The 72,089-nt window shown below is 37.0% G+C and overlaps 1 long non-coding RNA gene across 1 annotated transcript; it reads right to left on the bottom strand.

Annotated features, from left to right (window-relative positions):
* Positions 1-32,925: 32,925 nt before the first annotated feature.
* Positions 32,926-56,489, bottom strand: LOC127564864 (uncharacterized). The gene is made up of 3 exons (XR_007954374.1): positions 56,328-56,489; positions 37,756-37,998; positions 32,926-33,008 (listed from the first exon to the last, which is right to left on the bottom strand). It is a non-coding gene; the product is annotated as an uncharacterized LOC127564864 (long non-coding RNA).
* Positions 56,490-72,089: the final 15,600 nt, after the last annotated feature.

Genomic DNA, 72,089 nt, shown 5'->3' with positions numbered 1-72,089 from the left:
TTCCTAAGCCAGCACGCCCCCTAGCTTTGCTCCCCGATTCTGACACTGAGGTGTTGAAACCCACCATTATCTTTCTCTTGATTTGATGCCTCCTACTCGCTTCTCCCTTCTTGGAGGAGGATACAGATTATCCCCCCTCCCTAGCCCCACTCCCTAAAATCAGCCCAATGCACAAACATCCTGTGAGTTTACAAAATGTTCCTGTTGATCCATACTTTGAAGAAATGCCCAGGTGTTCAAAGGAACCAACAGAGGAGACTAGTTCAGTCTTAACAATCCCCCATTTGCCATCCAAATCCCTAGAGTTCTGGGCTTCACATACACATCTTCCAAAAGATCTCATGACAAAAGGTTTTCTCAGTCTTTTCCCCAGAGCCAGCTGGACAAATCTGCTAATAAAGATTGTCTAAAGTACTGAATTCTCACCTTTCCTCTATGTTTTCTAGCTGACATAAATTTATCCATCAAAGTTTGTTAGCATCATTGGACATGAGGACACTCTTGCAATTTTATTAGCTTGGGAAAGTGCTGCTGAGGAAATTTCTTTTTACCAAAGCACATTGGACACTTCCTTTTTGAAGAACTATCTCAGATTCTGCTAAATTCAGTGACATTCCCAGGTCACAGAGGCAGCTGCATCAGAGCAGGATTTGAACTCTCCCAGCTGTGAGTCTAATACTATCTACTATCCACACTGCCTCTATTTAGTATTTTGTAAGTACAATGCTGGAATGGACTTCGGAGGCCTTATAATGGGGAGAAAGTAACACCTGAGATAGCATCCCTGAACAGCATAGTTTTCTAGAAGTCCTCTGAAGACTCTAGTTCCATAGACAGACTGTGCTGCATCTGACAGCTTTGTCAGATGCTCCTGAATCACTTGCTCTCCACCATTCTTGATCCTAGTTTCATCCATCAAGTCCTAGCTGAATAAGTATAGTTTTTCTTTCCTATGAGTGACATTTCAGATATTTGAAGATAGTTATTATGCCCCCTTTCTTGAGAAGTCTCTTCTCCTCAATCATCTCAAACTAGATACCCACCATAGGACAATCTCCATTTTATTTATACTCTTTCTAAGACTAGATTTAAAAGTGGACATAAAATATAACCTACAAAGTATTAACTTGGGGGTAGGATTGCCATAACATCCTGTTTGCTCATGATAAATGAAGTCTACCTCTATGTGCCCTTCATACAATTTGTTATCTAAGTAAATATTTCTTGAATTTGTCTCCACCAGGTGTGGAGAATTGCACTTATTATTATTAATTTATATCCTAACCATTTTGGCCTTCCTGTGAGTTTACAGAAAAATTTTGTGGATATTATTTTCAATATGTTAGTGATTTACAAGATATTTTGAGAATCTACTTCTTGGTTCTGACTATAATCATGATTTTAATAGTTGTGTCTTCCCTCTCTAAGACAAACTCACTGCCCCCCATTTTTTTTTACCATGTTCTGATATCTATCCCCTTTTTCACTCATGAATTCACCAATATTCTTCTGCTAAGACATTCCCTGCTACATTTCTTAAAGATTCTAGTTTCCTCCACAGTCAGAATTTGAAACTCCTCTTGGCATACCCTCAGAAAAATATACATCTTGCTCTGGATGTGATTTTGGTCTAGTCTTCAACACATTGGCAGATCTGAGGTGCCAGGAAGAAGCTGCCAACAATAAGTGAAACAGGTAGTATGATGCAATGAGATAAACATTGGCTTAGAAATCAAGAGATCTTTATTTTAGTGCTAGCTCTGCCATTTTTGGATGTGTATTCATGTACCAAAAAACCTAGCTACGTCAGGTCTCAGTTTCTTCATTTGAAGAATGGCAATAATGATACATGTCTTTTTTTATGTCTCTTATGAGCACCAAATGATGCTGATGGATATAAAATGCTCTCAATTATTTTACCAATAATTTCCACAGAACAGCTCGATTATGACATTAGAAAAAAAGGTCTTGTAACAACAACTGTATGCCTATATTGGGCCTGAGTGGCCAGCTGGACATACAGCTTCCCACTCATTGATCATCCTCTGCTTTGCTGCAACATACATGAATCCCTCAAGATGCCTTGTACATATTAAAGGACTTTTTGCCTCTTAGATCTTCTACGGAAGCAAAGAGTCACAGTATTTGTAATAATGAATGAAACATTAAATTAAAAGCTCTTTATAGTTAACACTACCTCATCTAAATAACTTTGTGAGCTATATGCAAGAATTATTATACCCATTTTACAGTTGGTAAAACTGAGGCCCAGAGAGTTTACAACTTGATTAGGATTTTACAGCTAGTATTGGATGATAAATAGCAGAAATAAGCCCCTATTTGCTAAATCAGAGATATAAAAATCAGAAGCACTGAGTGGAATATGCAAATATTGACCTTTAGGTTTGAGATGAGAAAATATTTTTTAACAACTGGAGCTGTCCCAAACTGGATGGGCATAGGTTCCTTCTATAGGAATGGTTAGCTGACCACTTGTTGGCCATCTTATGGAAAGAAGTCTTCAGATATTGAGATGATCAGATGTTTAGAGTCCCTTTCAGCTCTGTGATTTGGTACCAAAGTCCTTTGTGGTGCTTAATCTGATTATATGTTTGCTTGTCTGTCTGTTTGTTTGTTTTCTTTTTGATATTCAGGTTCATTCAACAACAATCAATAACCTATTAAGAGAAATGGCAGACCATATTTCAACCTCATTCCTCATGACTTTATCTTCATCACCCTTTACCATCACCATTTTTAATGTGTGAAAAAGACAGCAATACACACAAGAAAGAGACAGAAAGAAAAAAGAGAGAAAGAGAATGTGGATCAGGATGGCAGATAATTTATCAAAATCAGGAAGGCAAATACTCTGCCCTAGTATGTGTATGTGTACATAATGTGTATATGTATAAAGTCTCACTTTGTACACATATCTAACTTTAATTTGATATCCTTACTGAAAAGTTTCTGGCCCTGTAACCATCTCAATCATTCTGAGGATATGGTACCTATAACTAAACACAGGATGCCAAGTGAAATCTGTCAAGGCCAGAGGAAAGTAGAACTAACAAGAAAACCAACTACAAGAGTGTGGAAAGTATCCTGGACCTGTTGCCAGAGAACGTAGGTTCAAACCTTGGATCATCCATTTTAGCTATAGCATCCACCATTTACCTTCTCTGGGCCTCAGTTTTCTTATCTGTCAAATGATAGAATTGGACAATGTAACTACTGGAATGCATTCCAACTTTGTGTTAATATGATATCCAGTATGTCATCATTGTATTTATTGCATTTTTAGGTAGAAGGAACCTTAGAGTTAGTCCAATCCTACTGCCTCATTGTGCAAATGAGAACACTATGACCCGGAAATGTGAAAGTATTTGCTTAGAACTTCAAATCCAATTAAAAAGCAGAGGAAAGATTAAAACAGAGACCCTCCCAACTCACAATGGAAGCATTCTTTAATGTCACTTCCTTTATGAGGAATAGTGATCCAATCCTGATTAACCAGCAAGCTGAGATTGAGGAATTCTAGTTAATAGAACTTTTGACTTCATGGAGGATTACCCCAACCTGGGATGAAAGCAGGGAAGTTAACAAGGAGGTCTCCTAAAACCAATGAGTGAAATAAGGAAGATGACTTGCCAAGATGGCTTACTAAAAAGACCAAATAAAAGCAAACACTCGATGGCCACTTGATTGGCATATTATAGAGGATACTATTCAGATGTGAATTAGACTAGAGTCTTCTGAGCTTCTATCAAGCTGTGATATTCTTTGACTCCATAAAAGTCAGTCCACTGAACAGAAGTCACCATGCCAGTTAAACATTTAGTTTGAAAATCTTAACTAGAAACTGGGTATGGAAATAGAGAGCCATCATCCAAGAGAAGTATAGCAAACAGGGTAAAGAATAATGAAATAGGGTCAATGAGCTATGGATTCTCATAGCTACCATAACCAGTCCTTTGACTGGCTGAACCTGTACCATGGAAACATCTATTTATCCTGCAGTGAATAAGCCAAGCACATTGCAGCTCTTTGAAATCTTGAAAGGTCATCAGTATTGACAGCAGCTAACCTGGTTGATGCAGACATTCAATTCAAACTCCACATACTTGAGGAGTGCTGTCCTTGGTACTAGGGGGTTGGAAAGGGCATAGGACAATGGAGATCAATATAACCCCATTCATGTCTTCTCAAAGCTCCTACCTTGTCAATAAGCAGATGAGGGCACCCATACAAATGACTATATTATATTCTTAATCCAGTTAAGCTCACAATAGCTTTCATAGCATTAGAGCTCAAAAGTCCTAAGAGGACAACTTGTCAAATGAATCCCTCTTATTTTATAGGTGAGGAAACAGAAACCCAAAGTCTTAAAGTTATTTTGCCAAATATTGCAGATCAAATTTGAACCCCTCTCCTCTGATTTGAAATTCAGTGAAGGTTTTTTTTTTAATTATTATAATTTTTATGAGAACATCTTCCTGATTGTTTTACTTGTGGGATCCATATAGATATTAATTTTCATTTATAGTGCTATGGCTTTAGATCTCGTGCTATCCCTTCAGGTTATGAAATCAGAAGGGAGGACAGAGCAATGATAGGAAGAAGGGCAAAGTCATCCTATGCTAAGGAGGTGCTCTGGAAGTTGCAGGATTAGTGTATCAGCAGGAACTAAGGGACTTTTCTATTTTTTCCTCATATCCAAAATACTAGCACACAGTGAAAAGTTAATAAAATATTTTTTCTTGAATCAACATATCCTTGCTCTGATGATGTTGCCTATTATCTTACTCATTAATAGAAGGTAGACAAAAATGCCATAGATTTGAGGGTCTGGGTGGGCTGGCTCCTACCTTTATAAGAGGAGGATAGTTTCTCCAGTCTTCCATGGCTTGATAGAAACAGTCATCAGACACTTACATTAATCTCTCACAGAGGAATAGATCTCATCCTGGATCTTTAGATTACTGAACAAAGAATGTCCCATTCCTTCTCCTTAGTGACTTATATTCCCAGGATAGGACTGTCCATACTTATCAAGAACATAACACAGTTTCTAGTCCCCTCCCCAGCACCTTTATCAAAGAATACCCCTATGGGGACTTTATTGTCAAACTCTCGCTGCAGAACAGATCCCAATAATAGCCTCTCGGTGCTCTTTCCTGTTACTCACAACTACCACTAACATGCATGCTGCCATGTGGATGACAGTTTGGATATTTGGAGGTCATTTCAAAATATTTTATACTGGCTACTTCTCTGCATGTTCCAGGTGCCAATTTGTCTGGCTGAGGCACTAAGAAACAAGAAGAAAGATGCTGGAGATTACAGAGTATGTCGCTCCTCCAAATGATTGTTCATTTTGTGTAAGTCTATTTTCCTCCTTCCCAATTCTTCCAGCTGCTAGATTTTGCCTGTAGCCAGAGCTTATTAAATTTTTAGGTTCCCCAGACTACCTAGTGCTGTGTCTTTTCTATATTTAATGCCTCCAGCATATCATAACTGCATAATCTAATGTGCCCTCTGTTCCATAGCTGTCTTCTAACAATTGATCATTTCCCTTGTGTTAATTTTGGGGGGATAAATGAAGAGCAGACAAAAGTTGGACAGGTCAGTTTCAGCAAATGAACTTTTAGTTTTTTGGCACTGGACATTTAAAAAAAATAGAGGGGGAGAGAGAGAGAGAGAGAGAAAGAGAGAGAGAGATAAAAGTTGTTGCCCCAAAAGTACTTTTACAGAATCCACATCAAGTAGGTGTTAAAGATCCAGATCCTTTACAAAAAGTATTTTTGTTTCCAAACTAATATCTTTTCCAAGGTGAAAAACTGTCTGTCCTCCCTCCCCCCACATTAGGGCTGAATCTTTGGAATACAAGTAAGAATATGTCTAGAAGAGTCCACAAAGTTCTAGAGATATAAGCAAAAGTGGGCTTCTAAATATCGAACCTTTCAAAAGTAATGTGGTCTTAGGATGTTTAAGTCTGAGGAAAAGTAAATCAGAGCAAGAATCCTCTGATGGGGATATTGGGATAAATAAATTCTTCTTTGGCTTACTTCCAAATTCTATCCATATCTTGGTCAAATGGACCAAGACTCTACAATATAATAAGATTTCTTTGAGAAATCAAATGAATACATTATATTCTCCATAATTAATTATTAGTTCCTTCAACATCTGTATCTCAAAAAGACACTGAAACAGGAAATGAGTTCGATATAGAACTAAATAAAAGAGGGAAAGTAGTATGAATTGCTTTGGGGAAATTGCAAAGTTCATTTAAATTCTCCCTGAAACAAATCCCTCTCCTACCACTCCTCCCAAACCCACCCCAATTCTTTTAAAAAACATTATTCTTTCATCCCTCTTTGATAACCTAGAGTGGCGCATCATCTCAATGTCAACAAAAAGGTTTTTTAACTTTTTTAAAACAAGTTATAGAATGTTACAAAACGAGTGTTAAAGTGAGGAGGCATAAATAATGTCATAAAAGCCATCTGACAACCAATTTCCTATGTGAATCTGGGTAAAAGTCATTTAGGTTTTCAGTGCTCTGGACAACTCATGATGAATGTAAGTTAGAATGAAGTTTCTGGCATGAATTGGTAGAGGGAGTTTCCTTGCCTGGGATTCTATATACATATCAAATAAAGATAGGAGCAAAGAAATAGATGGGTGGGTCACAAGATAAGAGGGTTGGCTAATCAACAAGCCAACTGTTTCATTTTTGTTGTTGTTTGTTTGTTTTTCAAAGTGTAAAAGAGAAAATGAGAATTACCTCCAGCATATTGGGTAGAACTTTTGTGACAAACTTATGAAAGAAGTTGGAGAAGAGTTATAAAAGGTTAGCATATGGAGATGGATTATGACATTCTTAGAGACAATTCCCATAATAATGAAATCATTGATTCATTAGGATATTTTGAATATAAACTATGTCTGGATATATAAGTTAACATTACTTCTTTTTTTTCTCTTTCTCTTGAACCTATCCTCTTCTTCCCTTTCCCTGAAAATTTCCATTACAATTATTTCCTCAGGATTCAAGGTATATACATATTTGGGCTAAAATCTCTCAATTCTGGACTTTAGGTAATAGGAAAAAAGAAGGGATTTTTGGCTTTTTTCATTTCTTAGATTATGAAAAGAAAAATAATATGAGCAACACTTAAATTGGGAGAGTTCCCATAAAACAGATAACTAGGACAATCTTACAAAGGTGGGTCTGCAATTCACACAATGGATTTGAAATTTGTCAGTAATCCCAAAACTATAGTCAAAATAGACAATATGGAGGCACATCATCACAGGCTGAAATTTTAAGGATATTCCAAAAAGATCCTAAAAAAGAAAAAAAAAAAAAGGTCTACTTACAAAACACTTGGCTTCTGACCTGATGATGATAATTCAGCTTTAGCTCTTCATGCTTCAAAAAAAGTTTAGGTATTTGAATCCAATACCTAGTGTTTAAATAATAGCCAGCACCCTGTTAGTCTTCAGTAACTTACTAGAACTTAACAATGCTCTGAATTCATCTGTTGAATTCTTTCTTGGTCCCCAATGCACTCTTTTTACTGAATTCTTTCTAATTGATTCAGTAACATCTCTCCCTTATTGCCTCTTCTCTGCCTTTGCAACTATAGGTAGAGGCTGCCTCCTTCAGCTGTTTTCAATTAACTTGTACTGGACATTCCTGAGCCAATGCTCAGTGTGATTTGGCAACCTGGAGGCAAGATGGCACAATGAAAATTACACTGGATATATAGTCTAAGGACATGGGTTCAAATGCCAGCTCTGCCATCTGTGCACTCTTGGGTGAGTGATTTCTGCTCCTATGGGCTGTTTTCTCTCCTTTAAAATAAGGGAAGATACTATGATATAATGGAAAGCATGTTGGTTCTGAAGTTAAGAGAATCTACTTTTAAGCTTTATCCTTGGCAATTACTATCTATGTGAATTTAGGAAAGTCATTTCACTTCTTTGAGATTCATTTATTCATCTGTAAAAATAGTGGATAAGAACAAGTAATCTCTAAAGAAACTTCTATACATCGTCATCATCATCACTCTTCCAAACTACTTAAAAAAACAAAAAAAAAAAACCTCTTTCCTCACAACAGCTCTGTGAAGGGAGTACTAAAATAAAATAAACCTTATTTTACATACAGGGAAACAATCTCAGAATCTCTAAACTATGGTGAGATTTTTAAAGTGGCAAGACTGCTTTATTTCACAGTCAATGTAGGTTACACACAATAGTCGTCATAGATTCAGAGAATCATATACATAGAAGAGACTTTAGAGATCCACAGTACTGGCATCAAGAAGTATTGTCATGTCCTGTGTTTTATATTGGGTAGGGGGAATCAAAGGATTAAAGAAATCAAAATCCTTCCTCTAAAGCAGTTTACAAATTAATAGGTGGAATGGACAATATATAGAATAGGGTTTAGATCTATCATTTAATTGGAAGAGGAAATTCTTCAATGATGAAACTCCCACAGCCAACATAATTCAATACTTTCTTTACAACCTGGTACCAAGATGTCAGGTGATCTGTTTAGACCCCTACCGGCTAACAAAATTCACATCTTCCTGATTCTGAGATGAGTTCTTTAGGCACTGAATCATGCTGCATCTCAAATATATTCAGGAGTATCCATTGCTATCTTCCAATGTAGTGAGTAGCAGAAAGGAAAGAAGGGTCAAAAAAGGTTTGCAAATTTGAAATTGGGGAAGAGATCACTTTTAACTGGCAAGGATCAGGATAGTTCAAAGGAGCAGGTGGTTGAACTGTCACAGTTGATAAAATATAGCTCTATTCTAAAAAAATGAATGAGTTTTCAAAGACTGGAGGGGGTAGAATAAGAACAAGAAACTTGTAATCCAGTTTCAGTGAAACAGAGTATGTTACTCACAGGTTACATGTTCAATATTCAACATGAAGAAAATATTGGAATTGGGCATCCATTTGGTGTCTTTCATATTCATATTTGATCTTTTAAATAGCAAAGTATTTAATTAGAACAGCATAGGAAAATCCAGAAGAAGAGGAAGAATCATGTTACAAAAACATTCTCAATTTCCATCCATGAATGACTACAAATGAATGTGAATGAATGAATACAAATGAAAATGAATGAATGAATAAGACACATATGAAGCGCTTGTTGTTTACAATGTAGTATGCTAAGCACTGGAGATACAAACAGAAAGGCAAACAGAACCTGCTTTCAAAGAAGCACAGTGTCATATCCTGGTGAAGAAAGGATGAATTTCTTTAAAAATGATGATTTCCATGGGATTAGAAGGTGTTTTGGTTCTTCCTGAGTTCTCAACGCTAATAGATAAATGTACTTTGCTGCCTCCCATTTCTGCCCCCCTACTATGATACCTGAACCTAATCTGAGAACTCCCTTTGATATTTTAATCTAATTTGCTTTAATAAAATTTCAGTTACAACCTGTTGTAAATTTGGGGGAGAAGGGAAAGGAAGTTTTTGAGATGAAAACTACTTTAAAAGGATATTTTATGTTGTAGACATCGTATATTGTTAATTGGAGCTATTAATAGTTAGACCAGTAGGAAGTGCCAGTCATTTGAAGCCAAAGAGGAATGTAAACTTCTGATGAAATATTAAATATTATTCTCGAAATGAATATAAGATCTTGATCCAGTAGACAAGACACCTTTGTGTTAATAGGTTTTACATGACCATTATGTGTTGTGACAATATATTTTACTACTGTGCTGTTTGGACAGCAGATGTATGTAAAGATATATTTTCTGTTTATTAGCCTGGAATTTGCCTTTTTTCTTTAAACTTGTATGGGCTAAGGTGTCCTTTATTGATGTGAAGGTGATCAGAAACAGTCTGAATTTTGGAACTGTCACTGTTAAATATAAGACAGCTAGTGGATACAGCACCAGGCCTGGAGTCAGGAAGACTGGAATTCAAATCTTGTATCAGACATGTGACCCTGAATAAGTCATTAAAAAAAAAAAATCTATGTTTGCCTCAGTTTCCTCATCTGTAAAATGGGTATAATAATGGGGCCCTAGCTCCCAGGGCTATTGTAAAGATCTAATGAGATACTTTTTTAAAAGGCTTTGCAATCTATTAAGCACTTATATAAATGTGGTTGTTCTGCAATTAGCTGCCAGAGCTCTACCTTCTGTTTTCTGAATCTAAGCTGGGATTTGAGCCTCTTTGCCTTGAGGTTGCTTTTATCTGGCTCCTTTGCTCCCCTCTGCTAAGGTTCTCCTCTCTTACTTCCAGTACTGGCTTTTTCATCCTGTGCTCACCAGGATCACGTGCCTCTCAGTTTGTCATCACAGTGTTCAAAGTGTTCCCAATTGACCTCAGAGCTCTGCCTATCTGACAAACAACAGGGTCACTCAGATAGCTGTTGGATTGGAGTTTGGGATTCGGAGCTTGGGTTTCCTCCTCACCCTTCTGCTGGCTGAGTTCTGATAGGTGAATTGTTCTCATCTCTCTGCCACCAGTGCCCTCCCAAAATGAGCAATACCTCAGACTCAGTCTTTTGGGAGGCTCAGAATAAACACGCTCCACGCTTCTTAATTTGCCCTTTCCATTTCTGTCATGCTCTCCTGGCAACTTGTACTTAGTCATCACATTCTCTTGAAGTTTCAATAAGATTCAACAAGGCATCAGAGCAATTGGAGGAGAGAGCAATATATTGCTAACCTCTATGGTCATAGCAAAGATTTTTTTTTTCCTGCCTCCTAGAGGAATAATGTGAAATGAAGCTAGAAAGTAGGTGGATGTCAGGTGGGTGGCAGGTTTTGTACATCACGCAAAAGAATTGATACTTTACCCAAAAAAGCAAAAGGAAGATATTGAAGATGGCTTCTGAGCAAGGGAGTAACAAGGTAGCATCTCGGCTTTAATGGATTCTTTTTGGAAGCATAAGGATGATGCATTGGACAGATGCCAGTGGACTCCAGCACAGAGTAGATGCCATATTGTAGAGCTTGGGTTATTAAAAAGACAAGAATTACTATGTGGCTAGATTAACTTGATTTCTTTCAAGTTTATACATAGCCCAGAGTGGTGGGTGACCTTTAGAATCCCTAAGGGCTTAAATCCCTGACCCTATGAACCTGCAGTATTTTCCATCTCTGAGACTCAGTTTCCTTTTCTATAAAGTGAAGTTAGTAGAGTGGTCCAAATGTCCATGTCTTCTGATCGAAGGAGTGTATCAAGTAAGGAGGTCATTGACAGAAAGACTGAAGCTCTCTTATGTTTCAGAAGGTCTAGGACAGTGAATGGTAGCAAAGAACCATGAAAATTCTCATTGATTATAGAATGGCTAGACAAATTGTGATACATGAATGAATGTGAGACCATATTATTATATAGTAATAAATGCCAAATATGAAAAATAAAAGTATAAGAGCACAGATGAACTGATAGAAAGTGGAATAAACCTAGCCAAGGAGATAGGATATGCAACAATAGCTATGATATAAATGGAAATAATGAAATAATAGAAACTGAATGGTACATGTCAGACACAATATATGCTTATTTTTGATTAAAGGCTTTGAAATGATAATGACTGAGCTTGAACCCAAAGAAGAGACATGAGAAGATACTTCCCCCTGCTCCTTTGCAGAGAAAGGAACAATGTCTAAGGGCATGAAAACTTGCAACTTTTCTAAGTATGTATTGATCGGTTTTGCTTTTTCTTCTTTAAACAAATGATAACTTTGTTATTGGATCTGGCCTCTAGGAGAGGGATGTAAAATAGGAGAGAATCTAGGATAAGTAAAAACAACAGAAGTCAATAAAATTTATTTTTTAAAGGGGGAGGAAGATGGAGTAGATGATTTCAAAGGTTCCATCTACCTTGAAGTTGATTCAAAGATGATGCCATATAAGTGACTGCCAACTGAACCTCTTGTTTTGAAATGGCCTCTTTCTCAAAACATCCATAGATTTAATTAAGGCCATTCTTTCCCAAAGGGAAAATGTTTTGGGGAGGAAGATTTACTGCCCTGAGTGCTTTGCTAGCAAGTTCCGCTGGATGGAGGAATTTTCACCTTCAAAACACAATAACCATTCGCAACAAATGCTCAAGCAGTCAAAATTAAATTGTGGCTAGTAAAAATGCCACTGGACATCTCCTGAGTAAGGGACCAGCCATTTATTCTAGACAAAAGGGCAGGTGGAGCCTTGAAGTGTTCTACTGTGGTCTTATGGTCAGTGGTTCTGACTTCACTGCAGAATCAGGACTCAGTTATAACTTCTTTCTCTCCAACATTGGAATGGTAATAGACTAGAGTGGAAACAAAGGCACATACAATCTGTACTTTCAATCAGGTTTTCTAACTGGTCTCAGAGTGTAACTCTCTGAATCTCATGCATCAAACCCATAGGTTGAAATAGCTGTTCTTAGCTAGTTTAGTTTCTGTCTCTGTTTCTCTCTGTCTCCCTCTATTTCTCAGTCTCTCTCTTTCTCTCTGTCTCCCTCTCAATGATTCTTTCTGTCTCTCTCTGTCTCTTTTTCTATCTCTTTCTCTTCCCCTCTTTTTTTCTCTCTCTCCCCACCTCTCAACAGGAATAGAAAGATTGAATATGAATCCTGACTCTGACACTAAGAACAAGGCTTTGAAGACTTCCATTCTCCTCTCTGGGTCCCAGTTTATGCTTCTTCAGAGCAAGGAAGGCATCTTGATTGTCTTTGCTAAACAGTCTGTGAATCTGTGGATGGGTTCCCTTCCCCCAGGGAGAGTAGATGCCCTTACTTGACTAATCTTTGCATTGCCCCCAGGGCCTAGCAAGGTGTTCTACACATATTACACATTTAATGAACAGTGAGTTATTACTAAATGGAATAGCATTCTTAAGCCTGTATTGCTTAATTAATTAATTAGAATAAGCCTTTTAGCTTACATTTATGAAGCACTTTATGGGGATAAAGGGCTTTACATCCATTATCTTTTTTACTCCAGTTTTATGGATGCATTTTATTTTTATGTCACAGTCTCCTCTAGATAGCAGCCCAGATCCCACAATGCTAAGGTCTTTCCTCCTGACAAAGAAACTCAGTTTATCAAAGTCAACCACCACAGGGACTATGTCCCATCCATAGTTCCCACCTCTCTGAGGAAAAAAGGATGATTTGTTTCCTCTTCTCTTCCCCAGAGATAAGAGTTGTTATGATGATTTTTGCAGCCATGAGTTTTAGTATTCTTTTCCTTCCCATCATCCTAATCTTTGGATAAACAGTTTTAGCTGACTCTATTAATTTTGTATCAGTGTAGTATGTTTCCATTGTAATCATTTACTTTTTTTTTTCAATCATTCCTCAATTAATGGACACCCACTTCGATTCTCCTTTTTTGATGCCACCAAAAAAATACTGCATTGAACATTCTGAGACAAATGGAGTCTTTCTTTATGTCATTGACTCTTTAGGCTATGTGTCTGGCAGCAGGAGCTGAACAGATTAATCAAGCTTCTATTGTTGTTGTTGATCAGTCATTCAATCATGTCTGACTCTATGACCCCATGGACCACAGCATATCAGTCCTTCTATTGTACACTGTTTTTCAAAGTTTGTCCACATTCATTGTTTCCATGATTCTCTCTATCCATCTCATCCTCTAACATCCCCTTCTGCTTTTGTTTTCAAATTATCCCAACATGAGGTATTTTTTTTCCTCTCTTCAGTGAATCCTGTCTGCTGAAATGTGGCTAAAGTAAGCTTCAACTTCCATATTCAATCTTCTAGTGAGTAGCCTGGATTAATTTCTTTAAGTATTGACTAGCTTGATCTCTTTGACATCCAAGGGATTCTTAAAAGTCTTTTTCAGAACCACAATTCAAAAGTGTCAGTTCTGCTGTAGCTTTTCTTTATAGTCCACTTCTCACAGCCATAACCATTTGCAACAAATGCTCAAGAAATCAAAATTGAATTGTCCCTAGTAAAAATGCCACTGGATATCTCCTGAGTGAGGGACCAGCCACTTATTCTAGACAAAAGGGCAGGTAGAGCCTTGAAGTGTTCTACTGTGGTCTTACTGCAGAGTCAGGACTCAGTCATAATTTGGTAGAAATAATATGGTAGAAAAACCACAACTTTGATTATTCAAAACTTTGTTGGCAAGGTGATGTCTCTTCTTTTTAGTATGCTGTACATATTTCACATGGCTTTCCTTTCAAGGAACAAGCATCTTTTAATTTCATGGCTGTAGTGGCTATATGAGATCTTTGAGTCCAAGAATACAAAATCTGACACTGTTTCCATTTATTTTCCTTTTATTTGCCAGGAAGTGATAGGAATAGTTGCTAAGATTTTACTTTATTTGTTTTTTAATGTTAAGCTTTGAGGCAGTTTTTACACTCTCTTCTTTCACCACCATCAAGAAGCTTTTAAATTCTTTTTCACTTTCTCTATCACAATAGTATTGTCTGCATATCTGAGATTATTAATATTTCATTTCCTGGCAAGCTTAATTCGGGTTCAGATTCGTCCAATCTGGTACTTCACATAATATGCTCTATATATAAATTAGATAAAGTGACAATATACAGTCTTATCATACTTTTTTTTTCCATTTTTAAACTAATTAATTATTCTATGTTCGGTTTTAACTATTGCTTCTTGAACACCATACAAGTGCCATAGAAGACAAGTAAGATGATTTGGTACTTCCATTTCTTTAAGGACTTGACACATTTTATTTGACTACACTAAAGTCTTTGATTGTGTAGATCACAAGAAGCAGAAGTAAATTTCTTTTTCCTGGAACTCCCTTGCTTTCTTCATATGCCATTGAATTTTGGCAATTTGGTCTCTAGTTCCTCTGCCTCTTTGAAAACCACATTTCTCTAGTCATTACAAAGTTCATTCCAGAATGACTATACCATTAATTTGCAGTTCCACTAAAAATGCATCAATATACCTTTATTTTCACAACTCTTCCAACCATTAATAGTCCCATCTCTTGTTGTCTTTTTTCTAATGCTAATTTGGTGCAATTTTGCATATGCCTATAGTTTCTATTTATTTTTTGGAAAAGTGTTTGTCTTTCTTTCTCTTTTTGCCATTTTTATGTCTGCAATCTATGTAATTTTATATTTCTGAATTGTTTTATTTGCATTACATTATGAGCTTCATTATAGCCCTGTTAAATAGGTATTATATGGATTGATATATTCTTTCACATCTAAGGAATTAATGTTCAAGTAAAATAAAATGACTTGACTACCAGGAAATATTCATGGTGGAATCCAATTCTTCAAGTCAAGCATTCCACTATGCCAAAAACTATTGTTAATATTCTTGTATCACAGTCTAATCAATGAATAAACATTTATTAAGCATCTACTATGTGTCAGTCACTGCAGAAGGCAAATCATTCCAGTATTTTTGCTGAAAAAAACCCTATGGACAGAATTCGCCATGAGGCATAAAGAATCAGACATGATTGAAGACCTGAACAACAACAACAATAAAAGCAAAAATGTCAGTCACTGTGCTAGGAGCTGGGAATACAAAGAGAGACCTACTCTTGAGAAACTCAAAATCTAAAGGGACAGATACTATATAGAAAACAATTAATAGACAAGTTATAGATGGCATAGACTAGCAATAATCACTAGAGAAAAGGCACCAGCATTTTAAGGGATCAAGATCAAATTTCTTCCCCAAGTTGAACTATTAGCTGGACTTGAAGGAAATCCAAGAAGGATTGGATGATGAGGGAAAAGAATATTCCCAGAGTGGAGGACAGCCAGGAAAAAATGCTCAGAATTGGGAGATGGAGTATCTTTGTTCAAGGAACAACAACAATAACAACAACAACAACAACAACAACAACAAATGTCATGGGTTTTAAATGGGGCAGGTATTATTAACAAGTCAAAATTTAAGTAGATGTGTTTATCTAACAAAATGTAAGCTCCTTGAGGCCAATAAAGATTTTCATTTTTATTTGTGTTTTATGGATAGGGAAACTAAGACCCAAAAAAGCTAAGTAACTTGAATAAATTTAGCAAATCTTGAATACTAGGTCTGGGTTATGAAGTTATGACTTCTGAATGAAAGCTAGGGACTCTTTGTGCCATGCCATAATTCCATCCACAAATACAGATAATTTGGCAAAGTCATAATCAATCGGTTCTATTTCCTAATGCTGTCCACTTTTGGTACTTTTAAAATAGAATTCTACAGCAAAAAAAAAAAAGAAAAAAAAAGTTTTGTCAGTGTATTTTGTTTAGTTTTCCATTACAAAGAATTACAGATGGCTCTCATTCCATGAGAGATTTCTTATCACAAAGAATACAGTAAAGTAAAACTAATAATACAATGATCTCATATGACAGTGCCTACAATATTTCATATCTCTAGCACACAGGCCTCACTCATCTATAGATTTTAATAGAATCTATTTTCTCTCCCTTCAATCCATCTCTCTACTGGTGGAAAAGAAAAACAAATTTCTTGTAGCTAATATGCATAATAAAGAAAACCAAATTCCTGAAATGGCTGTATTTTACCCCAAAAAAGTAAATGTCTATAAACTATGCTTTTTATTGAGGCATTTGTGATACCTTTAGTATCATTGGCCATTCTTCTCCCTAAATCCATCACCCCTCTATAGTAGATATCATACTTTATCTTTAGAACCTTGGAATCATGATGATTATATCATATACAAATTGTTTTTCTAGCTTATTTCATTCCTCATCATTTATAAAAATTCTCAAAAATATTCATTTTTAAAATATTGATGTTATGATATCAAGTGTTCTTGGTTTTGTTCTTTTCACTCTGAATCAGTTCATATAAATCTGTCCATGTCTCTTTCAAATCATCCATTTCCTCATTTCTTAGTTGCACAATAGTACTTTATCACATTCAATATCAAAACATATTTAGTTCTTCTTAATTGATGAGCATGTCTTAGTTCCCAGGCCATTTTTTCCCACCATAAAAAGAGCTGCTATAGATACATATGAGCATAAATTTTCTATTTTGACATAGTACTAAAAGTGAGAGCTATAGCAATGAGAGAAGAAAACATTGACATAATAATGAGTTAAAGAATTATGATATAATATTATTACATAGTTAAAGAACTCTTAAGAGCCAAAAAATAATAATTTTAACAAACTTGGAGGATATAAAATAAAATAAACCCATATATCTCATCAGCATTTCTACATAATATCAGATAGAAACAGAAAGAAATTCCATTCCATTTTAAGATAGTGTATGCTTTTTCCATTTCATCAAATCTGTTTTGTAGGGAGTTATATGCTTTCCCCATCCCTTCTTGCAAAAATCTGATTTCCTTTCCCCATTTTTCTTCTAACTCTTTTTAAAGATCCTTTATGAAATCTTCCAAGAAAGCCTTGTGAAATGGGGACCAGCTCATATCTCCCTTTGGGGCTTCATCTGGAGTTGATTTTCCTTTAGGAACCTCAGGATTTGAGGTCTTATCTTCTCTTGATCCATAAAAGTTGTCAGTGGTGAGAATTATTTTTGCTTTTTTATGCATTTTTTTAAAGGCTTGAGGTCTGCTCTTAACATAACAGCTGCTTTAGTTTGCCCTGGAGTGTTGGAATCTTTACAAACTGCTAACTCATTAGAGTTGATAGATTATTGATCTGATCTTATAAAAAGATGTTTTGGGCAGAACCTGAAACAAGGTACTAAGTAGAACTAATTGACACAATGCTTGTGTTCACACCTTTACTCATTGGAGTTCACAAGTATGAGAGATTCACAAAGTTAACTGTGTAACTTTGTGAATTCACACCTCCCATAGTGCTCTCTGGCACTAAGAGCTTCAAGGGAGGTGTGAATTCGGATATCTCATATTAAACCCTGAAATTTCCCAAACGTGTGAACTCCAATGAGTAAAGGTGTGAACTAAGCATTGTATCAATTAGTTCTACTTAGTACCTTGTTTCAGGTTCTGGCCCAAAACAAATTCTTGTAAGAGCAGATCAATAATCTATCAACTCCAATGAGTTAGCAGTTTGTAAAAATTCCAACACTGGAGAAGTTCTGCTGGTTGACTTCTGGTGCTAGGTAATCGCTAGGTCGTAAATTCTTCCTGTGTTCTTCTGGGGCTCAGTGGTTTACAATTTGCCTTCTGTAGTAAATCTGCTAGATCATCTGCTTGCAACCAGGACAGAGTAGTCTAAGAATCTTCTCACAGAAGACTTCCAGGTGAGTGAAAACTGCAATGCTCTGACTTTCCACCTCAGCTCCTTGTCCCATGCTCTCTCTATGATACAATCTGGGCTCAGCAGACAGTCCCCCCACCCATTTGAAACAGACCTGTTCTGAAGTTCTTCCAAGGTGTCTTCTTCTGAAAATGTGTTGTACTCCAAATATTTGTGAGGTCTGTGACTCCAAAATCAGTTTAGAGGCTTAATCCACTGAAGGTTTGAGAGAAGGTCAAAGGAGGTCACAGAAAGCTGTATCTGCTCCCCACCATCTTGGCTCCATCCCCAAGTCATTTTAAGATACTGTAAAATATTTGGCATTCTATTTTTTCAAGATATGTATAAGAATCATACTTCAGCTACAAATAAATGTTTACAGCAAAGATGTCAAACTCATTGCCAGCAGTTTAGAATCAGATTAAAATGTAATTGGGAAGCATTTAACAAAATAAATAATGCAACATATATAATGTCAATTTGTGATTTTCTAAGTCAACATCCAGCGGGCTTCTAGTTGAATTTGACACCACTAGTTTACAGAAATAGAAACGGACCTAATTTTTTTTTTTTTGGATTAGAGGTAATTTAATTGGTCATGGTTAAGGCAATATAGTAGAACTGAGAATACTACCTAAATTAATTTATTTATTCAATGTCATACCAATCAAACTACTAAGGATCATTTTATTTAGTTAACAACAACAAAATTTATATAGAGAGAGGAAAAAAAGGTCAAGAATCTCAAGAAAATGATCAAAAGATATGGGGATAAAAGGGGTTTGCCAGTAATGATTAAAGCAATTTGATACTGCTTATAAAAAGAGAGATCAGTGAGTAGAACATACTAGGTATATGATATAAGAAGCAAATATATCTAATTCTCTAGAATTTATTCAAAACAAAGACCCCAGCTACCGTGATAAGGTTTGACTTTTTGACAAGAACTGCTAGGAAAAATTGGACAGCAGGATGGAAGATATTAGATTTAAACCAATATCTCATACTTATGCCAAGATAAGTTCCAAATGGATACATAATCTAGATACAAACATTCACATCATAAACAAATAAGGGAAACATGGCAGGGAAATTGCCCATTATATCTATGGATAAGGGAAATATTTCTGGCCAAATAAGAACTAAAGAATATGACAGAAGTAAATTGATTATTTTGATTTCATAAAACTGAAAGGTGTTTTTGTCTGAATAAATTCAATAAAGCTAAGATTAAAAGGGAAATAATTGATTGCAAAAAAAAATCTTTACATTAAGTTTATCTCATTAAGTCTCATTTGAAGATATGTAAGGAACTGATTCGAACTTATAAGAAAAAGAGCCATTCCCTGAATGAAAAAATAGTCTAAAGACATACAGAGTTCTCAAGGGAGAAACCCATTCAACTTATAGCCATATTTTTTTTTAAAATGCTCCAAGTCACTACTAATTAGAGAAATGCAAATAAAGTCATGCTGAGATTATATCTCACATATCCATCAGTTTGGCAAAGAAGGAAAAAAAGATAAATATTGGAGAGATTATGGGAAATCATCATATTGAGACATTATTAGTGACCCTGTGAACAGGTACAACCATTTTTGACAGTAGTTTAGAATTATGAATTTATAATAAATTAAAAGTACATTCCTGGGGACAGCTAGTGGTACAGTAGATAGAGCACCAGCCCTAAAGTCAGGAGAACCTGAGTTCAAATGTGACCTCAGACACTTACCACTTCCTAGCTATGTGACCCTGGGCAAATCACTTAACCCCAATTAGCTCAGCAAAAAAAAAAAAAAAATCTATTAACCAAGGTAAGCTTATAACCATGAGATCAAATAAAGAGGAAAAAAAGCAATTAAATAAATATCTTTGTACTTCCTCCTCAACCAATATCTGGATTATTTTGGTAAATGATACGTTCTAGGATCAACCCACCCTACAGAACAGTTAAATGCATGCAAAGAAATTGACTTTTGGAAAGTCACGTTTCAGAAAGATACTGTGGGTATTCAACCTGTATAATCATCCTCAGCCTTGGCTGGTTTCTTCGTTTATACTCATACAACTGACTTTTCATTACACTTTCTCCTCACTATGGACTGTTCATTATCAATAAATAAGCCAGCTCAATCCCTCTCCTCAGATTCTCCTAATATCCTGTTGTTAGAATAGAAATTTCTTGAGGACAGATGCTGCCTCACTTTTTCCTACATATTCTCAGCCTCTAGTACAGTGCCTAAGACATAACCTATTATTTAAAAATGTTTCTTAATTGATTCATTGGACTCTTCACTCCATTCAGCTTTTTAAGTCAATCATAACAATGAGGGTATATCCCTGGGAAATCCTAACTTTTATAGAGAAATCTACCTGTATTTATTTCTTTGTAATGTCTCACAGTGACCTATTCTCTTTATTATGCTGAAAACAAAATTCAGATTATAACTCTGAAATGCCTACATGATAGATACTCATTAAAGATATGTTGAATATGCAAACAAACCCTGCTTCCCAGAAAACAAGAGACACCTTCTTGTCCAGACAACACGTAAGAGGGCATTTTTACATAAGTGGGATTGTTACAAAAGCAGCTCAGGATGTACCGGGGACAGAGAGGAGGTAAGATCTCTTAGTGAGACTTCTTCTTAATTGCCCCCTCAAAAAGAAGCAGCATTTGGCATGCCTGGGACCTCAATAACATTTGCTGTCCCTGCCCTCTGCAACCCTAATAAATCAGTTACATATGTTTCCTTGAAAAGTGAAAGCACCAGAGTGACCCCAAGAAGATCCAGGACAGAGAGATGTATTTATATAGTCTAAATAACACTCTTTTCTTGATAATGTAAAATAAACTTTAAAGAAATCCTAAATTAGGGAATTGTTACAGAAATTGTGATTTTTCATAATATTTAAGAAATGGTATGGGATTTCCTTAGAGGGGGACTGCTAGGAAAGGAACTTGCTTTGACCTTGCCTATTGGATCCTCCTCTGCACTTTACAATCTCAGAGAATTTCCAAGGACACTGAGAAGCTAACTGACTTGTCCCAACTCCCACCCAGAGGTAAACTGAATCAGTGGAGTCTCTTGAATCTCTCCATAGCTCTTCCAAAGGCAAAAGCCAGTTGTTTACTCAATACACACAATTCAGAGAAACTGAGAAAGATTTGTACAAATCAATGCAGAGAAAAAAAGCAAAGGAAAAATCTGAAAAGGAAGAGCAAAGATTGAGGTGTTGTAAATGGGGACTAGGGAAGTAAATATCAAAGAGAATGCTGAAAATGAATTTGTCATTTTGCTTTGTTTTTCTGTTTTCCTTAAATACAAAGGAGGGTTAGAAATGGGGAAGGTTTTAGGGGAAATATTGTGAGAGGAAAAAGAGGCAGTAACAAAACTTTTTAAAGGAATTATTAATGCATTTCTTTTTAGATCATTCAAAGTTCCTCTCAACCCCACTGAAACCTCCCTCACAACAAATTAAAAGAGTTGTACAAAAATAATTATAACAGCAATTGTGTCTTACAGTGTTTGTGGTACTCAGCAGTCAGAGCTGCCCTACTTCTTTCCCAAAAGGAGAAGAATGTGCTTCCTCATCGCTTCCGCAGCCTTGAAACTACATATTGAATTATCCAAATTTCTTCTAGCTTTCTTTTTATTCAGCATAAAATAATGGAGTTGTGTGTATTGTTATTATTCTGCTTCCTTTGCTCTGTATCTGTTTATACAAGTTTTCCCATACTTCTCTGAATTCTTCAGAATTTGTTGTGTGTTTTTAAAATATATAAATAATATCCTATTACATTTATATTTCACATTATGTTTAACCATTTCCCAATTCACAGGATTCCAATTCCTTTTTTATGTTTTAATTTTTAAAAAAAACTAGTGAGAATTTATAAGTAAATCAACATTTTTTAAGAACCCACAATGTACCAGACACTCTGTTGAGCATTGGGGAGGCCATGAATTCCTTGCCCTGAGTTTACATTATAATGGGGGAGACAACATAAAGATAACTATGTGCAAACAAGCTATATACAAGATTTAAAAAAGAAATAATCAACAAGTAGCAGGAACCCCAAATAAAAGAGAAATTGGGAAAGTCAGAGAAGTGAGAAGATAACTAGGATGGAATAGAATTAGAAAAATCTAGAGTGAAGACAATATTACAGGATAGAAAGGGACCAACTAGAGGCTCTTCTTTTGTCCTACTTGGGGTATTTGACCAGCAGGGCCTTTGCTGGGTTAAAAGTTATTAACAGTTTAGTAATTTATCTTGTATAATTCCAAATTGATTCCAAAAACATTTCAGCTAATTCACAATTTCATCCCAATGCATCAGTGGATTTGTCTTCTCCCAGCTCTTCTATCATTGATCATTTGGCTTTGATCCCCTCAATTTGAGGGGATAAAAGGAATCCTGTGAATTCTTTTATTGTATCTGTCTCTGTCCTTTGGAAGAATTTTTGATAGAGTTAACAGTTTCTAATTCTTTTGAAAACTGGGTTTTTTTATGCAAATGAAGGTGGCCTAGCTGTACCAGACCTAAAGCTATATTATAAAGCAGTGGTCATCAAAGCCATTTGATACTGGCTAAGAAATTGAGTAATCAATCAGTGGAATAAGTTAGGTTCACAAGACACAGTAGTCAATGATTATAATAATCTAATATTTGATAAACCCAAATACCCCAACTTCAGTGATAAGAACTCAATATTTGACAAAAATTTCTGGAAAATTGAAAAATAGTATGGCAGAAACTAGTCATTGACCAATACCTATTATTAGACTATACCAAGATAAGGTCCAAATGGGTTCGTGATTTTGGCGTAAAGAGTGATGGTATAAGCAAATTAGAACAAAGGATGTTCAACCTCTCAGATCTATGGAGAAGGAAGGAATTTGTGGCCAAAGAAGAACTAGAGTACATAATGAAATGCAAAATGGATAATTTTGATTATATTATGTTAAAAAGGTTTTGTACAAATAAAATCAGTGCAGACAAGATTAAAAGGAAAACACAAAACTGGGGGAAAATGTACATCCAAGGATTCTGATAAAGGCCTCAATTCTAAAATATATAGAGAATTGATTCAAATTTATAAGAATACAAGTCATTTTCCAGTTGATAAATGGTCAAAGGATATAAAAAGACAATTTTCAAATGACGAAATTAAAAGTATTTCTAGTAAAAGGAAAGAATGCTCTAAATTATTATTGATGAGAGAAATGCAAATTAAGATAACTCTGAAATACCACTACATAACTTTCAGATTGGCTAACATAACAGGAAAAGATAATGATGAATGTGGGAGGGAATGTAGGAAAACTGGTATATTAATATATTGTTGGTGGAGTTGTGAACTGATCTAACCATTGTGGAACTGTGCTCAAAGGGCAATCAAACTGTCTCTTTAAGGACAATGTCATGTTTCAGAAAGATACTGTGGATGTTCAATCTGTACAATCATCCCCAGCCTTGGCTGGTTTCTTTGTTTATACTCATATGGCTGACTTTTTAATCACTGTCTCCTCACTATGAACTGTCCATTCTAATCAATAAATAAGCCAGCTCCATCCCTCTCCTTAGATTCTCCTAATATCCTGCATGTTAGAATAGAAATTTCTTGAGGACAGGTGTCTTACTTTTTCCTACATATTCTCAGCCTCTAGTGGAGAAGAAAGGAATTTGTGGCCAAAGAATCGATCCATCAGTGTCTCTACTGAGCCTGTACCCCAAAAAAGATCATAAAAAAGGAAAAAGGACTTACATGTACAAAAAATTAAAATGTAGCAACCCTTTGTAGTAGCAAGAAACTGGAGACTAAGTGGATGCCCATTGGGAAATGGCTGAATAAGTTCTGGAACATGAATGTTGTGAAATATGATTGTTCTATAAGAAAATCATCAGGATGATTTGAGAAAGACCTGGAGAGTCTTACATGAACTGATGCTAAGTGAAATGAGTAGAACCAAGAGAACATTGTACATAGCAATAACAATATTGTGTGGTGATAGATTCTAATGGAGTCTAATGAGTTTTCTTTTTTTCAATAGTGAGGTGATTCAGGCTAGTTCCAATGGACTTATGAGGGAAAAAGCCATCTGTACCCAGTGAGAGAATTGTGGGGACTGAGTGTGGATCAGAAAATAGTACGAATGTTGAAAATTATCTATGCAAATATTTTGAAAATAAACAGCTTAAAAAAAAGAAAAGAAAATAGTTATTTCATATACTAGGTATTGAGGGAACAGTTCCTCAGCTGATATATGGAGACCAATTCCCCATACACCATGGATATCAGGTTTGAATCATAGATGCCTGTGTTACAAAGATCCCCATCCTATAATGGACAGTTACTATTCTGATTCTAGTTGATAACTGATTTTGATCAAGGAAACATCATTTATTTGGGTTTAAATGTATGCAATCAAAATCACTTTCTTCATGTTTTGTGGTGACCATTATCTCTGGTTTAGTTAAGAATCCACCCCCTCTTCCCTTCCCAGCATCCTTTACCAAAGAGTCTAATTGTAACATCTTCCATTGTCCTCTATTTTTTTTAATTATGAGAGTGTTTAGTGCATAAATATTTTTAAACAAGTTTTTTAAAGCAACCAACAATAACCACATTGATTGTGAATGCCATGAAGTGATATAGAATGAAATAGAAACAAAAAATATGCATAAGAGATTATAGCTATGCAAATAATATTATTAATAATAACAGCAGCAATAGTATCTTTTTAAAAAAAAACCACAGGAAAAAAGAAATATGGGGGGATGTAACCATGATCCTTTGCTATTATTGTTTAAATAAGTGCTTTTAAAACAAATTATAAATATTATGTTTTCTATGATTTCATGTACAATTAGGGTAATGAATAAAAAGGAAAGGGGATATTAATAAAGCACAGAGAATTAAAACACACTGGCTCTTGCCTGTACTATACAGTTATTAACCGTGTCTTGTATAGAATAGAATAGAACAGAATGATCCTAAATTAGATAAAATTTCATTGAGATGTCTATTTGTGGGAGAGGGGAAGGACCAAGAAAATTTGCTAATGCTTCCAATAATCCCTAGCAAGGAAATGTACCTTTTAATGGAAAGCTTTGAAAATTCAATCATGTCAAGCCCCAGATTTAAGATAGGACAAAATCTCTCTCTCTTTTCTTCAAAGAAATGAAGAACTAAATGGTGTTTGAATGGCAGATATTTCAGAGTTGTAGTCTCCATTGCTTATTTTATCAATGGGTTTTTTCCCCCTTTTTATTATTTGTTGTAAGGAATTAGGGGTGAGGAAGGAGGAGAATAATTTTTGGAAGTGAATGTTGATTTAAAATAAATACTTTTATCATTCATTAAAAAAAAAGGCAAATAACTATGTACAGACAAGAAATGAACAGGATAATTTGGAAATTATTTGAAAGGGATCACTCTAAAAATAGCTCTAGCTAATTCTGCGTGTGTGTATATCCAATCATTATGTATACAGAGTCAAACACTGTAGATGAAATCAATTATATTTTTTTCTCCAAATCCAGTTATCTAGACATCTGGACCTAAGGACCAGAGACTCTAGGCCCTGGGTGCATAGTAGCAGGAGGACTTTCCTCAACCCTGGAGAACAGGGGCCAGAGATTACAGCTCTCCATGGCAGGAATGCATGAAAACAAGAGAACCCAGGGGAAGCCTTTTTTTTTTTTTTTTTTTTTTTTTTTGAGATTCTAGCTAGACCTACAGACAGAGTGTTATATTTGAAACTGGGAAGGTCTAAATTTGATTCCTGCCTCAAGCACGTATTAGCTATGTGATCCTGAGGAGGGCATTTAACCTACGTCTGTCTCAGTTTCCTCATCAATCACATGGAAATCTTAACATCTATATCATAGACTTATTGTGAGAAACCATATGTAAAAGTGCTTGGCAAACCTACATGTCCTATATAAATGCTGGGTTTTATTATTTTTATTCTTAGCTTTTCTTCAAAGTAGCAAACATCACATTCTCCAAGTCAAAGGTTTCTCCTATCTGAGCCTGTCAATCAATCACATACCATTTATTAAATGGCATTAACCCTTAAGCATTCTGCTAAATACTGGGATACAAGGACAAAGAATGAAACAATCCCTGTTGCCAGAGCAGAGGTAGCATAAGCTATTAATTGTGTGTATATATGATTTTTTTATACTTTGACATATAAATATAACAAATGCATGCACATACACAGGGCTGGAAATAGGATTAGAGATATGGTATGCTATGATATGTGACATGATGTGACATAATGATGTGACACAATTTCTATGACATTTTATGCTATGACATAATATAAAGAAAAGAATATACACATATGTGTATCTTATCTATCTATATGAGTGCATATATGTGAAGATTTACATTTATATGTATACACATGCACATAGATACATATCTACTACTTTGTATACATATAAGGTCTTCCTGTTAGGATTTTCGAGGACAGGGATAGTTTCTTTTGGTTTCCTAATTTTGTCCTTCTAACCAAGTGATTAATAAATCCCAGGTAATTAATAAATGTGTATTTATTGTTCGAGGAGTAGAACTAGGAAATCTGGCTGCTACCAGGAACTAGAGATTCAAAGACACTCATAAAAAGCCAGGAGTACTATTTGATTTGGAATGAAGGGTATGAATAACATAAATGATATTTGATATAAAGGTATGAAAATGAGTTTGTGAAAAGTAATGTTTTCTAGAATCATAGTTTATATATTTATTTTTAATGTTTCCCTTTCTTTCAGGCTTTGACATCAGGGCAGTGAAGCCCAAGCATACAGTGGTTGCATAAAAATATTTCGCTTTCATGGACACATACATATTTATGGTTTCTGCTGTTTCTGCACCACCTATTCAGGTCATCTGTGACAAGTGTGTCATTGTGGGAGTTAATGCATGCTGATGGAGTGAGGGAGAAAAATGACAAAGTGTTTGGGAACTTAAAACAGTCATTTTCTTTTGATTGCATATTCAGGATGTGCTAGAAAGTAAGAGAAAAAAGTCCATGGAAAACAACAACAGCAACAAGACTAGATTAAAAATTAATTAATCTGGGAAATAGATAAAATTTGGGCAAAGAGGGTGTGTGTACATGGCATTGAACTTGTGGTTATTTTCCAATAATCAGATATTTTGGTCTGGTGTTTAACAATATATCTTGATGATCAGCACCAATTTTTTCCTTTTTCATATGTCAAATTAGCATTACTTAAGAACCATTTTTGTAAACGTTTAGGAAATGGAGTGTTTCTGAAGGGTCATCTGGCTATTTTTTTAAATACTGTTAGCACCATAGGATAGGCAGAGCGGTTGAATTGTGAGGGTGGGAAAGCAGCAGCTATGGTCAATTACTCTTAAACAGCAAACCTCTCATGCTGGAGATTCTTGCAGCCAGTATTTAGAAGCAAGGTAAAACTCTTCATTGCTAATGTTTTCAATGAATTGCTTGATGTTTCTGGGGCAGCAAAATAAATAACATTAGAGAATGTTAGAACATGGAGAAAACTGGAAAATATAACCCTGACACTGAGAAGCAGCTACAGGGTCAGGGAATTCTAATTTTGTTTTTCAATTTTGTGCTTGTTTCTACATAGGGTTCTGCTATGAGGTGAGGACTAATTTTATGTGCTTCTGTGCTAGGCTGTACTGCCAAGATACCTGAGGTCTTTGGAGCAAAAATACTCGAGGATATTACAAAAATGCTCCTATTAAACAAAGTTAGTGACACCTGTGTCCTTGGCAAGACTTTAGGAAGTTCTTCTCTTCACTAAAGTCCTTTTGGTTCAAGAGCCACAGGACCCTGATTAGTTGTAGGACATTCACAATGGCAGTTTCCCCTTAAATCGTGTGTGTGTGTGTGTGTGTGTGTGTGTGTGTGTGTGTGTGTGTGTGTGTATGTGTGTGTAAGAAGGAACAGGATGAAAATATTTTTATAAAAACCATTAAACAATATATTTTCCTTCTGACATGAACCAATATTTCCTTAATAAGATTGTGTATATTTTGAGCAGTGGCAGTTATACAGTAGGTGTTCATTTTTTTTAACCTGTGTATGTGTCTAGTTTCCCCTACCCTGAGGGTAGGGAAAATGTCTAATTCATCTTTGTCTCTCTAAAGGCATCTAACACAGAGAACTGCAAACAGAAGGTGTCAGAAAATGTTGAATAAATAAGGGATTATTGAGCCTCTGCTAGTGATTTAAGAAAAATTACGGAGAATGGATGACATAATACAGAAGCAGGCAAATGTTTCTCTAATGTTCAAAATAAAGAAAGTGAGTGAATTCTTCAAACAATTGACCAATTGAGTTTGCTTGTTGATTCCATGACCCACAATCATGTTATAAACTTTAAAAAATAATAACTACTTGCCAGACAGATAGATGGTGCAATAGACACAGCACCAGTCCTGAAATCTGAAGGACCCGAGTTCAAATCCAGCCTCAGATACTTAATGCTAACTAGCTTTGCAACCCTGGGCAAGATACTTAATCCTGATTGCCTAATAATAATAATAATAATAATAATAACTATTTTTGAGACAGCTAGATGGTGCAATGGATAGAGCAGGAGACTTGAGTTCAAATCTATTTTCATGCTAGCCTTAATGCAAACCAGCTGTGTGACACTAAGCAAGTCATTTAACCTTAATTGCCTTGCAATAATAATAACAATTAATAACTATTTGCAAAGTGATTTGGTAATCACTACAAGTCAGTATATCAGGAATAAGTTATGTTTGATTCATCTCATTTCCTTTACATTAGATCTCAATATATTGGAAGAATGTCACCTGGATGTCAGCAATTCATTTGACAATATCTCCTGATATGCCCATAAAAGGAAAATGGAGAGATGGGGATTCAATAGTGAATGATGGTAGTAGAAGTAGCAACTAGATGGCACAGTGGATAAAGTGCCACCTCTGGTCAAGAGGTTCAATCTGTTCAAATCTGTTCTCAGACACTTAATAGATGTGAGATCCTGGCCAAGTCACTTAACTTCATGTGCCTTAGTTTCTCATCTGTAAAAATAAGCTGGAGGAGGAAATGACAAAGCACTCCATTATCTTTGCCTAAAAACAAGCAAGGAAACAAACACCACCACCAAAAAAAAAATTAAAAATAGTGTCACATGACCCAAGAGTAGAGACATGAGTTCAAAACTGTTTGGATAATTAGACCCAAATGGTGACTTAATAGATGGATATCAACTTGAGACTAGAAGTGTACCTCAGCACTATATCTTTATCTTTATTCTAGACTTTTATTTGAATTAAGGTATAATCTATCTGTTTATTGAATTATTGATAACAATGGCAGTACTACAGCCACTTCAGGGATCTGAGAGTCCAGAGATAGAGACCAAAAACTGCAGTAGAAGACGCAAAATCAATATCCAATCCAATCAGACCCAACATGTCTTCAAACATAAATGCCTACTATGTGCAAAGCATTCACTGAGTACTAATAATTCATAGACAAGACAAAACATAGTCCTTCCGTTCAAGGAGCTTGAATATGACTGGATTTCTAATACTTGTGCAATCGTGATAGTAAGAGACACTTTATTTTTTTTTTTTATTTGTGCAATTTTTTTTAAGTGCTAGGGCAGGCTAAAACACTGAGATTGTTGGGAAGCTATGGCACATGTCCACTTGAATGGCTGCATTCATCCTTCAAGAATATGTACAGATCTTTTTTCTTGGTCATTACCAATAAGTCCTGGTTCTCAGCTTCCTCTGAATTTGTCTAAGCTATGGAGTACCTACCAGTGCCGCCCTCATCATTCTCCATGGCAACAACCATCCCAACGTGGCACCGGACAGGAATGCACTGAATTTGAAGCAACTGTACCTTTAGAGATTGGGTTACTTTGGGGAATGTTTATCCCTGAGATGGAAGAAAATTGTGGGAAGGATGCTTTGCATAGACTGGGGGATTGGGATGTCATGGTGTTTATTAAGATCGCCTGAATGCATGATTGCCTGGCTTTCAGAAATGATGTGGCAAGATTTACATGCCGATGCTCTCACAGTGGAAAGGAGGAAGGAGTCATTATAATACATGCTTCTCATGCCCACAGGCTTATAATAAAAGCATCAAGTTGAGTCCATAAGTGGAACAAGTCATTAATTACTGACGGGTTTGGAAGAAATGAAAGCCCAAGGTGCCATCATGAAGGGCTGTCAAACTCTCACAGAGAACAAGGAGAGGGGGACACTGGCTTTCGATTAGTCTTTGTGATTTAGCAAGTCACTCAGTCAACCAGTGCTCTTCAGGAAGCAGCTGCACGTTGAGTGAGATAAAAAGGCATAAAAATAGGAAACAAAAGGAATATTAAAAATAGGGCCTGCCCTCAAGCACCTTACACTCCAGTGGGGGTATACCGAAGTACATAAACACACACATTCATGCTTTGGTATATACTCACATGGAAGCATAAAGGAGACCAAGATATATTTTTAGAACTGTATTTTATAACTATAAAATATTATTAAATATTTTATAACTATCAAATGACAATAATAAAAGACTGTCATAGAAGAGTGAGTGGAGGCCTAACGAAGCAGAAGGTGGAGATGGTCAGAGAAGACTTTCTGGGAGGCAGACATTAAGGCAGCCAGTCTTATCTTGAGGCAGGGAATAGTATAAGAGCATAAAATAATACATAGGAAGCAGAATGCTAACTGTGTTGGCTCCCTCTATATCATAGCATCATATTGTGTCAAAGCATATTCTGAAATGAAACATTTATTACAATTTATTGAACAATCCCTAGATATGATGTTTTGTTCCAAAATTTGGGAGACTAAGGAAAATGTGTGTGTGCATGTATGTACATATGCATATGTATATGTGTGTGTTTGTATATATGTATATATACAAGTGAATGAATAAAGGAAATTAATACTTAAAGGCATCCTTTGCTGACAATTAATTAGAGAATTTCAAAGGATGAAGAAGTCATTATTGTTTCTAGTGGTCACAAATCTATTTGGGATATTTGAATAACATAAATATTCTATCAGAGGAAATGTACTCTAGTGGGGAGATATCTCATCTCAGCATCCAGATGACCTGCTTCGCAGTCCCAATTCTGACACATATTGGATGTGGAACCCTGGGCAAGGCACATAATCTCTCAGTGCCTCCAGACAACTTTCAAAGTGGCAGAGAAAAGGAAATTTGCTCATCAGATATTGCCTACACTAAGGAAATCATAGGCTGGATCAAAAATAAAAGCAAATAAACCAAAACAATATGTGATTAAGTAGCCCTTTTACAAAACAACTTATTCTAGCCCTCTTAGCTCCAGGCTAGACTCTCACAGATCCCACCTAGGAAGAGTCAGTCACTCAGCTCACAACACCAGGGGCTAAGAGAACTCTTCTTTCCTCTGTCATTTTTCTCCACTGTTGTTTCAACTTCCCGGACCATGATTCCCTTCTCTGGTCCTCATTCCCTCTAAATGTGTCTCCCTCTTCTGTCATAAAGTCCTTCACGGCAGACCTGTCTCACTTTGGTATTTTCATCCACCACATTTAGCACAGTGCTTGGCATAGGGTAACCACTTAATAAATGCTTCTCATTCATTCATCCATCATAGCATTCCTGGGAGATGAGATGTACATTCATTATTATCCCCATTTAGAAATGAGAAAAGAGATATTTGGTTGAGATATGAAAAGCCTTAAATAGCAGGATGGATAACTTAGACTTTCTCCTGAGGTCACTGTGGTTCAGAAGGGAAGAGAGAAATCAAGTCACATGATTCATAGTGGGCGATATAATACTCTTCATTATTGGGTAGTAGATTCCTTAATCAGACCCACTTGATCAGATGATGTGGAAGATAGTGGGTTCCCCATTAATGGAGGTCAAATAGAGAATGAATGACCCCTTGTTAGAGGAAGCCATATTGATGATAATTATTCAGTATGTAGTTTAACTACACACCATCTGAAGATTCTTATAGCTGAAGAATGACAAAAGTACAAACCCCTGAACAACTTATAATGAAGCATATCTTTAAACGTTCCAAGAATACCCCAGTGATACATGAAGACCTTCTCTTCATCACACATTATACTTTAACTAACCAGGAACCACCTTTATGAAAAACAGGGGCTGCTACAGACTTGGAAATAACACATGGCAATTTCAAAATTCGAGTGGCCAGAGTGGATCTCCAAATTCTAAGTATCTTCTTTGTCCAAGTTTATATGGTGCTAGGAATAGAAAAGGGGCATTGTCTCTCTCTTCTCTTGAGACATTCACAAATGTTACTCAAGGCCTAGTATATCAAGTTCTGGATTTACATAACCCACGTCCAATTTGAGATAATGATCTTTATATTACCAACTCTTTAACTAATACTGCCTATATCCAAAGAGTATTCAGGGAAATATCAAGTCATATTTTAAATATAACTTATGTGGAGGGAGGGTTTCACAGTATAAATAAAAGGATCCCCAAATATGATATATGCACTCAGGATAGCAATGCCTGTATTTATATATAGGACAACCTTTATTCCATCTCTCTCTCTCTCTCTCTCTCTCTCTCTCTCTCTCTCTCTCTCTCTCACACACACACACACACACACACACACACACGAGAAAATAGGAGTCAAAAAAAATCATAAAAATTAAATCAATTACCTTACCTCTCTATGGAGTTCTATTTTCCTCGAGGTCTTATGATTATCCATATTCATATTATCATTCTCTACTTTGGATTGCTCTAAGAAAGGAAAAAAACTTGGTTTCAGGACAGGCCAATCATTGAAATTCTGATGAATATTATTTCTTTTTATCCTAGAGATATCACAGACATTCAGCCTTTTGGCACTACCCTTAGAATATGGGTTTCCCAAGAAAGGACTTTCCTAGACAGGCAACCTTCCCATTTTGGTGAGTTCCACTTTTTATAGAGCTTTTTAGTTCTCTGGAATCATTGGATAACTTTGTGAATTTGACTCCCTCAGAAAGAGCAACACCACTGGGCTGCTATGAATATTAACTTATTGGGAACTATTTCTGGTTAGAGATAGGAATCAGACAATTACTGGTACTACATAGCTAATTTTCTTGCTTCAGATATCTGAATCAGGGGTTACCTTATATCTGTTGGAATGTTATATGGATATACCTCTAAATTCCTGTTTCTTTTCTCTAGTAAAATGTACTGCTTGAGGAAAAGAACTATTTTGGTATTGCTTTTGTATATCCAGCACTTACAATGCTTGGTATATAGTAATTACTTAATAAATTGTTGTTTGATGAACTGATTAGTTCCACATGTTATAAAATAAAACAAAACAAATGAAAAACTAAAAATTCTATGATTGTGAAGAGGATAGAACCTAGATGGCAACATATCTGTTAAGATGAATAGCAGAAAAATAGGTTCTTCAAGCTGGATGCCCAAGGGATGCTTCTTCCATCACTGACCTTCCTCTTTGTCCTCCTGCTGTGAGCTGAGGACCATTGCATCTGAGAGAACATATTCTGGATAATGGTCCTTCCTACTAATGAGCCAGATTAGTCTAACTTATTGGCTGAGTCAAATCAAGTGTTTATTAAGGTCTCCCTATGTGTTGGGCACTCTAAAATTGCTAAAACTATAAATAAAGAAAAAAAAATTAACCCTGTCCTCAAAGAGCTCACAATCTAAATCTGCCTTAAACCTGGCCTTATTTCCACCTTGCATTTAATTTAAGAGAAACCACAGATCTTCCATTCTGGGAGCTAAATATACACCAGAGAAAATGGTCTTTTGCTTTGGTTATTTCAGACTTCCCTGGTACATTGTGAACATTCTTTTATTCCCATCAACACTGGGAGAAAATGGAAGAAAGATTTGAGTGCAACCTCCAAGTCCAAAGTTCTTTCTATTATCTCATGATGCCTTGGTCTCTTCCAATGCAAAAGTGTCATATGTGATTATTCTGGTAAATAGAATATATGTTGACTCCCTAAGAATCTTTTTCATTTCAAAAAACCATCGAGCTTCTCAACCAGTTGTCCACCATTCACATCCAGGTCAGGACCTGCTTCATTTTGGATCTTACAAGATTGAGTCGGTCAAGCAACTTGAGAAGGTAAACAAAATCTCTGAGGAAGAACACTTTTCCAGCAGAGATGGCATTAGATAATCTGGGACTTGCAGGAGCAGATGGCTCTGGGTACCACTTGTACTTTGAGCTTCAGGCAAGCCAGGTAGCACAGATGAAGTGATGGGCCTGAAGTCAGGAACCCTGAGTTTAAGTTTGGTCTCACTATGTGGCCCTGAGGAAGTCACATAATCTCTGTTTGCCTAAGGTTTTTCCCAAAATTAGTATAATAATAGCACCTACCTCATAGGGTTGTTGTGAAGATAGATGAGATAGATATCAGATTACATGGTAAGAGGAAGTTATGCTTCAGGAGTTCAAAGATAAGGCCATTGTCCATTTTTATAAAGGTAAAGGGAATAGATTGTCCTACAACAATCTCTTTTAGTTACTGCTGGCACGATTCTTACCAGAGTCCTCCTTAATAGGCTGATCCTACACCGAGAGTAGAGTAATCTACCTGAGAGCCAGAGTGACTTTCGAGGGGACCGAGGAATAGTGAATAAGGTGTTTACTGCCTACCACCACCAGGAAAATATGATCTAACCAAAGCCTTTGATACTATCCGTCATGAGGACTTATGGAAAGTTATGTCAAAATTTGGTTGCCCAAAGAATTTCACCAGTATAAATGAACATCAGTTTCACGATGGCATGCTTGCCTGAGTATGTGTAAACTACTTAGTATCGTACCTGGCAGATAACAGGTCTATGCAAATTCTCATTACTTCCCATTCTTCAAGGGCTGAAGAAATTCAGCCATCATATACCCTAAGCAGAGACTCCACATCACTATAAGTGGGGGTGTAATTAAAGGTGTGACCTAAGTTTAGGAATGATTTTCTCCAGAGATCAATGATCAATCGGGAAGGCCTTGCAATAGATTTCGACTCTTTGGTGGTAGTAATGATTGTTTTTTTATGAATCCCTAGCATGTTAAAGCCAGGCTAGACATTAGAAAAGGAAATGTCAGAGCTGGTAGGTCTTTAGAACAAGAAGCTGGGGCTTAGAACAGAAAATATCAAAGCTACAGGGAGGTTACCCTTCATTTTTTCACACAAGAAAAGCAAGGTTCAGAGGAATATGGGATTCTCCCTAAGACTTGTCTAAATGGGAAACACATAAAAATTGATAATCAACACTCTTTAAATGACATCCCACCAATTCTTTTTCTAACGGGAAAGAATCCTTTCTAGATGACTTTTTTTTTTTTTTCAGAATCCCAAAGTCACCAATCTCAGGACTGAGAATTTCACTAAATCTAATCCTGAATAAGCATCCCATTAATACAAAGTCTGATCAATTATCCTTCTAGACACTGCTTGACAACCTCCAAAGAGGGAAAATCTACCTCTTCCTGTGGTAGACATTTCCATTTCTGAGTACTCTTTAATTAGACATCCTCACCCCCCACAAGTTAGCCCCATTCACTTCTTGTTCAACTCTTCCTCTCTGTATCTCTTGTCCCCATTAGTCCTCCTTCTGTGCTCCCAAATCAAACAGAAACAATCCAATCCTTCTTCCTGTGACAGTTTCTGTAGAGATTCTTCTTCTCAGATGTGGGTTGGATTAAATGGCCTCTAAAGCCCTTCCTAGCTCAGAGATTCTGGGAAACATCTATTGATCATCTTTTCTAAGCAAGCAATGTTTATAATGGTTACCCATGGTCTTTTGACTATTATAATATTGTATTCCTTTGGAAAATTCATTGTTTCATGTATGACTGGGGTTCTTAGTCTTTTTCTGTGTGTCATAGAACTCCTTTGGCAACCTAGAAAAGCCTATGGCTTCCCCATAATTCTGTTTTTAAATATATAAAATAAAACACAGAGGATTACAAAGGAAATTGATTATGCTGAAATAGTTTGTAGGCATCAAGGCTGTGATAACATGTAATTTTTTGGTAGAGCTGATAACTATAGTAACTGATATTTTGAGGTATTTGAAACAATGGCAAAATGACATGAAAATATGTTATTTCTTTAATGACAAAACTGTAGGTATAATAGTTTGTTACCTATATTCATAATTAAAGCAAATGCTAAATTTCACATAGAGGCCTGTAAAAACAAAGATATCTTTTTTTCCCCATCCAGTGTAATGAATGCTTTGAAAATTCTTTATAGTCAGTTTACAAATTTCTTATCTATGTGTTTATCCATCCCCAACCCACAAATCATAGCCTCTCCCTACTTGTCTCCCCATCTAGTGCCCCAACCATTCACTCTCTGGCAACTGAGACCTGGCAATGGGCCTTTTCTATTGTCAAATAGACTAATCAGTGAGCATATACCAGGGACACGTTTGCTGCCTTTCCAACTACATTGGTATATCCAGAGCTTCTCAGCCCAAATACCCTGGCCCCTAAAGTCCAAGACCCTCCTTCTTGTCCAAGGGAAAAAGTGTCAAGGGAGGATATCAGCGGTGAGTTAATATTACTATTATTATGTAGAAATGAACCCTTGAGGTGGATCAACCCCTGCCCTTTCACCAAGCTGAGGTGGTACCTGAGAAAATGGCTAAAAACTTCCTATAATACTTTCTAACCCTTCACTTTTCCCCCCTGCATCCAAGAAACATAGAAGCTTAATGGGTTGAGAGCAGATGCTTCTAGGTACTTGAATGGGCCTGGAGTGAACATCTAAGGACAGAGTAGCTATGGGCCCAGAACACTTGGATATGTGACTTGGCTCTCTCAGTGGATGATTTTTTCCCTTTCCCCTTTTCAAGGCAGTGTTACAATTTGTGAAGTTTCGAAGTCCTAAGTTCAGTTTCAGCCGTGTGACGTCCCAACCTTAGCTTCATCATTGGTGAAATCAGGAAATTACCCTCAGTAGACCTCTAAGGTCCCTTCTAGAACTAACTCTATTATCAACCCTATTTTAGCCTCAGGAAGCCTAAGAGTCCAAATGAGATGCTAATCTAAAATGAATTGCCCCACCAAACCACTGTAAAGAATATAAACTTTACCTCTCCCTGTATTATTATTCCTGTTTTCCATTGGGGAAAGGTTGAGGTTGGGCTCTTTTATAATCCTGGGACAAAATTAGACTCAGGGCCTGATCTGTAATGAACTTGGGCCCTCACAGATGCAAAACCCTTTCCCTGGCTCACCTCTGTAATGGTCCAGGGGAGGAGTGGAGAGGGAGGGGGATTATGAGCCAGTGGAAAGAGGCCCAGATTGCAACCTTCTCCAGTAGAAATGTACCAATTTGGGCATCACTGGAAATGTGTGTGTGTATTTAGGAAGGAGGAGGTGGGAGTTTGTTTTGTCACAAGAAAAGATTCAGATGTGATCTGACTTCCCCTACTCTTGGGACCCTCCAGCCCCCACTTCTCTCAGCCCACCCCAGCACTCCCAGGAGATCCAGCCTACCTTCTGACCAGCAGCTCCCAGTTCCCATCCCCGGGCCAAGGCAGCAGCTGCATTCAGCACTCCTCTCTCCTTGCTGTCAGTCCTCCCGCTCCAGTGTGGAGGGAAACATGGGGCTTGTCTATACTATCCAACAGTGCTCTCTGGTGGTACTTGGTCCGCAACGCCTTCAGCTACTCTGCCCAAACAGAACGTGATGTCCAAGCCCTGGGAGAGCCAGAAGTGACAGGGATTCTCAACATGTTTCTGGGTGATAAGAAAGGCAGAGCCATAAACAACTTTAAAATCAGCAAGGCATGAAATGTGAGTCCTGGTTTAGGAAGGTAATGTAAATATAGAGGTTAAAAATCCTCTTTCTCGTCCACCAGATGTGTATGTTCTGTCTGTAATGTGTTTGTCATGTAATGCAGAGCTGGAAATCCAGCAGTCAGCATGAACCAGAAGAATTGGCAGCTGTGTTCAGGGAGAGCCACTTTCAACCAGGTCCTTCGATAAGCATCATGGTTCTGAGGTAAGGGAGCTCTATTGCCATGTGAATTAAATACCTTGGTTTAAAAAGTCCCAGAAAACTGGCTTGCCCCAACATCCCCAGGGGCATTCTTCCCAGATTACAACTCATGGTCCCTAATATGCTTCTGCAGAACACCCAGTTAATCTACAGAGCCCAATCCATCAAGCAGTTTGTTCTCACTGTCAATGACCAGAACCACTGGCTATGTAGGTTGCAAAAGACTTAATACCACCTAAACTAACACCCTCATCAATGAACAACTTAAGGTTATTTGAGTCAGTCAGAGTACAGGCCTGCACATCAGTATACCTATCGTGCCCTCAATATCAGGCAAACAGTGTGCTTTATAATCTCCTTTTGCTCTATCAGATGTGACCATTTGGTCAAAGCTGAACTGCCTCTTTCTTCCCACTCTGGATGTACTAGTTTAAATTCTTCTCCAAATTTATGTTTAAGAAAAGTATTTACACTGCCCTTTGTTGTCTCTTTTAAAAAAAACTTTAACTTTATTGGCAATTTGAACTGACACTTGGAGAATATTTTGAGTTTGGCATTTGATTTCCAAATGAATTTATTTTATGACAGAAATTATATAATGTTAACGCATGAATGAACATTAGATCTCATTAATTTTCTTTCATTTTGCAGAAAAGGAAACTGAGGCACAGAAAAGGAAAGAGATTGGTACAACAATAAAGATTTGTTAATGAATAATATCTGTTGGATAAGAGATAAATTACAGTAATTGTTAAGGACCATGCTTAGGTGAAGGGGAAGGTCATGGTCCTTAACAAGTGACTGTTGTTATTATTGCTTTTCATGCACAATTATCTCTTATCTGGTAAGGATGAATGATATTATGATCATTTTGCAGGTAACAAAATGGACCAAGAGAATCTAAGAGGAACAACAATAAATCTCTAACATTTATATAACAACTTTAAAGTTTGCAGGGTATTTTTCATGTAAATACAATTCATGGGCAATGTGAGATTTATTTTGTTTGATTCTTTGTATTTTTCAATAGTTTTGTTTTTCTTTTAAATGGAAGGGAGGGAGGGAAGAAGGGAGAAAAAAAGGGAAGGAGGGAGGGAGGGAAGAAAAGAGGGAGGGGAAAAAGAGGAAGAGAGGGAAAGAGGGAGGGAGGGAGGGAGGAAGAAAAGGGAAAAAATCACATTTGAAGCCAAAACTTCTGACATCAAATCCCATTCTTTTACTACTCACCAAATTGGTGCTGAAATTTATTATAAAATGTTTGAGTCAAGAAGAAGCACCAGAAATGCCCATGCCTTTTCTTTTTCAGAGCACACAATTGAGGCAGACAGTGATTAAGTGAATTTTTTAAGGTCACAAAGCTGATAAATGTCTAAGGAGCACTTGAATTCAGGTCTTCCTGACTCCAGACCCAGTCCTCACTGTACCGTAACTCCCCCTGGCAGTCAGAACATTAGCTTCCTTGCTTTTCATGGGCAAAATAATGGTGATGGAGGCTAAACTCATGACAGCTTCATTCTTCAATGTGAAGTCTTGGTTTTACATAGTACTTGTCAATTTATACTTATCGAATTCCCTTACAAGGAACTCTAAAGGGCCATCACCATTCTTTTATGGCATTGCAATTTTTACAATGTCTACTTGAGAACTTAGAATGTCAGAGCTGGCAAGAGCTTTAGAAGGCCTCCTGTCAAACCTTCTCATTTTAAAGGGAAGAAAACTGAGATGCAGAGAAGAGGTTTGATTGACATGAAACAAATAGATTACATAGCTTTCATTCATTATGTGTGTGTGTAAGTATACATGTATCTATACACGGATAGGTAGACTTAAAGACAGACAGATAGATATAAATATAAATGGATGGCTGGATCAATGGATAGATGGAAAAACAAACAGTTGTTTCAGAGGGAAGGCACTACATTAAGAGGAATCAGGAAAAGCTTCTTGTAGAAAATGGAATTTTAACTAGATCTTGAAGAAAACTTAGGAAGTCAAGAAATATAGATGAGGAGGAAAAGAAAATTTTGTGATTCAGAAGATGAATGTGTCTTTCACTTGAACCTCATAACAACTTTGTGAGGGAGGTGCTACCATTTTAATCATTTTGCAAATGAAGAAACTGAGGCTAAAAAAGGATGAGACTTGCAATTAAGTGTCCAAGACAGTTTTTGAACTCATTTGTTTTTTAATTCAGTTCAAATATTCTAGACTCACCAACTGCCACATTGATTTACCTTGATGATACTTGTTGAAGTGATGAGCTAAAACATGTGTTTGTTGAAGCAAAAGGTAACTCATTCCCACGTGAAATAAAATCTGAAATCAGAGGTTAGCATCTTTCACATCTTCTTTCCAGATTGTATCATTGTGATATCTTCTTCCTGACAAAGCAAATCCGACTTCAAGGCTTAGAAAAATGGTCTTCTACAAACTCTCTTTTTTTAAAACTTTTATTTTTCCTAAGGTTTGTTTGTGTGTTTGTTTTACAATGGAGGCAGGGTGGGGAGAAGGAGGAATCTGTTTTCTTTCACAACATGGATTTCATGGAAATGTTTTGCATAACTTCACATGTATCTTTTTAATGGGGAAGTGGGATGGGAAGGAAGGGTGAGAACCTGGAACTCAAAGTTTTAAAAGCAAACTAAAAAAATGTTTCACATGCAACTGGGAAAAATAAAAATATTAATCAAACAAACAAAAATGAAACTCAGAGTCAGGATGACTAAAGCAGAAAATCTTCACTTGTTGCCATTCTCTCTGGAAATGAATTTCTCTCCATTCAACAATTCTATACTTTGGGTGACACACATATAATCTATTACTGACTCCATAGTTGAAGCCCTTCCATCCAGAGGTGATACCATGCTAGAACCACCTCTGAGAATTCAGAGTCATTGCCATGGGAGAATTAGCCTTTGGAGAAGGATTGCTGAAGGAAAGTGAATATTTAGAAAGGACCCCAAGTACTTTTAGCTCAATCCCCAGAGAAACTTGTTTATTTGTAAATTGAAGAAACATTTACTAAGCAGCAAAAAGTAACTATATTAGGCACTAGGGATACAGAGAAGTAACCAAACATAATCTCAGCCCTCAAGAAGCCTATAACATAGTAAAATAAGGAGTCATTAGTCAGTAGCTATAATGTAAATTAGAACATATTCCATTCAAAACTTCAAAGACATTTGATTTCTTTGTATCCTCTCCATATCTTGAACCATATACTCATGTTTCTTTCTCTCTCTCTCTCTCTCTCTCTCTCTCTCTCTCTCTCTCTCTCTCTGTCTCTCTTTAAGAGATAAAAGGGCCCTCATAGCCTAATCTCTTCCTTTTACATATGAGGAATGTGGATGCAGAAAGGTAGAGGTATTTGCTCATGGTTGCCCATGTAGTATGTTAGAGAGCTCATCTTCCTCAACCCAAACTCAGCATACTTGTGCCTCTTTCACCTATTAATAGGTGAAAAATTAGATGAAAAAATTAATAGGCAGGTTATGTGCATAGGAGTAGTCTTATTTAGTCTTAAAACTCAGAATTGGGATGGAGCAAGTAGCAAGGTCACCATGTATAACCTCCCAGTCCAAGGCTACTGATGGCCAGGGCGATACATACCAATCTTCCCCAGATAGACATGAAGACAAGCTGATCTTGAGGTGCCAAACAGCCTTTTTTTATTGGTAATCTCAGCAAGGGTTAGCAGGAAGCAAGAGCAAGTGTATGTATCTCTGCATCTCTCTTTCTGAATCCTTGAATCTCTCTATATCTCTGACTCTCTCTACTTCTCTCCTCATCCTTTTTGCCTAAGGACTCAAAGCTGGTTATTTATATTTACTCTCCTCTGGGATTACCTCGTGCCTAACCCATTCAGCACTGTGTAGGTGGATCCGCAGAAGGGAGACTTGTGCTAAAATGGAGTTAGTGCTGAGTCCTAAGAAAAGATCTAGCAAGAGGACACACCCTTTTCCATCTCAAGGAAAAACTTGTAAGACACAAGCTCCTGGCTCAGGGGCCAAACCCCTTTTTATCTTCTAGGTTCACCCTACCGGCTGACATACATACATAGCAATTTTCAGAAGTCCCTAATATATCCTAATATATCCCCCTTTCTGTCTAACAAACATGTAATTGACCTCTACATGTAATTCCCTCTACAATAACATACCCACCCAATAAGGAATCACTTCATCTTTTGGGAAGAGTTTATTGCTCCTCCTTCCATCTTTCCAATCAGATGGGAGAGCACGAAGACTGAGTTGATTTACATGATGAGATTCCAAAAGGTGAACTTATCCTGCGGGATGCTGATATCAGTGGAGTCCAAAGGAAGCAGAACCAGTTTTGGAAATCAAAAGTGACCTCCTCTCTGAAATCATGGTCTTTCTTTAGTGGTTGCTCTTCAAATTCATTAAAACAATGATCATCAGACGTATCTACCTCTGTAGCCTGTTGAGAGGAACCTGTTCAGCCTTGCTTCTTATATCCAATAATTCTAAGCTGTGCTGTGCTTACTATACTGCACGTTCTTAAGCCTCCTTAAATTTATCTGTATCAATTAATAACCCCAGAGAAGACAGACTCAAGATCTTCTGAGCTGTGACAAAGAGGTGATGGGGTGTACTCACTGCCTACTGCAGTTAGAGGTGATTCATGGGGTGGCTCACCATCTGGGGTCTTCACATAAATATATGTCTCTTACAGAATCCCTGGGCTGCTATTTGCTTCACTGCCTGGCCCAGCTCTAAGTATTTAGTAAATATTTAATCGCAATAATAAAAGATCAAGTTCGCACAACTGGAAATTCTTGTTCAGGGACTCTTGGCACTACTGTGGGTCAATAATGAAATGCATCTTGGCAGAAAGGACTGGCTGATAAAGTCTCAGCAGATAATAGCACACCAGGAACGTGAACTGAGGACTGCCTCACAGAGAAGTGGAGCTTCCGGCTGGCTTAGTCCATTCTTTTGGAAGGAATTTTGTGCTAAGATGGGGTGACTATTGGAAGCTATTTCTCTAGTCCTGAGCTCTCTGTTTGTCCTCCCCAAATCTTGCCTATTCGTATCTGTTGTCGTGGTAGGTATATTCAGCCAATAGAATGTCAGTTCCTTGAAAGTAAGGATTTATTTTTTCTATCTTTAATGCTCAATAATACTCAATAAATGATAATTAAATTGAACTGGATTAGAATTAATTGATCTAGAGTGGATTATCATACCCCATATTTGTCAGAAATTCCAGATGTGACTTATTATGTAACTTTGTGGGAATGTTATCTTGTTGCTTGTCTGTCCAAGGATAGAATTTATTTTTTTAAATTTTATTCTTTTATCTTTTTCTGGTTATAAATGCACATTAGCTTTTTTATACACATTTCTTTAGGAATCATGTTGAGAAAGAAAAACCATAACAAAAAGAGGAAAACCAAAAGAGAAAATTTTAAAAAGGGGGTGGGGAGGGAGATATACATAGCATGTGCTGATTTATATTCAGTGGTTCTCTTTCTGGATACAGATGGTATTTTCTATCCAAAGTTTATTAGGATTGCCTTGGATCACTGAACCTCTGAGAAAAACCAAATCATCCATAGTTGATTTTCACATAATCTTGCTATCACTGTGCCCAATGTATTCCTGGTCTTGCTTGTTTCATTCAGTATCAGTTCATGTAAATCTTTCCAGGCCTTTCTAAAATCACCTTGTTCATCATTTTTAAAAACAAAACAATAATATAAGGATGGAGTTTCTTCACCGGGGCTCTTAAATGTTGAACTAATCTCTGCCTTTGTTTTCTCTTTCTCCAATGAGAGTGACAACTCCTTCCTCAATTAAAAAAAATATATATTCCCTGGACTTCCTGTCCCAAGCAATGGACTTTGTAAGATAGTTGCTGGTATGTATTGCATGGCCCTCCCAGCAGAATGAAAGCCTATTGAGGTCAAAAACTGTCTCACTTTCCATATCCATGTTGTCAAGAAATATTCATTTGGAAGAAGGAATAAAAAGTTGAGCCAACCAGTCCAGTTAATCAGTTCCACCGAATGGTCATTTGTTCCCTGACCACTATTTTTAAAAGTAGCATCATCATATAATGGCTAGGCAGGCAATTTCAAAGAGCATGACTGTGACCTCTCTGATATTTAATACATAGAACTTGTGTGATTTGGGACAATTCACTCAATTTTTCAGTGTTTCAAGCAACTAGACTAAAGATTGTAATACGAAGAAGTAAAGTGTCATTCCCTATCCCACCCCAGGAAATCCCTGTACCATAGAAATCATTAGTCTAATCCTCTTATACCCCCCCCAAAATATGCTGAATATATGCTTAGTGCTAAGGATACAAAAGAAAAAGAAAAACATTCTGTTGTCAAGGAGAGGAGGTACAGCTGGAGAGACCTAGAGTTGACCACAAATAGAAAATGCCAAATAAGGGAGAGCAGAAGTGCCAACAACTGATAAGCAGGGAATTAGATAAAGTCCCTTATGGGAGGGAATAAATCAGGACTGAAGGTAAGAAGAGGAAGGTGAGAGCACTGCACACCTAGTGAACAGACTGCCATGCAAAGGGAATAAAAAAGGCCATTTTTGAGAGGAACATAGAACACATATGTATTTATGGAATGCTATGTGGAAGAACAGGAAATAAGTGGACTAGGGATATAAATGACAAACACAGGAGGTGGCATTTAATCCTAGAGGCAAACAATCAGAAACTAGTCAGCAACAGAGTAACTCGGTTAAGCAGATAAATTTGGCAGGTGTATGGCTGATGACTGGAGAAGGGAGAAGGTGGAGATTTGGGGAAGGATATTAGAAAGCTATTGTAATAGCCCAAGTTAGAGATGACAAACTGAACTAAAGTGGCTGTGGTATGAGAGAAGAGAGGTCATGGGGAAAATGACAAGATTTGGAAACTGGTAGGATATGAGGAAGACGAGATAGAGTAAAATCATGAATAAGTGAACCTGCATAATTCAAAGTGTGCAACTGCACTCCTCAAGAGTTAAATGAAGAAATTAGGAGGATGTGAGATTGTGGGGGGAAATGGCCAGTTTTAATTTTGTTCTGTTTTATTTTGGTTATAGTGAGCTTGAAGTGTTGTTTTTTGGTATATTGGAGAGCCTACAAATACCTCTGGGTGATCACATATAGTAGTTATTTTGCAGTATTGGACAGAACATCAAAAGAGAGGTTGTTGTTCGAGAGCCATAAAAGTAGAGACAATATTTGAACTCATAGGATTTAATGAAATCATTAAGAGAGAGAAAGGGGATAGAGAAGAGAAAAAGGCTCAGGCCAAAACACCCATGCATTGACGATAGAATATGAATGTCAACTTAGCAGTGGAAGCTGAGGAAGAGTGAGATAAAAAGAATCAAGAGGGAGCAGGGTTCTGAGAACCAAAAGAAGGGAGTCAAAAATTGGCATCCAGTGATGCAGAAAAGCCAAGGAAGACTAAGAAAAAGACTTTGAATTCATGAACAACTATGACTGGATTCTACAAAATGTAATGAAGTCAGCTTGTAAAATGGTTTTCTATTGGCTTTCAAGAACAGAGTTATTAGCATAGGTTGTTAATATGCTTCTTAGAATAAGTAAGATGGAAACCAACAAAATATGTCCTTCATTCAAGATGTTCTAAATTCAATCCACAATGTAGAGCAGGCATTTTGTGTCTGGAAAAACCAGTGGATTTCAAATGCTTTTAGAACTTCCAGATTGTTACACACTAATGGTGATATTAGGCAAGTCACTTATGTCCATGAGCTTCAGGTTCATTATTATCAAATCAAAAGGATTTTAGCTATGTATGTAATCACAGAATATGTATCTACTATTCAAAGACCAATTTAACAAAAGTACAAAACGAACTAGATATTTTGGGCCACAGTACTGAAGGACAACTTTCATCCATGGCATGGAGGATCTGGTATTTCACATAATGGGAGAGAGTATTATCTATTTTCCTAGTCTCCAATATTGTATTTTTTTAAAAAACAGAGGCTTGATTAAACCCCTGGAGATGCTCAGGGCTTTTGTACCCAATGATAAACTGAGATTTCCATTTATAAATCTCCTTTCCTATATGAGCAAAGCTTTCTCACCCATGTGCAGATTCAAAGAACATGAATTTGTGGAAGGAGAATTGGAATGAAAAGAAAACAATTTTTCAACAATGTAAAAAAATAGCTTTTTAAACTAATATTTTGATAGTACATGATATACAGTACAGGTCAGTGTCATTGGCTATTTTGAGAAAAAGGTTTATTAAGTAGAGTACCCCTAATCACTTCAAAATCAGCTATTTCCTGGTAACAAACATCTCTCACTCAGGCACAAACAGCCATCAGAAATAGACGTGCCAGAAAGATGAGCTTTCTTCTCCCTTTAGTGTCCCTGGCTTCTCACAGCCCAATGTACTCAAAGTTCACTGCAAATATTAGATTTTTCTCTTGGCTCAAGGGAGCCTTCTGACCTTCTCTGTGTCCATTAGACAATACTCTGGTTTTCTAAAAGGAGACCTATCCATTCCCTTTTAATGATGTTAGAAAAATACACCTTATCAGGGATGGTGAACTTTACCTCTTCCCTCCTGGTTCTGACACTATTGACTGACTTCCTTCTGCTGGAGAGCTGTTCCTCAGCCCCTCACTTCAATTTCATTCATAATATTGAGACATGTAAGGGACCTTCTAGTCCAGTTAGTCTAGCTCCAACATAACATAGTAGAATTAGCACAGATTCTAGAGAGAGGATCTAAATTTGAATCTTACTGTTGATAATGATTATGTGTCTAGACATAAACAAGTCACTTACGCTCCCTGGGTCTCAGTTTACTACTATAGAAAAAGAGATGGACTCTGAAGTCTCCACCAATTCAAGAACATTGATTCTGTTCTTAAATTCTGAAGAAAAGCTTCTTTATTACCAGGATACTAGTTTTAAATAGGGGCAGAACTCAGCTGAATAATAGATGATATTGAGCCACTTTCCATAGGATGCATTTTTTGTTCCCCATAATAGCCCTCTGAGGGAGGTACCATTATCTCCATTTTACAGATAAGAAAATTGAGACCCAGACAAAGATAACTTCATGTGATCACACAGTAAGAGCCAAAGGCAGGTTTGAAACCAGGAATTTCTCTGCCTCCACATTAACATTGAAGCTACTATACCATTTTACTGTACTTTTGTGGAAAGTATCCAAATTAGAAGTCAGCTCTTCCAATTCTATGCTGTTCTTTCTACTGTGCTTCAGTAAAGACATACGAGCAAAAGAAGGAGAATGGTACCAGTAGGGATGATTGGGATAATTTCCATATCATGTTTTAAGCAATAGAGCCATGTCTTGGGTGGAAAGGGCTAATAAAGAATTTAGAAAGGCTTTAATCTTTGTCCCCTTAGATATCCCAGCCTGAGGTTGTTTGTCCTTCATTTCTCCATATCAGGGAGGTGATGCCATAACATGCAAGTGAATTGGATTTAAATGAGGGAGGTGTCCCAGACTTTCCCCTCTTGAGCCATCTGGGTCCAATGACCAGATATATATCAGGATGGCTGGAGATGGCTCTGGATGCAATGGGAGACCTTGGCCTTTGTAAGCTAAGGTATTCAACAAGTCTCAGCACAAATACTCTTCAGTCCAGCACAACAGAGCATGGGAAATTTTTGAAAAATGCTTGAGAAAGGATACAAGAAAAAGCTGTCTCAATAGGAAGTTACTTTCCACCTGGAGATTCCAGGATGACTTCATGGGGAAGATGAATTTTCTTCTGTTTACACCTTCTCTTCCCTGCCCCACTTCAGGCAGAGTAACAATCAACTTACACTCCAACAAAACAATTAATTCACATTTTGTGTAAGGGCCACATAATGGCCTCAGGTCCTTACCTCTCCAGTTTTAAGGAGCTTATACCTGAGTAAAAGTTATTAGTGCAAAAATAATAGCCCAGAGCCCCCAATTAAGAAAATTCCTAAAGTTTTGCATTCTGATTCTCTTCTCTAATTTAAATTTTTTTGTATCTCCAAGTCATTCCTCAGCTCTATTTGAGGGATGATCAAGGAATGTGTGGGAATGTTTGGGAAGCCTTTGGATGGAGAGGGGAATGATTAGCTATTTCAGGTGCAGAACAGTGTGATAAAGGCCAAAGGACAGTCCTGGCTATTTTATGGACAAAGAAACAATGATTTAAGGCAGTGGTTCTCAAAATATGGTCTAGAGAATCCTGGGGATCTCTAAAACCCTTTTAGAGGGTCTATAAATTCAATAATAGTTTTTATTTCCAATATGGTAAATGTCTATAAATATAATCCAGATAAACAAAAACTCTTTGGAGAGATCCTCAATAATTTTTAATAGGATAAAGATATTGAAAACAAAAGTTTGAGAACCACTGGGCGGGCCTTAAGGAATTGAATTCATGAGTCCAAAGTCACAAAGAGGCAAGGAGAGTCAGAGGCAGGCTTTCTAAGGTCACTTATCTTTTCATACCAGGACATTGAGAACAGACTTCACCATGTGCTTTGCAGTCCACAGGGAGAAGAATGATTAGGGACTATTGCAGAGTTTGAGCCAGAAGGCAAGCTTGAGTCACGAATGTTTGTTGTTGCTGCTTTTGCTGTTGTTTTTATTTTTAGAGACAGGCAGACTACAGGAAAGAAGGAGAAAAAAGAAATGGGGAGATTAAAATGTTGGCCCCACCCAGGATTTAAAAAGGTGAGCTGGAAAGACTTAGCATGAGGCAGGCAGTTAAGAGAAGATAAAAATAGAAGAAAAAATGTAAAAACAAAAAGAAAGCTAAGAATGAACCATGTAACCCTGCAGACATATCTTAATATCAGAGCAAAGATGACTGAAATTATTGACCTCTGGACTCATATCTTCAAGGACAGATAGAAGTTTCGAGGTCTATTCTTACCCACCTCAATCTCCCCATTTGTGCCTATGTTATTGCAGATAAGAGAGACAGAGACAGAGAAGAGAGACAAAGAGAGAGATAGAGAGTGAAAAAGAAAGACAGAGAAATAGAAAGGGAGAGAAAGAGAGACAGAGAAAGAGGGAAGGGGAGAGGGAGAGAGAAAAAGAGGAGAAAAGGAGACAGACAGACAGACAGAGACAATATTTGGAAAAGAGGAATCCTGTTTTTTTTTGTTTGTTTGTTTGTTTTCTAACTTCTAGACAGAAGATACGTGGTTACAGATTTCTTTCAGGGAGAGATTCCTAAAGAGAAAGAAAAATTCTGGGATGAAGTCAACACGTGGGGCCTATGCTCTTCTGGGTTTGAACCTGGGATTCTTTCTTTCTTCATTGAGCTGAAATCTATTCTCAATGGAAGAACACACTCACTTTATGTATGTTCTGGTACATTCTCATCTGAGATATTTTTTCTAATTTTTGTTTGTTATTGTCTTGCATATTAGCTTACTTCCTATTTGTTACTTATGCAATTTGTGAAATGCATTTTGTAGAAAGGGAATACAGCCTTGCATATATAGCTTAAGACATTGCTTGACCAATAAAGGTTATTAATCAGAAGTATAACAAGAATCTAAATGTTATTTCACTTAGACTAGCATTGGATGCTCTAGAGATGTCCATTCATGCCTTCCTGGGAAGTACATCTAGACAGAACCATATACTCCCCTGCAACTAAATGGTTTATCTTCCATAAGCATATATTACAGTTGTTTTTATCAATAATGTTATTGTTGTTGCCATCATCATCATCATCATCATCATCATCATCATCATCATCATCACCAAATCTTATAGTCAGCGTCAATAATTAACAATGTCAATGACTAGAGAGGAGGTGCATTGACTTATTATGATTTTGGATCTTCACAGCTGGTGCTTTGAAGTATCACATGCAAAGTGTTTTTAAAAAGTAGTTGACATATCTTTCAACTCCCCTACAAAAGCATAGACCTCTGCCTAGAAGAGATGCTTAATAAGGCTTTAATGAATGACTGAATTTTGTCAGTATTAACTCTCAAAATTTATAAGGACACTGGACTATTGAATAGTATTCCTCTGAGCTAGAAATCACTGAAAATGAAAGCTGTTTTGATTTTTGTGTCCCCTAATGACCTAGACTTCTTTTTGGCTTTTGCTCTTCCTAGTCCTGAGATTTGGGTGCATTGTTCACAAACAAAAGCTCTTATTCTTATAAGAAGGGGAGCTTCTTCACTTTCCTGTTTAAAAATTATAAGATTATGATATGCCTACATGGTGTCTATCCCTTCAACTTTGTTTAACATGCAGCCATCTCCAGAGATTGTGACACTGCATAGAAGATATAATAATACTAATAACTAAAATGTATATAATGCTTTCTATGAGCCAGATACTATGGTAAGCATTTTGCAATTATTATCTCTTTTAATCCTTGCAATAATCCTGAGAGATTATTATCACCATTTTATAAATAAGGAAACTGAATCAGAAAGCGATGAGATGATCTAGCCAAACAAATAAGTATCTGAGACCAGATCTGAACTTGTCTTCCTGACTCCAGGTTCAGCACTGTCACCACTTTAAGATTTACAGTTAGAAAAGACTTTAGAACAATAGAACACAGAATCACAGAGTATCAGCACTAATGATATATGTGAAACACAGAATAGACTCTGTCAGAGGTAGGTGTGATCTTACGATATGAAACAGGAAATGCCTAAACTCAGTGACCCCAAAAAGGAGAGGTGACTGAAACCAAGAATCATAGAATGTATTCCATGAAGAAGGCATATTGGAGGTCACACAGTACAGCGTCATCATGACAGGGAAGAAGGTAGAGCCCCAGAGGCCTTAAAATGACTACTCTCAGATTCTTCTTCTTAATAAGCAGCAAAAATTCCATTTCACTCAGGTTAAAGGTTTAAATTCTATTCCAAACCCAGTAACCCTTCCCTTACCCCACTCAGCTTTTTTTCATGTTAGTCATGATGGTCAAGCCAACTTTTTCCTGCTGTAACTAAAATCAATTATAGATTATTATTGATTGGGCTATATGCTTTTCAACATTTTCCAGAAGTTACCATTCCCTGTCTCTGCTGAACATATTTCTTCCATTGTTCTCCATTTCATTATCTCCATCCTTCCAATAATATTCCATCTACACTCATATGTGTTCTCAATATAGTTCAATCCAATTTCACAAATATGGATGGAGGAGGTTAAAATAAAATGCTTCCAGACCTCTGTGATGCTTAGGGTAGAAAAGACATGTAGCTGTCAGAACAGGAAGATAGGAAGATTATGAGTTCTAAAGGTCACAAAGTGGAATTTCTCTTTAATTCTGGAGGAAATGGGATGGAATTGAGTGAGTATAGTCACATGGTCAGATTTATGTTTAAGAGAAATTCATTAAGCATCAGAGTTTAGATGGACAAGATTGATGAGAGACTTAAGGGAAAAAAAACAATTAATGGGAACTAAATGAGGGGTGATGAAAGTCAGAGATGGTACCTGGCTGAGAGGATAGATGTCAGAAGGAAAAAGGATCAGGAAGAAAGAACTGGCAAGATCTGACATCTGACTGGATATGTGGATGAAGAAAAAGTGAGGAATCCAAGATAATGTCCAGGTTATGAGGTTCTGATAGATGGTGGTAGAAGAATTAGGATGTCAAAAGTAATTGAAAAGGTTGGAAGGGGGTTAGGGGAAAAGATCAGGTTGAATTTGGAATAACATTAAGTCAGAAGAATTTGGGATGTGTGAAGTAAGCAATGGAGAGCCACTAAAGACTTTGGGAAAGGGAAACAACACATTAGGAATAATTATCATTATTGTTCAATGGTTTTAGTCATGTCCGACTCTTCATGGCCCTATTTGGGATTTTCTTGGCAAAGATGCTGGAGTGATTTGTCATTTCTTTCCCTAGCTCATTTCACAGATGAGGAAACTGAGGCAAGCAGGGTAAAGTCTAAGGTCACACAGCTAGTAAGTATTTGAGAATAAGAATAATTAAATAATAAGATTTATTATAATAGGGCTTGAGGGCAGGAGACCCACCTAGCCCAGGGAATATGCTATCCCCCTCTATATAGTTCTCCTGAGTGAAGGCTATCCCCCAATGTCATTATTATGCAGACCACATGCCATTGATTGCTGTTTTCTGCTGATAATTCTGTGACAAATCCTATTTCTGCACTTCAAGTGTGTTCGATGGAGATTCGGGTGGTGGATGTGTTCCAATAAGCTGTCCCTTCACATCTCAAAAACCTGAGTTATTATCAGCTCTCCATCTGCTTCAAGAAGCTGTATAAGGCCTCCTCTCCACTCCCTACATTTGCATCCTATCTGAAAGACAAGCACGTCACCTTGGCCTGAGCTTGGATAGCAGATTTACCCAAAACTTGGGGGATTTGTCTATTACGATACTGCTGTGCTAGAAGCCTGGCTTCATTTATCTGGGGAACATCGGGACAACTTCTGGTTTGATGGCTAAAGGTCCGTGGGAGCCCTGGTTAATGAAGCTGTGTGTGTGTGTGTGTGTGTGTGTGTGTGTGTGTGCCCGCGTGAGTGTGTGCATGTCCATATGCATGTGTATCCCTCAGCTGATTACACTAATTCACATTTAGTAAAACTGTCCAAAATCCTTACCCTGTGAAGCATTGCTCATTTGAAACACAGCTGTTTTAAGGTCCTACTTGGAGACAAGAAAGTATTTCCATATTCTTTGGAAACTCTGAGACTTATACTTTGTTTCAGAAAAGCCTTTCTTATAGCCAGAGACTCCTTCCCTGAAGAGCATGTAATTTATAATCTATAATGCAATAAAGTAACCATTTAAAATAGGCAAATGCAAATTTGATAATGAAATCTTAAATAATAATTGGATGAAAAGCATATAATAGAAACAATTAATAATCATGAAAAGAAAAGATCATAACAAAATAAGGTAGCAAGAATCTTGGGATACAGCTAAACTATGGGGAAAGATATCCCTGAAAATATAGCTAAAGAAAATATATTTTAAAAAGAACTCATCAGTTATGATGTGTAGACATTTAAAAAAAATCAACAAATAAATTTTCAAATAAATTAAAAAATAAAAATTGAATAAAAAAATCAAATGAACTAAAAAATTGAAAAGATACATAAATAAATTAGAAAGCAAAAGAACTACTATTTGCCAAAAAAGAAAAAAAAAGATTCTTTGAAAATAACAAAATCAATGTTTTTTTTAAATTGGTTGATATTTTTTTTTAAGGAAGGAAAATAAAATTACCAACTTTTAAAATGAGCAAGGTAAAATTAGAACAGATAAGAAATAAAAGCAAAATATCAGAAACTTCCTATCTATAGTACTGTATTAGGGAACCTAAAATTTTAAAATATTTCAATATTTAATAAGAAAAATAATAGAAGATGGCATAGCCTTCATAAACACTCTAATTACAGAAATGAAATTCAACAAGCCATAAAACAATGACCAAATAGAAAAAGGAAATGAGCCAGCTCCTGCTCTGGATGGATTTAGAGCTGAATTCTATGAAATGTTTAAACAGTTAACATCTAGACCACACAAATTATTCTTTATAAATTTAGGGTGACATACAGTTTATAAAGCAAAGATGATATTAATACCTAAACCTAGGAGGGATAAAATAAATAAAGACAATCATATAGCAATATTATTTATGTATAATGATACCAAAGGAAAAGTAAAACAGGCTCTAACAAAAAGACAAACATATATGTATGTGCATTATTTCTTTTGTTATATGTAAGTCATGTCCAACTTCTCAAGATCCCATTTTCCCGATTCCAAGCTTAGCATACTATCCACAGCACCACCTAGCTATATCATATATTCTGTCATGATTGTGTTGTTTTGTATTGTATCATATATTCACAAGGATTAGTTTGTTTTTATTTATTTGTTGTGATTAACAGTGATAAAAGGACATTCAAAGCCACATGATTATAAATAAATTTGTATGGTTATAAATAAACGTGAAGCTTATGAAAAAATACATCATTAATTTATGTTAAAATCTTGAAAACTTTAAACATCAAAAGAACAATGTTAATGTGACAAAAATAAATTGTATTTGGTAGCATGTGGTGCCCCAAACCCAAAATGTTGTGCCCTAGATTTGACACCGAAAATGCAATGTCCTCCTTTCACTATCGGCAAGGGAGGGAAGAGAATAAAAGAAAGCCAAAGGGAAAGAAGAAGTAATTTGACAGGCAGGAAATCTAATGATATATTTTTTTTAGTAAAACGTAAAGAGGGCATAGTCCTTAATCTGCCTTTTAAAATGCATACACACACACACACACACACACACACACACACACACACACACACACCTGTCTATAGTACTGTGTTGGTATGTTGGAAACATTATCCTCATGTGTTCAAATTGCACACAGTAGTTTGGGAAAATCTTGGGAAAGTCAGTTCCCGGAAACCCTGTGACCACTCTGAGATAAGGACAAACTACATCAAGTAAGGTTCTTGCTAGTGTGTGTTTTAAGTGAAAGGTGGGGGCAGAGGGTGGAGCAGAATTCTATATCAATGCTGGACTTTTAAGAGGCAGAGAATAGGAAAGGGGTCACCCTTGTGAACAGTAACAGTTGCTGGGTATTTCCCAGAAGCTATTCTCACCCTCACCCCCCACCCTCACCCCTGCCTTTACATTCAGACATAATCAAGAACCTTTGAATTCCTGGAATTTCTGCTAAGCATTCCAGCTGTCATAGCAATATTATTGTTATCTTCTAGCTTTTACTCTTTTTTAAATTCATTTTTTGTGTTATTGTCAATCCGAGTACATCCCACCAGGTTGCACCTGTCAAGCTGTGAAATATGGAAATATATAAGGCTGAGAACTTGCAGTCTATTCAAGCCAATGTCTTTTCAGGAGTAGAACCTGATGAGAGGTACATGAGGAAGGATCAGATAAGAACTGATCAGTGATAGTAATGCTTCTGGACAGCAGTATAGTACAACAGATAGAACAAGGAACTTAGAAGACAGCCAATTGAGACTCATATCTACAACTTCCTCTCTACCTGACTGTGGATAAATTAATTGGCATTCTCATGGACATTTTAAAATTGTATCAAAGGGTGGTTGTAAAAAACATAGGAGATAACCTACATGGTCCTCGGTATTCTTATAAATAGATGGTTCTTTGGTATCCTTAGTGTTGGTATCCACTCATGCTTTCCCAGCCTTGAGTCATATAGTTTTTCAAATCTTCTGGTAAATCCTTTAGAGAAGAGCCCTTATAACATTGTCAGGACTTTCTTTTACGTCTTTTATTTTGCAGAGGTATCAATGAAATATATGGATTGTTATTACCAAATGTATTTGTCATTACAGGAGAAAGTTCATTGGAATTGCTTTTACAGGATCAAGGTTTGACTCCAGTTTTGGCACTAATCATAAAAGCTTTATCCTATAACTTCTCCTCTCTGAAAATCAGTTTTTTCTTCTGTAAAATAATTAGCTCATATGAGACAATCTCAAAAGTCCCTTACATTGATAAAATCCTATAATCCACAAGTTCATTGTGAATAATTCTCAAACTCATAGATTAGGATGGATAGCATGATCATACATCCATAATCTTAAAGAACTTCTTTAAGTCTTATATTACCAATCATGCTGTTGTTTGTCACCATCATCATTTTCTAGTCACTCAATGATTAAATCAAAGTAGATTTGAGGCAGAAATACCTGTGATCAGGTCTAATAAATAATGAAAATGAGTGGCCTGGTCTAGAGATATCTCCTCAAGCCATACATATAGTGGGGCTTATGTGCTAGGAATTTTGGCTTGGAATGGAATGGAATTAGTTACCAAACATTTATTAAGTACCGACTATGTACTAGACATTGTGATAAGCACAGGATATATAAAGGCAAAACACAGTTCTTCCTTCCAAGAGTTTACTATGTAAAGAGAGAAAATAACACATGGAAAGATCCTAAAGGTGGGAGAAGTGAGAGAGAGGATTCCTAGAGGGGTAGGGTGGGATTTAGTCCAGAGGAATACAGCTACATAGGAAATGGATAGATACCAGGATGTTGGTTATATTTAGGGAAAACTAATACCTGTGGTGTGAAGGCTGGCTTTTCTCAGGGCTGCTTTTCATCTTTAGTGTTCACCTCTACCCATAGGTCCAAGAAGCTGTAGCATGTATAGTGGTCATACCCCGGGAAACCACTTCAGCAGAATGGCTAAATCAGGGAATCTCAAACCCATCAGTGAATTAAGAAGTTGTCTACCCTAACTATATGAATGAAGACTTTCCCCTAGTGGAAAGCACAAAGAGGAACAATTTGTTCCAGTTGCCATAACAGCAGCTAAAACAGGCATCATAAAGCACTTAGAGCTTGGTTAGACATTGAAGATGCTAAGATCATTCACCGCATCTCAAGCCATTACCAGTCATTGTGATTCAGTCCTGCCATTGGATTGTGATGACTCTAAAAGAGTCTACCGCAACTAAATTGAATTTAGACACAAATCAAGAGATATTACCTATATCATTTTACCTTATTTACCCATCTCAAAATCCTATAGCAACAGGCAAATGATGAAGCAGCAGGTGCTACACTTGGAGCTGTAATTACAATCCTGCAGACAGACAGCCCAAGTAATAGTGTCATCTTCTCACTGGAAGCCACAGTGGGATTCCACAGCCCCTGGATGACTGAGCAGCCTTTTAAGAATTTCACTGTTCACCTTCTAGTTTGAAGGCAAAGCTAGAAAAAGTTTCCTAAAAATTGCCTGCTTATCCAACCCTGCTCTAATTACCAAGGCAGGTAGGGATCCTACCCTTTGGGATTAAAACAGACAAACACACACGCGCATACAAAAACTTCTGCAAAGATTATTCCACTCACATCTATACATGGAATGTGGGCACACTTAAAGACAAAACAAAATCCAGTACTCCTGAATGACAAATAGCTCTTTTTTTTTTTTTTGCAAGTGAATTCAGCAGGCATTGCAACCAAATAACAGCTCTGAGTGAAGAAAGTCTGGCAAATGAAGTCCAGCTTATTGAAGTTAGAGCTGGATAGACATTTCTCTGGAGTGACCACAGTGAAAGTGAATGTTATGAGGCTGGTGAAGGTTTTTAAATCAAAATTATTCTAGTCAATAAGCTTGTATACTTACCAAAAGGAGTGAATGATGGACTTGTGACAATCTAATTGCCTCTTGTAGGAAAATGCCATGCCACTATCATCAGGCCTATGCGCCCACCATGATGAACCCTGATGAATAAAACAAAGATTTTATGAAGACCTGGAAACCCTTATCAGCAATGTGCCAAAAGAGAACAAGCTTATAATTTGGAGGGGGGGGAGGGAAGGGCGGGCTCTAATACTAGAATAGGCTCAGACTGTCACACATAGTGTGGGAGGAATACTCAGAAATAGCAACAGCAGTGGTCACTTAATACTATAGACTTGTGCATCTCTTGACCTATGCATCATCAACACTATCTTCCATTTTTTTTACACTTTTTTGTTGTTTATTGTGTTTGCACAATAAAACCTTATGAATAATTCTCATAACAAATATTGGTATTTAATACACTATGTAGTGATAAGGAGAAGAGACAGATAGGATGTTAAATTGATGATGGTAATGTGTGACACAAAGTGCTGGACTGATTATAGACTTATCCTCTCTAAGCTAAAAATTTGCATTCAACAAAAGCAATAGCCCCAAGGCAAAATGATCACCACAATTAATGCCAACAGATTAACACATTTTTTTGAGTTGTCAACTTGGAGGAAAAGTTGAGCCTACACACAGTTGGCAACAGTAGAGCAGTAAGACTGGTTTGATGGAAATTATAGGGAAATTCAGAAGCTGCTAAATGAAAAATAAGAACTCCACAGGGTATGCCACCAAGAAGGCTGAATTTAATTCCATCAAAATAAAATACTAGCAAGGCTTAGAGTGATGTAAGATCCTTGGCTCAATAAGAAGGCAAATGAAATTCAGTTTTTTTTTTTTTTTTTGATGCTAGTAACAATCTGAAATGCTTTTATGATGCTTTGAAGGCTATTTATGGGACAAAGAGCTGCTGATGGAGCTGATTAGAAATAAGAACACGATCCTAAAGAGATGAGCTGAACACTTTCATAGTGTTCTCAACACACTGTCATCAATCAATGCTGAAGCCATTGACCATTTACCTTAGGTTGAAGGCTATCCTTCCCTAGCTAAAGTTCAAATTGAAGAAAATGTTTTTAATGCCATTAGGCTCCTTTCATGCAGCAAATCTCCTGGTGCTGATTCTATTCCAATTGATGTTTACAAAATACAAAGTTCATTATTCATATAAAAGCTGACCAAAATTTTCCAGGTTATATGGCAAGAGGATGTTATCCTTTAGGAGGTCAAGAATGCCTTCATTGTTCATCTCTATAAAAAAAAATAGATTGTCCTTTGACAATAACAAGGGGATTTTTCTCTTAGTCACTGATGACAAGATTCTTGCCAGAGTCCTCCTTATTAGCCTGAGCCATCATTTGAAAAACCATCATTTACCTGAGAGTCAATGTGGTTTCAAAAAAGGGCAAGAAATGGTGTGTAAGATATTTGCTGCCTGACAATTCCAAAAGAAATGTCAAAAGCGGAACAGAGATATGTACACATTTGTTTGTAAATCTGACAAACGCCTTTGATGTCAGTTGTAAGGGCTTATGGAAAATTATGTCAAAATTTGGTTGCCTAAAGAAATTCATTAATACTCTATATCATTTTCATGATAATATATTTATCTACATTCTGATTAATGAATGATGCTCTCAAGTTTTGCCAGTCATCAGTGGAGTGAAACAAGGCTGTATGCTTCACACATTTTCACATGGTTTTGAGTACAATACTTTCAAACGAGTTATCAATGAGGATGAATACAATAACAAGGTCAACTAATTTCACTGATGGTAAAACTTCAACTTGAAAAGGTCACAAGCCAAGACTAAAGTAGAGGAAATGTTAGCATATGGCTTTTTGTTTGCAGATAATTCTGCATTCAATACAGTCTCTGAAGCAGAGATGCAACAAAGTATGGATTGATTCTCTGCTACTTGTGCTAATTTAGCCTAACAATTAACACCGAGAAAATTCAGGTGCTCTATCAGACAGCACCACACCAACTATATATGGAATTATCATCCACAGCAAATGGAGGAGTTTTGAATGCTGTGGACAAGTTCACTGAGCTTGGAAGTATACCTTCCAATGGATGTACACAGAGATAACGAGATTGATGCACACATTGCTAGACTTAGATCAATGTTTGGGAGACTCTGAAGGAAAGTGTATGAAAGAAGAGGATTAGATTGATTACTATCTAATAATAATGGCACTGCCATGCCATTCAGGAAACTGAGTCACTTCCATTTGAATTGTCTTCAGAAGATTCTGAAGATCAACTGGCAGGATAAGATACCAGACATTGAAGTCCTTTTTCAAACTAAACTGCCAAGAATTCAAACTTTACTGCAAAGAACGCAATTCTGATGAATTGGGCACATTGTTTAAATGCCAAATGTGTTCTTGTCTAAAAGGCTATTTTAGAGAATTCACAGGGCAAGTGCTCATAATGTGGTCAGAAAAAGTGATGCAGGGACACTCTCAAAATCTCTCTTAAGAATTTTGTGTGACATGGGAGGCTGTTGTGAGCTTTTTCTTCTTAAAATGCAGCCAGGTGATAAAAGTTCAGATCTTTTATTATTTCCAATATAGCCCGGTTAGCTTAGAGGCCTATCTCTCTGCTTGGTTCCAAGAGCTCTCTCCAAATGTCTTTAAATCCAAAGGTCTGGTCCTTCAGCCTCTGCCTCTGCTTTCTTCAGCCTCCAGCCAGCTCCAACTCTTCATGTCATTCCGGTGAAATCTCCACTTGTAGCGTCTTCCTCTCCCGGACTCTCCGACTGGCCCATTGGCCTATTTATGCTCCTTCCACAGAGAGGGATTATGGGTAGTTCTACTTAGTACCTTGTTTCAGGTTCTGCCCAAAACATCTTCTTGTAAGATTAGATCAACTCTAATTACTTAGCAGTTAGTAAGGATTCCAACATCTCCCCCTTTCTTTTGTTTTAAAGCATTGGGGGTTTCTGAGGGGGTACACATAAATCTATCAATATGGGCCAGAACTTTGTAACAGATATACATGGTATACATAAATCCATCAATATGGGAGGCATTATACATAATTTACATAAGCACATAGCAATATAACACAGGCTAGTAGTAATGTAACAACATAAATCAACCTGAAAATTTACACATGTCCATAAGTCCTAGAAATAGTCCATAAGCAATCCATTGTCCATTAGTTCATGTGACAGGAATCTAATAATTCCTGTAAGCTCTTAAGTACTGCAAAAGTCTCATCAACAATTTTTCATCTCAGGGAACCCAATGATTCTTGCTGGTTTTTCAAGAAGTAAAACAGTTTCATCTTGTGTTAGGAAATCCAATGATTCAGCCATCTGATTCTTTCTCCATCTGTGGAAATATAAGCAGATCCTCTTCCCCAAGCAGTTAATCTAATTCCCTTCTATTTACCAAATTTGGGATTTCTCCTCATCACCTGGTAATTACATTGGAGCTGTTTGCACTGGATATTGTCTTGTTGTCTTAAAAGGCCTGTATTCTTCCCAACTGTAATCCTGATTGCTTTTCTGTTGGTTGATGACATCAGAATCCTGAATTTCTAAAGTCTCTCTGGGTGTAACCTCAGCTACTATCATGCCCCACCTGTCCTTTGATTGATACTTTAGAGCTGGGCCCTGCCTCTCATTCCTCTGGATCAATATACATTTAGAGGCCCAATGAAAGCCTCCGTTACATTTTGGACATGGGGTTTTGGGTTTTCTCTCACCCTGTCTTCTCACTCTATCTCCATATCTACAATGAGCTCTCAAATGTCCAATTTTTCCGCAATGAAAACATCGACGAGTTTCTCTAGAATTCCTCTGCCAAGAAGGACCTTGTCTTTCCATGTTCATCATAGTCTGGGCATAATAAGCATTTGTGCCCACTGTGGCACAGCATCTTATGATTTCTTCTAAAGGAGCATTTTTGTCTAGCCCCCATAAAATTCTCTTGCAAATCTCATTGGCATTTTCCTTAGCCAAATGTCTAGTCATTATTTCTGTTGCTGCATTGTCTCCAATGGTTCTTATTACAGCTGTTTGTAAACGTCCCACAAAGTCTGCAAAAGGTTCATTGGGACCTTGCTCTATTTTTGTGAAAACATTATTTCCATCTTTCTGTCCAGGGAGAGAATTCCAAGCTTTTATTGCAGCCTTAGAAATTTGCTCATACACTGTTATGGGATAATAAATCTGTTCTGAACTCTCTGCATACTGACCTTCACCAGCTAGTTGGTCAAAAGCAACTTGTACAATAGCTCCTGTTTGCCTATTGCGTTGGGCTTGAATCCTACATAATTCATGAAACTCCGAAAGCCACAATAAATTTTGTCCCGGTTCTAGACAAGTTTTCGTTATGGATTTCCAGTCATTTGGGGTTAGGATTTCATAAGACAAATTATCCAGTAACATCTTCACATAAGATGATGTAGCCCCATAAAGAGTGCAACCCTTTTTCAAATCTTTAATTTTTTCCAAATTAAAAGGAGTGTACCTTCTCCCTTTCTGACCTGAGGAGTTGAGCTCTTCAATCACAGGATATGCATTTATAAAATCAGATATATCTTCTCCTTCATTTTTTGCCTTAATTAATGCTTTTTCTAATCTTGTCAAATTCTGCTTTACAGGAGAAGCTGACTGTGTTTCTGTCTCTCTCCCTCCCCCTTGTTCCACCCATGAAGGGGTTAATTGCGGGGGGAGGGTCATGAGATGTGGAATCACCTAATTCCTCCTGCTGTGAAGTATCATACTCAGAATTGTAATTAACTCCATTCTCATCTGATTCGTCCTCCTTTTCATTTCCATTCATTTAGATCTAATTCCTTATCAAGAGAGAAACAAAGACATATGTCCTTTACAGTTTGTAAAAGTTCAGTGATTTGCTGTAAATTTATAATTAAACCTTGGCTTTCCATAACTTTGACAATGCTCTCTAAACATTTTCCTTGAACAGAAACAGGCTGTTTTCTAAATATCTGTCCCATCTTAGCTGAAATTCTACTTTAACTCTTTTAACAAAATTTCTTTGTTGAACTCACCCTAATTTCTGGGTTGAAGAGTCTTTTCCACTGGATCAGGATCAGAGGCTTTTCCACTTGAATCAGGATCGTAGCTTTTCCACTGAAATCCACTGAGGGGTCTGTTAGCCCCACCCTGTTCGGGCGCCAAAATGTTGTGAGCTTTTTCTTCTTAAAATGCAGCCAGGTGATAAAAGTTCAGATCTTTTATTATTTCCAATATAGCCCGGTTAGCTTAGAGGCCTATCTCTCTGCTTGGTTCCAAGAGCTCTCTCCAAATGTCTTTAAATCCAAAGGTCTGGTCCTTCAGCCTCTGCCTCTGCTTTCTTCAGCCTCCAGCCAGCTCCAACTCTTCATGTCATTCCGGTGAAATCTCCACTTGTAGCGTCTTCCTCTCCCGGACTCTCCGACTGGCCCATTGGCCTATTTATGCTCCTTCCACAGAGAGGGATTATGGGTAGTTCTACTTAGTACCTTGTTTCAGGTTCTGCCCAAAACATCTTCTTGTAAGATTAGATCAACTCTAATTACTTAGCAGTTAGTAAGGATTCCAACAGGAGGCACTGGCAAAATACCACCTAGAATGATGTACCTTCATTTAAAAAGGTGCTGTGCTTTATGAGCAAACAGAATTTGAAGTAGCTCAAAAGAAATGTGAGATATGAAAATTTAGAGAATCCAACCCAAATGTTTACAGGGACTATTTGTACCTGACTTGTGGTAGAGCATTCTGGGCTCATATTGGTCTGATCAACTATAGGCAGACACCCTGTAACTTGAATCTAGCATAGTGATGTCATTTTGGTCCTCGCTGAGAATGAAGAACAGCCTCCACTCTCAAGAGAAGGCTGTGGTTGCACCCCACTGTCAGAATGAAGGGAGAACAGAAATCAGATTTTTTTCCCCCAAAAAAAGCAAAATTTTGTCCAGAATTTCTCCCAGATTGTAAAGATCCTGATAGAAAATGGCATGGGGCATCCTGAGTTGAAGTTGAAAGAAATAAATGATAGGAAGTTAAACAAAAGAAAGATTCAAAGTATTCTATTTGGCCCAAAGCAAAAACAAAAGCAAAAAAACCTAACACCAAGTAGGATATCAGGGATGTTAACTTTAGCTTTACTTTAGCTAGCATAAGATAAAAATTCCTAGAAACATAGTGTCCAGCACTAGGACCAACTATTTGATGGATCATATGTTTTTTATCATTGAAAATTTTCAATTTATAACTAGATGACCATTTCATTGAGAACTTGTAGCGAGGATTCCTGTTGGGTACAAGTTGGACTAGGTGACCATAAGGTCCTTATAATACTGTAATATTATTTTTATGAGCCTTCACATGAGAGAATCAACTATTTCACATGTACTAGATGCCTCTATGAGTTACCAGAACTAACCAAACTTCAACAGCCAGTATGATTAGATTTACCCTAAATTGTCAGATATATAATTGATTGGGAGGTCTGTGTGTGAAGCCTTTTGTGTGGAAGGACCACCATAGAAAATTTCCAAGTTGCCAGCCTTTGAAAACTGAGAGACATGTCCCTACAATGAGACAATGGAAAAGGATTAGGGATTTATTCTCTGAGTCTCCATCTCTTAGGAATAAAGCCTATGCCTCTCTCTAATGTAAGCTGATACACTCAAGATAGAAACTGCAGATCTCACTTGCAGGAAGAGTTTTCTATTTTGAGGGCTAAGGTCATCATAAACATTCCTTCGGAACTGAGGTCCACCCAAGCCACAATGCCTTCTCACATGCCATCTGCAAGGAAGCCATCTCTAGTTGAAAGTGTCTCACAAAGCAAGGAAGCTGCCATTGCTCCATCTAGGACCTTGTCCACATTATCTAGGTCTTTGGTTATAAGAAAACACTTTTCTGTTTCAATGTCAACCAATTAGCTTCTATAGTTAAATCTCACTGGATGCTGGACAGCTTCTGGGGACACAGGAAAAAGTGATGAAAAGACATCATGGTGGAGTGAGTTACAGAATTCAATTTTTAATTTCAGTTCATGCTAGCTAGATAATCATGGAAAATATATCTTTTTCTGGGCTTCAGTTTATCCTTCTATAGAATAAGAGCATTTGTTTCCAGGGTCTGACTCTAATTCTTGATTCTAAGAAATAGCTGTTTTGTGGCTCTGATATTTAGCAAACTTGCATATGAAGTTTATTACAACAGAATATCTTAAAGTGATCTATAAAGATATACATTTTTTCAGGAGACCATAGAATGGCCAGGCAGGTATAGCTTCCAGACTTCAGGAGATGACGCCCAATCTGCCTTTGCCATACCATCTGTTTCAAGTTAATTGTTCTCCACCAATCCCTCCTGTGCTATTTCATCTCTCTACTTTCTTCTGAGCCATTGTTCTGTCATGCATAAGGAAGGCTGACAAGCGGCAAAAGCCAGCCCCTCTCGTGGAGTAGAAATAGAGTGGAAGTATGGGGAGTCACTTTAGGAAGATCACAAGAAATGAAATTAAATGAAACTAAAACTTTAATTGTTTAACCATTTGTGTTCAAAGAAAGGGGTCTTGACCCTGCCATTATTACTGGAGATAAGTCTCTTCACTCTGCTGTGACGCGGGTTCTCCTTAAAAGAGAGAGAGAGAGAGACAGAAACAGAGAGAGAGAGAGACAGAGAGAGAGAGACAGAGACAGAAAGAAGTAGCACAATTGATTATATACTTTGGCTGTTTTGATCCTATTGATGGATCATTATCATAAGGATACATTAAACAGGAAGGCAAGAATCTGTTTGCACTGAATGGCCAAAGCTATTTTATTTGTAAAAGGATTTTTTTTTTTAAGTACACTTATTTGTCCAAGAATTGGCAAGTGGCTGAATAAATTATGGTACATTAATCCAAAGAAAGAACAATGTTGGGTTGCAATGAAAATGTGACCCATGAAGAAAAAAACATAAAGAAAAAGGCACCAGCTCAGGAGCAGAGAAACTTATATGTAGAGAAATGAGAAACTGGAAGAACAGTATGCTCATTGAATGAGACCCAATTAAAAAGAGAAAAGAAATGCAGAGCTAAGCCAACAAGTACACTAGACCTTCCTCATTCCACTGGCAGCTTCGGGCAGAAATGCTGGGCAAATATGGTATTCAATTCAGGTCAGGTTTATGTGATGTTATTATTTTTTACAATCAAAACATAAAATTTGGATTTTATAGCTTTATTTGGAGATTAAGGCTATATTTTGTTTGTTTCTTTGTTCATATTTGTTGAGTATTATAAGGTTTATAATAAACATTTATGTGCTTCTGTGTATACATATAAATAGATTATATGCGTCTGTATGTGTACATTATATATAACTTGTTTTAAATGTGTGTATTATATATTCTTTTATTTAAAAGTGTACATGTTATATAATTTTATTTGAACATGCATAATATATAAATTATATTCACAGATAGATACATCCAGCCATAGATATAGCTAAATACAGATGTGGAAATGTATATTATGAATGTAGATATAGATACATATGCTCAAAATAAATTATAATACCTTCAGGACCAGTGAAAACATAATCTCCATGATTATATTTTAATGTTTCTCTATCTATATGTATATTTATATCATTTATTTACCTAGCAATCTAGGATTCCAATTTCATCTCTAAACTGAAATTACTTTCTTCAAAATCACCAATGATCTCTTATTGCAAAATCTCAAGCTATAATTTTTCAGTAATCATTCTTCCCAATTTTTCTATTGCATTTGGTGTTGCTAACCACCCTTTCCTTCTTGATTCTCTTTCCTTTTTGGCTTTGTGTGACACATCTCTCCTGGTTAATCTTCTACCTGTCTGATTGTTCCAACTCAGCCTCCTTTGTTGGCTTATCATATAGATTGCACTCCTTAAATGTGGGTGTTCCTCAAGACTCAGTCCAGAATCCTTTTTCTCCTTTTCCATATACTCTTTCTTGGGAACTTTATTAGTTCCCGTGAATTTAATTAGCTAATGATGCCAAGATCTAGCCCCAGTTTCTCCTCTTGAGTTTTAGTTCCATATCAATTGCCTTTGGTTATTGCAAATTTATGTTCCTCAAATCCCATCCCCCTCTCCCCCAAAAAAGTCTCCTTTATTTTGACAGCAGCAGCACCCTTCTCCCAGTCACTCATTTTTATAATCTCAGTGTTATCCTCAACTCCACTCTGTCTCTCTCACCTCACATATCCCACGAGCTGCAAATCCTTCCCTTTTCCTTGACAACATCTCTTATATCTGACTTCTCTTTCCACTCAAACAGCGATTAAATTAGTTTAAATTTAGGGTCCTCAAACTATGGCCCGCAGGCCACATGCTGCAGCTGAGGACGATTATCCCCCCACCCAGGTCTATGAAGTTCCTTTATTTAAAGGCCCACAAAACAAAGTTTTTATTTTTACTATAGTCTGGCCTCCAACAGTCTGAGGGACAGTGAACTGGCCTCCAATTTAAAAAGTTTGAGGACCCCTGGAAGTCCTGCTCACTTGTTACCAAGATGATCACCATAGTTTCCTCATTCGTCTCCCTCCCTACCATGAGGCTTTCTCCACTTCAGTCCATCCTCCACTGTTACCAAATAATTCTCCTTAAGTGCAATTCTGGCCTCATCCCTCTCCTAGTTAGTAACATCCAGTGGCTCCCTATTCCCTGAAGGATAAATTGCATTATCTTCTAGTTGGCTTGTGAAATTCTTCACAAGCTAATCCCAATTTATCCTTTTTGGTTCACTGGGTATTATGTGATTCAATCCCACCAGCCTTTTTATTCTTGACTCTGGACACTATATCCTCCATTTTCCTGCCTGGATATGAAACTTCTTCCATACTGGAATACATAACTTCTCCTCTTTGTCTCTGGCTCATGGAATCTTTCTCTTTCTTCAAGATGAAACTTAATTAAGTGACTTACAACTAGTAAGTTTGTAATGCTCTTAATACTGGATTTTCATTGACCAATCTCACATCATTATAAGAAAACCAAAAACATAGTCTCTGTCTCAAGGAATTCACATTCTAATACAAATTACTAAGAATATATGCAACCTATAAATAGAATAGATGGAAGGTCATCTGAAAAAATATGGCACTATTAAAAAGACAAGTGTGGTAAAAAAAAAAAAAAGCAAAAAAAACCCCAACTCCTGTAAAAGGTGAGGTTGCAATTGAGCTTTGAAGGAGGCCAGAGAAATGGAGGAGAGGGTGAGAAGCATAGAAGTTAGCCAGTACAAAAACACAGTTATCAGCTAGAGTATTTGCGTGTGATGAACAGTAAAGAAGCCAGAGGAGTTAGGTGGGGAGTGTGGGGAGGAATAATGCGTGAAAAGGCTGAAAGGGTAGCAAGAAATCAGATAGTAAATAGCCTTAAATGCCAAGCAGAGGTGTTTACATTTGATCCTAGATGGAGTAAAGATTTACTGGAGTTTACTTGGTAGCAAGGGAGGTAACACAGCCAGATCTGTCTTTGTCTTTCTCTGTTTTCAGTTTTATGCCTGATATTTAAGGAAAAGCAGTAATAAGTTCAAGCACATTTAGAACGAGAGACTGGAGTCCAAGCCATAGGATAATCATATAAAGGAACAGGAAATGTTTAGCTTATAAAAGAGAAGATGGGAAATATGTTCAATTGTTCTAGGTTTCTGAAGGCATAGAAAAGGGACTAGAATCAATTTCTTTCACCATTGGAGAAAATTGAGTTTGTGTAGAAGGAAAACTTCCAACTAGGGCAGTATGATACAGCGGAAAGAATACTGACTGTGCAGTAGGGGGCCTGAGTCCGAGTTCTGTCCTGAATGCTTATTATCTGTGTGATCTTAAGCAAAGCAGTTCATTTCACTGAGTTCTAAATACCCCATTTGTAAAATGAGAATTTCAGACTAAACAACCTCTTTTTCAGCTATTTGTGGGTACCTATGAGTAGAGTTCTGACAATAGAATGAAGAGCCATCTGTTCATTTTCATTTGTGATCTTCAAAGCGGAAACTAGATGACCACTTCATAGGTTTTTTTTGTTTTTTTTTGTTTGTTTGTTGGTTGGTTGGTTGTTTGATTGTTTGATTGATTTTTGAGTCATGGATACTTTGGCATTTTGTCTGATGAAGCCCAGTGACTCACTTTCAGCATCAAATTTCTAAATGCATCCAATAAAATACAAAGAATTTCAAAGGGAATTAAATAGAATTAAAAGGTAATTGTTAGTATTTATCTTTTTAGAACCAAGTCCCAGGTCCCAGGTTAAGAACCCCTATGTGAAAGGATAAGAAAAAATGCTCCAGGCAGAAGGGCAGGGAATGATGAGATGATTCATGGCTGAGGCAGTGAAGTGAGCCAAATCAGGGAGAGATGGGAAAGAGGAGGATATGTTAAAGACAAAAAAGAGTATCCAGTTTGGTGGGAGGGCAGAGTGATGGTTGAAGGGACAGATGAAACTATGAAGGTGGGATGCCTGATTGCCATGTGCTTTCAATGTCAAGGGAAGGAGATTGGAACTAAGCTAGTAGACAAAAGATTAATGGTAAGCTAAAGCAAATGACCTACTTCTCTCTGTATGATTTTCTCCATTCTTCTTTCCTCCTCTCCTCAGAAAACATGACTTTACCCACACCAGATCAGGTTCCTTCCAACTCCACAGATCTCTCTACCCCCTTGGCTCTCTTTTATTCTTTTCTTTTTGGAGAATCATTTGCTCTAGCCTTTCCTTGGCCTGGAGATTTGATTTAGAGACAATCCTTAATCACCAGCCTGAAGCTGCTGATTTCCCCTGGCAGCACCACTTGTGACTGGTTTCTTTTCAAAACTGTCTCTGCTGAAGTGACCTTATCCCTTACAAGAGAACAGAACATTTTGAACAGAATTAAACAGAAGTTTAAGGAAAAAATAAACACGTTTCTTTTTCATTGAAACAAGATTTAACAAACACACAAAAGTGAGAACAGAAGCCAGAAACAGCCAAGAGAGTGAATTTCCTGGCACAGACTCAAAAACTTGCAGGTCAGAGAAAATGGAGAACTTCCTGATCTTCTCTTAAATAATATACAATCTCCCATTATAATCTGACTTGGTATTCTCACACCTTCAAAACTTGGAAGATCTTCCTGACACCAAAGCAGAGTTTCTTCCTCAGATACTTGAAGGGCTAGCTTGTGAAAAACGGTGTGACTCTAAACAAGTCACTTAACTTTACCTCAGTTTCCTCATCTGTAAAAATGAGCTAGAAAAGGAAATGGCAAACCATTCTAGTAATTTTGACTCCAAATGGGGTCTCAAAATCAGAAAAATTACTTAATATATTCTTTTCTGTTCAGTAGCACAAGCTGGAGCCTATGAAAAAGTGCTTTAGCTTGCATTGTGTGGCCCCAGGAGACACAAGGAAGAGAAAAGAAAATGCCCATTGAAGCTCAGTGATAGAAATTACTCCCTAACAAAGCCCTCTTTCCCTACTAGTTCTCTGTTTTTTTTTCCATCTAGCTCAGTCCTGCTTTTCCCCAACCCCTGCCCTTCTCATTCTTCCTTTTCCATTGTGCCCCCTAGAAACTTTAATCCATCAGTAATAAATTCCCATTCATTTTTTCACTGAGAGGCAGCATTACATAGTGCATAGATGCCAGGAAGTCAAGAAGCTCTTAGTTCCAATCTAGCCTCAGACACTTGTGACCTTCAACAAATAACTTAGTTTCTCTTGGCCTCAGTTGCTTGTGTATAACATGAGAAAGTAGAGTTACTTGACTTCTAAGTTTTCTAAGCTCTAAATTTATGCACTTGTATTCCTTGACCACCTCTTTTCACATTCTAGTTCTCATGGAAACCTGACTTGTATCACACGTGGCCACTCTTTCCATTATTGGTTGTACTTTTTCACTTACCACCCTTAGGGTGTTGTGTCCCTTCCTGCCACTTGTAACCCCCTCCCACGTTGCCATTATCCACAACCTTAACTTCTCTAAGGTTCATTCCATTTGGTTGTCATTCCCTGCCCATCACCAAGTCACTTTCCCTCCTTTAGCATAGAGATCACCACTTTAATGACCTCTTTTACCCCAAACCCCTGCTTTTAAAAACTTGTAAACTTCAATATTCAATATCTATGCCTAGATAGTCAGCTATAGTTGAAAGAACATTGATTCTGGAGTCAGAAAACTTAAGTTTAAATGCTGCCTCTGATGACTCCCAACTGTAACCATACACAAGTCATTTCTTTTGCCTGAGCCTGCTTCCTCATCTGTAATATGAAGAGTTCAGGCTGAATGGCCTCTGGGCTCCCATTCAGTTTCAGATCAATCATCCAATAATCATCAATCTCAATTCCATAACCTATATCTTCACTTTCTCTATTCATAAGACTGGCCATCATCCACATAACCATGTGACCTCCAGGATTTTGAACGTTGAAATTAATTTCTTTTACCACAACCTCCTGATTTCTCCCTCTGAAATTATTTTTAATCTTCATCTTTTCCCATTTCCTTGTTTTTTTCTGACCATCATTGCTACTCTGGCCTCATTCTCTGCCCTTCAAAATTTTAATCCTATCATGAACCCATTCAGCCATACATTGTGCTTTCTTCCAAAATTGCTCAATTTCTAGTGGTATTTCTACTCACAAGTTGCCAAACCTCACCCTTAGCTCAAACCCTGCCATCAGCCCTTTCCATTTGTATTCATGAGTTGATGAACATTACTGGAGAAAGACACACAGCTCCATTATCCAGGTCCATTGCAAGCTGACACTTCTAACCTTCACTAGACTACTATTTAGAAATGCTTTTTATTATTCTTTAACTCTAACACTCCATGAAGTGCCTTTCCAAACCTTCTTTCTCTCCAGGTCCTTGAAATAATCTTTCATTTGCTCCCTCTAAGAAGAAGACCTCACCTTTTTCTTTAATGAGAAAAGAAAGACCATTTCTAGTAAGATGCTTCTTCTCTATCCAGCAATATGTCAGCATATCTTTAGTCCCATTCTCTCTCTCTTGGATGCAGTCTCTGAAGAAGATTTGACTCTATGATAAGTTTTTTTTTTTTTTTTTTAAAGACCAATCTCTTTTTTGTTCTGTTGATCCTATTCTGCCCCACAGCACTGAAATACAGACTTTTAGAGTTTGAAGGAATCTAAGTGGGCATCTACTTCAACCTCTGGAACAAAAAATTTCCTGTACAAGGTACCCAGAAAGTGAGCATCAAGCCACTGTTCAAAGACTACCAGTGGGGAAAAATCTAATTCAACTTGGGAATAGCTCTCATTGTTAAGAAGTTGTTATTTGATTATTTTCTTGCTTTTTCCATAGATATTGTCTAAATGCCGTCTTGAAACTTCCATTTATTTTACTTACTTCTGTCTCCCTTGGGATCAAGCAGAACAGAACCCATCCATTTTCTAATCAAATATTCTTCACGTCATCATAGACAACTATGATGTCTCTGCTCCCAGTCTAACCATCCTCCATTCCTCTGGGAATTTTCCTCTGGGATCATTTATCTGACCTCACCATATTCAACCTTTCTTTTGCCATTGGCTTCTTTCCTACTATCTGCAAACATGCCCAGGTAACTTTCCTCCTTTGCCCTCTCATCTTTCTTGAACTAGATTTGTGATTTCATGGGTATAATTCACTAATGGTAATTGACAACTCTCCTCTTACACTGGGTCTTAAGATATTTGTATT

Source organism: Antechinus flavipes, chromosome 5, assembly GCF_016432865.1.
Source record: "Antechinus flavipes isolate AdamAnt ecotype Samford, QLD, Australia chromosome 5, AdamAnt_v2, whole genome shotgun sequence".
NCBI lineage: Eukaryota > Metazoa > Chordata > Mammalia > Dasyuromorphia > Dasyuridae > Antechinus > Antechinus flavipes.
This window is presented reverse-complemented; position numbering and strand designations above follow the sequence as displayed.